Below are 72,089 nucleotides of genomic sequence, written 5' to 3'. Positions count from 1 at the left end.
CGTAAAAGTGTTTCCATGCCCCTCAAGAAAAACACAAATTTTTAGGCATGGTATTTGATGAATAACTGATACTCATTCCACACACAAAACACCTTAAACGTAAATGCTTAAAAACACTGAATATCCTGAAAGTCATTTCACAATGCTCCTACGGAGGAGACAAACAATTACTTCTCCCTGTTTCTACCAGTCATGTTGGCTCACGCTTGGCTATGGGAGTGTCGTTTATGGGTCCGCTTGTAAAAACCACATTATAAAAATGGACCCGCTGCTGCACTTGGGGCTACATCTTGTATCCGGAGCTTCCCGGACGAGCCCCACTGAAAGTATATATGCAGAGGGCTATAGTTGGAGCCTTGATAACAAGCTTTCGTACACTTGGTTTCTGTATGCTCTTGAGGCGACCTCCATAAAAATCACGCACGTAGTTTTATCATAAAAAAACATCTCATACGCTCCCTTACTTGCAACAAGGCCAATGATACCAGCTCCTCTCTCTATCCAAACGAGAGCTCTTGCCGAAGAACTAGGGATTTCATGTGAGGAGAGCATGAAGTCTGCTATTGCTGACTTAGTTTAACCTTGGTACTGGTCAGCAATCTGTTGAGATATGTCTTTCAAGTCTATTAACAAGCGAAACGCATCCAGAAAGATAATATTGCAAAATATTTTGCAACTGAAAGACAAATACCCATTCATAGCCTTTTAAACTGATGCATCCATGTGTTCTTCTGCTGTGTCATGTGCTGCACATGGTCCTGATTTATCCAGCACACGGACATTAAACATAAACAGTAGTATATACACAGCAGATGCGTATGCCTTTTTAATTGAAGTACAGCACATCATACAAATAAAAAAGCAACACTCCATAATCTTTACAGAAACTTAAGTGTAGTTAGAGCCGTCAAATCCTATAAAAAAATCTGTTCTCAATATCTTAATTAGGTCTTTATGCCTGCCTATAACTCAGAAGTTCAAGTAATTATTTGCTGGGTTCCGGGTCATGGTGGCATTCTGGTAGATAAAACCGTTCTCCAGAATTATGGTGTGGCCGCTCTCCACAGCACTGTGGATCTACCCTAGGTCCCCTAGCTCGACCTGATACTATTGCTGCGAACGGCTCTGCGTAAATCTTAACAGGAAACATGGGATACACAGACAACCAACGTGCACTGTAAAACCACGTTTATGGCGCATACACAACAGACAGGCAAAACAGACACCCGGTAGTAGCCTTAGGAAGGCTACGGATTGGCCACATGTGGTGACGCACTCACACCGGCTCACTCTGTCGTCAAGACCCCTTTGTAGCAAAAGTGGAGAGGGCCTATTCATAGTTAACATACTAATTACATGTAAGGCACTCGACACGGCACGACGGAAACGTTTTATTGAACTCTATAGACAACACGTTCCACAACACCCATCACAATATTTCAGCCGACGAACCAATGAGTTCTGCTAATTGGGTTTTTAAGTTTTCATAAGAAGTCAAGTATTCACAGCTCATTTCGTATCACTCAGAATTTTCTCGGCCTTATACACCAGTCATTTCTTTCTCTAAGTCGTTCTATTTTCATTCGTTTTTTTATAGTCATGCCAAAGACATATCCTTAAGATTTTTGTTTGGCGCTGTTTGCCCGTCGCTGGCTTTGCGCCAAGAAACCGGCAATCATCATCATCAGATTTCTTCTGTCCCTTCAGCATTCAATGCTTCCACGAATGTTGCGGTGCTCACGAAAGCAAACCCGTTTTTGAGTCTCTCAATGGCATGTAAATAGGTTTATACTGCTGTGAACATTTTTGTACCCGTCTTTTCCGCGGATATTTTGTTGTTAGGTATCCTGTGATTAATTAACCAGTCGTTTCACGGGTTTGATAAAAGTCTAGGAATTGACTCATTCGGTCAACTATTACTTCGACAAACACCTGGTGAAAAACTTAGAGCAGGCAAATGGGTATGAATTTCTTAAGGCCCCTGTTTTTCCTTGTGAATCAGAATTATATTTGGCGTTCTTTCAGGCTATGGATACGCTTAGAGTTGGTACGCATTCTGAATATTGTACAGCCAGCTGTTACAGTGCAATATCTCCTCAACAATTTTAACGGTCCACGGTTACGCCATCGTAAACTGTCGTTTTGCCTCATTTATTGACACTGAAAGCCTTTTCAACTTCATATTTGGTTATTATTGGTACTTTGTAAGCGAACCCTGCACCCTTAGTTGTTTCCCAGGGCATAACGTAGCAGGCATACAGCCTGATATAGAGTCGTTCTGCTACTTTGATTATCTCGTCCATGTTGCGCGTAATGTTACCCTTCTCCTCTTTCCGTGCGTATATTCTGGCTTTGCCTATCGCTATATTCTTCTACATTGCCCATAGGCTTCCCCTTATTTCCACTGTTTCTTCAATGACTGCCATATTTTAGGCACCAATGTCATACATTTTGTTTGTAGGAATTATTTTGGACAGCTTGGTGTACTCAATCTGATCCACGGTACTCGACAGCTTTGTGTTATTACCTCTGACAATTTAGTCCTTTTTCTTACTTTGGTTTTCAGTTTCTTTCCTACAAACGACTTGCCCCACAACTGCTGCTGATTCCATGATTGTCATTATTAAGTTGTCGTTTTAAATTTCTACATCACCCTGCTTTATTATAAAATAATAACAGCTTTATGATAAAATGGCGGTAGCACCCAATGACGCCCTGCTGAGCTACTGTACTACTGACACTAATGCCATAACACCTGATCAATAATTTTTTGTCATACTTAGGTAGTACACCCTTAAGTTGTACACAGATAGGAACTCCCGCGTGCTGAACATGCATGGGCTCTGGCAGATCTCGCGCAGTAATGCGAAACGGCTCGAACGCGTGTTTTATTCCAACCGCCCAAAACAAAATGTATCAAGATGGCGCGCACCAACGACTACATACGTATGAGAAGTGTTAACCGAGTAAGTTCATGTGAATGATACTCATCAGTGACAGTTTTATGATAACTTACATGGGTTGGTACTGAAAGGCGCGTGGTTACACAATTCGTGAAAGATGGCGGGAGCTACCAGCATGCGGAAAAATTGAACTGAAATCTACGTCCAGTGAGGTGCAAGTTAAAAAATACTGCTCGCGCCTAATACACCTGTTAGGAAAAACTCCTGAAATTTCTTTTTGGACAACAGTATCGGCAGGATTTGCAATAAAATACGAACTGGATATACCAATAGGCTGTTTCGAAATCAGTAATTTGTTCAAACACATAACATTTCAAAAATTCAGACTGTCTCTATTGTGGGTTTTAAAAAGAAATCTTCAACTTTAACACGAATGTGTTTGATGCCGGGCTACTCAATCCTCACCGACGTGATATCTGTCACGTAAATCACCTCACCAGGAAAAGTTTAATTGGCGCGGCGGCGCTTGGTATCCAGTCCACGGTTAGTCAGGCCGCAACAGGAGGTGTGAAATTCTCCACCGACTGAGCCGTGAAGTCAAGCCCGGGTAGCTGTGAGAACGCGCCTGATGTCCTTCTCTTTAACGTTTATTTAAGCGGGTGCCAACGTCTAGGAGAGGTGAAGTGAAGTAGTGCGTCATGACGCCAATGAGAACCGATAGTTGGTGCCTCGATTGGACAGCGTTTAGCAGCGGGAGCTGCGTGTTTATCCGTCCGCCGCTCATGTGGAATGCCACCCAACTTGTAGAACGCCGCTGCCGCGTTCCACAAGCTGAGCTCGCCGGAACGCAAGCGTCTGGCGTACACACCACGTCGCTGGACTAATATGGCCGCACCTTTGGCTAAGCGACTTGCAAGCAGGACGTCGCTCGCCAAGCACACTCACAAGACTGCTGCCCACCCGGGAATCATGCTCTTTTCGCTGTAGTTTACTGTGGCTTCACCAAACGATTCGCTGACATCCCGTTCAGTTTCGTTCGTACGGTTTGCGTGTGCCTGTGGCTTCAATCGCATTTACGCAATGCTACGCCGTGCGTGATAGTGTCTAATGTTGATGCGGCTAATGGTGCCATACCTACGTAATTTAAGTAGCGATGTGGCAGTTCATGTCAATGCACGATAAACATTCAAATTCTCTTGTGACAGCACATTTCACTTTCGTGTTTTAGCGATTGCTATGAAAAGAGAATCAAGCAAATTTTTAACTGACTTCGATCAAAAAATAAATATCTCAAAAGGAACTTAGGCGCTTTTCATTCTCCGCCTGGTGAAATTTTTTTAAATTTCAGTAATTTTGAGCTCCTACGCCGTGATCCCCATGTGCCTCGGAAATTTGAAGCCGTTTGCACCAACAGTTTCTCTAGGAATTGACAACGCTCCTTAGGCCATTCATTCTTCAAAAACGTACTTTAAAAATTCTTCCCGCCCTTTTACCGCCATTGCAGGGCGAAATTTTTAAACTTCGGTTTGTGCATTTGTATCAGCAACATTTACTAGCAAAAGTCAATCAGAGAAACATTTACTAGCAAAAATCATTCAGATAAATCAATCGTTGAAATATTTATTGAAGAATGTTTACGAGCACTCATTTTATGTCGAAATTCAGAGTCACCCAAACAGTGTTAGAGCGAAATCGTAAAACTTCTTTTTAGATAATCCTAAAGGCTACACATACGACCAAAAACACTTCGGTATGTGAACAGGTGCGCGCGAAAATCACGAAATCAAGAAAGCACAATTTCTCGTTCTTCGTCGGTTAGGATCAGAATTTCCAAAGATCCCTCTTTACTGAGCCCCTACCGATGACATAAAAGCACGCCCGAAATTTTAAGTCTTAAGGTCTAGCAGGTTTGGCTAGGCGTTGATCAATCAGTCAATCAGTCGGGCAGTTCTCTTTACAGGTATAGATTCGCATTGTGTGATTGTGATATAAGCAGAAAACATGGTGTTTTCCCTTACTAAGTATTCCACATTATTGAACACACGCTAACAGCGAAGCTGTTTCTGGACAAGTATTTTATGGGACTAAACGTGGTAACGTGGTCCCAGCAATGAGGAGAGGGCAAAGCCTAGTGAGGGGACAGCAAGCGCCAAGCACAAACGCAGCCACCCAAAAAGACGTTCGAGTTAGACGCCCATGAGGTAATGCGTTTCTAAACGCGTACATATAGTGGCAATTTTTAATACTTGTCAAGAGTATTGTGCCAAAAAAAATGTTACGCGTATTTGAGGTCAAATGTCACTACTGAAATATGATTGCATTGTTCGTTTAATTACAGATACATGCGTCTAACACTTTGCGACAGCAAATCTAAAAGAAAACACGCAATGAAAAGCAAAAAGCGCTCGCGGAGCACTCTCGAGGCCGTGCTTTATGTTAAAAGGTACCAAAGGTTTCACTAGGTGACGCGAGCAGTGGAACACGGCGAAAATGAATTGAAGCAATCCTGAGACGATCTGCTGGATTTGCAGATCTATGAAGCTTAGCATTGTTATTACGGGACGCCAGGCAACTTCGATGTTAGCATCAGCGTTTCTGACGTTAGGTAACTGGAGTTGTTCTAAGCCTCACCTTAGAAATATTTCCACCGTGATACCAACACTCGTAAAACGCATACCTAAAAAGTATTCTAATAAATTGTAAGTCACGTGTTGCAATTAACAGTTCAAAGAAACATGTTGGAAGCGGAAACGCCGATACACATCCAAGCTGGATGTGTTCTGTCATTTCTGGATTCCCTATTTACTGTTAAACAGTACTTTTTTCCCTTGGGAGTGGTAAAATGGCCCATACGCCTGCGGTCCTTGCATGCCTTGATGTCTTGATATGCTAAAACGTTGCTATCAGGTTTCAGCTATGTTGCCGACTTTCCAATCCCTTCCTTCAGTGTCCTATTTTCACGCCTTTTTAACGCCAGGTGCAAGACATGCGGAACAGAGTGCATTTGGTCCGCAGTACATTTAGTGGGTTCTATCTTTGTGTTTATGAACAATAAAGGCGCGTTGTTGTTATACGTTTTTCTGCCGTGAAAGACCGCATCAGCTCAGGCAACCTTTAGCTGTGCCGTACGTATATCGGCATGAAGAATTGTTTGAGATTTACTTTGATTGTTTACCACAGCATCGACTCGCTGAGTTATGTAATCCGGTGCTTCGAACGGAGCGCCTGTTTTTTTCTTAATTGGTATTCTGCGCCGGCTAATCCTATTTGATAGTCAAATGATATGTCTTTGGCCGCGCTAACTTGACTGCTCTCTCTTGATCCAGAATGTTGGGAATTTAGTTGGATGATTTGAACAAAGGAGAAACGTCAAGCCATAAATGCGTGCATAGAAAATGCCGCGGCATTTGATTTGACGACTCTACTGTGCACATAACTTGCCTGACTACTTCTTTGATGGCTGTGTTTTCTTCTCGATGATTGCGTATCACAACGTTACCCTCATAAAAATTATTTTCCTAAAAAGAACTGTGTCATTCTTGGCTACGGGATAATATTCTAGATGTCCCAGGCGCACGTCTAGGTTTTTTATGGAAACGTATGAACAAAGAAATTGCTAAGTGCTTTCAATTCTTGATTTTTCTTTCACAGTATACATAAATATTAAAATATAAATTGCTCCCAAGTGTATCCAACCAATTAACATTCAAAAAAAGGTCCCCCCTTTTCTTGATGATGAGACCTAATGCATGAATTGTTGCTAAAATAGGTCATGCTTATACGCAAATTGACATGGAATCGTGATTTTCTTTCAGTGCGAGCCCTGCGCAAATCAAGTGTGTCCCTCTGGCTGCACGTGTGTCTTGGGATACTGGGATTCTAAAGGTACATGTGCCGACACCACTCAGGCTGTGAATGGTGTAAAGGGCAAACCGCCTAGTGTGTTTATGATAATTCCTAAGAAACGCTAAGGAAACTGACTAAACTTAGAACGCGTGTATTGTGCTCTGTAATAAAAAATGAAAGAAGGGGAGGAAGATGCGACGTCGCTTGAGATCAAAAATATTTTGATGTGAAAAATGAAACGAGGTTGGAGGTATGGCGAAGGACGTGTGGGAGCACCGGGTTGATGTATTTGTGTATTTGTACTACTGTAACGCGTCACTCATTGTAACCAGCAGGTATATATATATATATATATATATATATATATATAGTAAGGAAATGAGGGGCTCGTTGAGGAAATACTGAAACATAGGTCGGCATAGGTCGGCAGACTGCCGACCTATGTTTCTGTATATATATATATATATATATATATTGTAGCGACAAGACGTTGCACGAGTGGATTACAATTAGTTTATTGAGGCGAACTTGTGCCCACAACGTAAAAACACCGACCGTTCCGAACGTCTCCCCACGAGCGTCTCCTCCAAAACTAGCCCCGCCGCACGAGCGCGCATTCCACGTGGCTTCGTGGAACAGCGCCACGAGAGCGTGCTCCCAGTGACGTAGAGGTTCATTGTGGGAAAGCTTTCTTCGCGGCATTGCTCCCCTCGTTAGCAGCATCGCCCCGATGCTGTGGTACAAATAAGGTGAGGAAATTAAGCCAGAAATAAATAGAAACACAAAGGAAAAAATACGAGCAAAGCACGAAATGTAAACCCAAAGAAGAAAAAAAATGAAGCTAGTCTAAAAAGATAGCACATCAGTGTCCTGTGCAATGAAGTCTTCTTGAGTGGATCTACCGCGCATAGTATGGCTTCATGCGCACAACATGCACGACTTCTTTGCCGGGTTATCGTCCGCGAGCTGTGGAGCGAGAACCGCGAGGTACAAGTTCATAGGTAACGTCACTGATTCGGCGGGTCACTTCATAAGGGCCAAAATACCGCCGGAGAAGTTTTTCTGAGAGTCCACGGCGGCGGATTGGCGTCCACACCCACACGAGGTCTCCTGGCATGTACCTTGTAGCTCGGTGGCGGAGATTATACTGTCGCGCGTCTCTTTCCTGCGGGCGCAGAATGCGATGCCTGGCCAGCTGTCGTGCCTCCTCAGCCCGTTGGATAAACTCTTCAGCTCCGTTGTCACCTGAGTCGCCATCATAGAGGGGGAGCATGGCATCGAGTGTTGTCGTTGCTTGACGTCCGTAGACCAGTTGGAAGGGTATCCTCCGCGTCGCCTCTTGCACAGCCGTATTGTATGCGAATGTTACATATGGCAGAATTTCGTCCCATGATTTGTGCTCCACGTCGACGTACATGGATAACATGTCAGCCAATGTTCTGTTCAGACGTTCTGTAAGCCCGTTGGTTTGTGGGTGATATGCGGTGGCCTTCCGATGGTGGCTCCCCGTCAGCCTGAGGACGTCTTTCATCAAATCGGCGGTGAAAGCTGTTCCCCTGTCTGTAATAATAAATCCGGGTGCGCCGTGGCGTAAAACAATCTCGTGCACAAAAAACTTTGCCACTTCTGCTGCTGTTCCTCGAGGAAGAGCTTTGGTCTCGGCGTACCGTGTCAAATAGTCCGTTGCTACTACTATCCACTTGTTACCAGAGAAAGACATCGGAAATGGTCCGAGCAGGTCCATTCCAACCTGGTAGAACGGCGTTTGTGGTGGTTCCAGCGGATGAAGTAGTCCGGCGGGCTTCAATGGCGGTGTTTTGCGCCGCTGGCAATCGTGACAGGTCTTCACGTAGTGTTGCACTGTGGGAAGAAGCCTCGGCCAGTAGTATTTTTGGTGAATTCTCGCATACGTCCGGCTAACACCTAAGTGACCCGCTGTTGGCTCATCGTGGCAGGCCTGTAAGATTTCTTCGCGAAGCATTGAGGGTACGACAAGAAGGAAGGCCTCTTTGCTGCTATCATGGTTCTTTTTGTATAGCACGTTTTCGCGGAGGCAGTAGGATGACAATCCTCGAGCGAAGGCGCGCGGTACGTCAGTGCGTTTTCCTTGAAGGTATTTGATGAATGGGCCTAGTTCCGGGTCCTCACATTGTAAGTCGGCCATTTGGGATGAGTCTATTGCCCCAAAAAGTGGTAATTCTTCATCGTAATCATAGGACTCTGCAGGTATCGGTGCTCGTGACAAGCAGTCAGCGTCGCTGTGCTTCCTTCCAGATTTATATACAACTGTTATGTCGTATTCCTGAAGTCGAAGGCTCCACCGAGCCAACCTACCCGAGGGGTCTTTGAGGTTGGCGAGCCAGCACAGGGAGTGATGATCGCTGACTGCTTGAAAAGGCCTGCCGTAAAGGTAGGGCCTAAATTTGGTGATCGCCCAGACGACGGCCAAGCATTCCTTCTCCGTGGTGGAATAGTTTGCTTCGGCTTTTGAAAGGGTGCGACTCGCATACGCTACGACTCGTTCGGCGCCCTGTTGCGACTGAACAAGTACAGCTCCGAGGCCAACATTGCTAGCATCAGTGTGAATCTCCATGTCAGCGGTTTCGTCGAAATGTGCGAGCACTGGAGCTTCCTGCAACCGTCTCCGTAGTTCCTCAAAGGAGCACTCTTGCTCACTTGCCCATACAAATGGCACGTCTTCCCTTGTAAGCCGTGTAAGAGGTTCAGCGATCCTCGAGAAACCTTCGACGAACCGTCTGTAGTACGCGCATAGGCCTAGGAAGCGTCGTACAGCCTTCTTATCGGTAGGTCGGGGGAACGAAGATACCGCGGACGTTTTGTCAGGGTCTGGGCGGATACCTTGTTGGCTGACTATGTGGCCGAGGAATTTAAGCTCTTCGAAACCTAGGTGACATTTTTCGGGCTTTATAGTGAGATCTGCAGATCGGATTGCTTGTAATACGCCTTTTAGTCGTGTGAGATGTTCTTCAAACGTGGCCGAGAACACCACCACGTCATCTAGGTAAACTAAACACGTTTGCCACTTCAATCCGGCGAGGACAGTGTCCATCATCCGTTGGAACGTTGCAGGGGCAGAACACAAGCCGAAGGGGAGAACTTTGAATTCATACAAGCCATCATGTGTCACGAAGGCCGTTTTCTCCCGGTCCCGCTCATCGACTTCTATCTGCCAATATCCTGATTTGAGGTCCAATGATGAGAAGAATTTTGCATTCCGCAAGCGGTCTAGTGTGTCATCAATTCGAGGTAAAGGGTAAACGTCTCGTTTTGTCACACTATTCAGTTTACGTTAGTCCACACAGAAACGCAATGTGTTGTCCTTCTTTCTTACCAGGACTACGGGTGAAGCCCACGGGCTTTTCGATGGCTGGATGACGTCATCCATTAGCATTTCCCGTACTTGTTGGTTGATTGCCTCCCTTTCTTTTGGTGATACTCTGTATGGATGCTGGCGGGTTGGTCTCGCAGCCTCGTCGGTAATGATGCGGTGCTTCGCCATGGATGTGCGGCGCACACGGGATGATGATGCGAAACACTCAGAAAACTCTCTCACAAGTTCCAGTAACAGCTCCTTCTGCGCGGAGTTCAAGTTGGGGTTGACTTCTACTGGTGGCAGCAGCGCACCTCCGACCAGGTGATCTGAGTCTGTTTCTTCCAGCATACCAATATTCGTTACTTCAGCAACATCCTCAATGAAAGCTATGGTCGTGCCTTTTGCGACACGTTGACACTCTGTGCCGAAGTTTGTCAGCAGCACTGTTGTGCATCCATTTTGTAGCTTGACGAGCCCCCTTGCATTGCAAATGCCCCTATCAAGCAAGAGACCGACGTTTCCTTCCGCAATTCCTTCGTAGTCCTGAAAAGCGTCGTTCTTGACAGGAATAAGCATACTGGTTCGAGGAGGCAGCGTTATGTTGTCGTCGATGACGCGCAAGGCAGTGTCCCGTCGGTCGTCGATATCCTTAGCTACCGCTCTCTTCGTCGAGAAGCTTACACTGGGTTTCTGTAAATCGATGACAGCACCATTCTCTTGTAGAAAGTCCATGCCGAGGATTAAGTCCTTCGAGCATACGGGAAGCACGATGAAATGTCCGACGTATGTGAAGCCTCTAATTTTAACGCGTGCTGTGCACCTTCCGGACGGAGTAATCAAGTGGCCGCCAGCGGTGCGAACCGGTGGTCCTGTGCACTGCGTTAGTACCTTTTTCAGGGTAGTAGCCAATGACTTGCTCATAACTGAACGATCCGCTCCGGTGTCCACCAATGCGACTATTTCTTGCTCGTTGTCAACCTGCACAGGTATATCGGAACAAACCACAGCGTCGCCGGTTGGTCGTCGTCGTTTCATTGGAGGGTCTTCAGCGCTTCGATGGTCAGCGGCCCCACCTCCCGAGGTCGCTGCTCTTAGTTTTCCCGGACGGAAGGGCTCGGAGAACGGCGCAGCGAAGATTGTGATGGGATTGGACTCGAATAGCGGCGTCGCATCGGTGACGGTGATCGGTTGTCGCGCCGTCGCTGCGGAAACCCATTTCGACGTTCGGCCAGGTAGCTTTTGATTTCGGCGGGGCGCTCACCGTACCTCGGGCGCGGGGCGTGTGGAGGAAATCCACGAAGACCAAGTCGTCGGTAGGGACAAGCTCTGTATATGTGGCTTGCCTCGCCGCAATGGAAACATAGAGGTCGCTGATCCGGCGTGCGCCACTCGTAGCTCTTGCGAGGCCGCCGTGCCTCATCAACAGTTAGCATGGCGCGGGGTCGGAGGCCCAGTGTCGTTTGCGGTGTTGCGGCGGCAAGTGTTGGGGCAACGTAGCGATCCGACTCCCTCAGGGCTGCCGCATATGAGGCAACCTGGGTCTGTTGTTGCGGGACCCCGTACGGCTCCTGCGGCACACCATACTGCCTTTGTGGGGCTTCATACGTCTCGGGCGCTCCAACAGCTTGCCTGACTTCGCGGCGTATAGCCTCCGCAAGGGGCATGGAGGCTTGAAGCTGCTGGACTCCGTGCAGCTTTTGGAGTTCCTCTCGAATGATCGACCTGACCAACTCCCGGAGGCCGCCGTTTCCTTGCTCCACTGAAGGGGCGTCGCTCGACATAAAAGTAATGTCCCGGCTGTACTGCCTCGCTCTTTGGAGTAGGGCCCTTTCAATTGCTGTGGCCTCAGACAGAAATGCGCTGACAGACTGCGGAGGATTGCGCACCAATCCAGCAAATACATTCTGCTTTACACCTCGCATAAGGTGTCTCAACTTCTTTTCCTCAGACATAGCCGGGTCTGCGCGCCGGAAGAGACGAGCCATGTCTTCTACGTACATGGTGACGCTTTCATTTGGCCGTTGGTTTCTAGCTTGAAGCGCCGACTCAGCTTTTTCCCGACGATCCGTGCAGGCGTACGTCGCCAAAAACCGGCGGCGAAACTCGTTCCACGGCGTCAACGTGGCCTCGTGGTTTTCAAACCACGTGCGAGCTGACTCTTCTAAGGCATAGTACACGTTATGCAGCTTGTGTTGCTCGTTCCATCTATTAAAGTTCGCAACGCGTTCGAATTGGTCGAGCCAATCTTCTCCGTCCTCGAAAGAGTCCCCATAGAAAACTTTTGGTGTGCGGGGCTGGTGTACCACGAAGTAGGAAGGTGCCGTACCGGTACCGGAGGTCACAGCGCTGGCGTCCCGCGTGGCCATCCTTGGTCTGCTGGTCATAGGCTGGAATTCTACCGGTAACCCTCGCAGTCGCCGGCTGGTTCGTTCGTGGACGGGTGTCAACTCCGTGGCTGAGCTTGTCGCCGGGCCTACACAGGGGGGGGGGTGGATGTAGAGCGCAATTGATCGTACCCCGCACTTCCACCGGTTTTGTAGCGACAAGACGTTGCACGAGTGGATTACAATTAGTTTATTGAGGCGAACTTGTGCCCACAACGTAAAAACACCGACCGTTCCGAACGTCTCCCCACGAGCGTCTCCTCCAAAACTAGCCCCGCCGCACGAGCGCGCATTCCACGTGGCTTCGTGGAACAGCGCCACGAGAGCGTGCTCCCAGTGACGTGGAGGCTCATTGTGGGAAAGCTTTCTTCGCGGCATTATATATATATATATATATATATATATATATATATATATATATATATATATATATATATATATATATATATATATATATATATATATAGGAAAGGTTGAAAAATAAAGTAGACGCTGGTACTCAAATGAAGTTGCGAAAGATATGACAGCGTACTGGCAAATACGTTTTATTCGACGCACAAAACACGAGAGCAGAAATTTCTTGTGCTTTATAAACTTGCTTACGAGCTCCTGGTGACATTAGAGCTGTGGCAGGGAACACTGAAACTGTTCTGGCATTCCACGTGCCCTGGCCTTTATATTTAAGAAGTGATTGGCCATTGGAGAACCCGCTGGTAATTTGTACATGTCACCTGATAGTGTTGAGGATTTGCAAACGTCTGTGTTCAAGGCTGAAGAAGCCGTGCGGAAGACTATAGCGCTCCTTTGTTTACGTCAACCGCACAATCTCTTCTCCGACACGCACAGTGCTGGTGCTGCTGCTCTACTCCCCTAGCTCTGGGCAAGCGAAATTACCTTGCGCATGATTGACGCTTCATTTTGGTGCCCCTTCGGAGCCATAACGACTAAAACAATCTCCTTAATGCAGGAACAAAAATGTTTACAACGCCTGGTTTAGGTATGCCCATTGCGGCACTGGTGCACCAAAATATACTCATGTAAGTTTGGCGGAAAATTTGGTTTAGATTGAATTGGATTTCCGGAGGAGTTCGTGTTTATAGCAATTCTGCTGGCCATATTGAAGTCTATTATCGTTTTAATACTGATTGTACACACATATATGTGAAGGCAACCTTCAGCTAAAACAAGAAGTTGTATTTGTATCGTGAAAATATGGTGTGCTTAATTTTAGAAAAATTCCCACAGATTTGGAGTTGAGATTAGAATGCAACCGCATTAGGCGGATATTTAAGAGGACAAATTGTTTTTATATTTGGAATTCCGTGTTGGCCTAACAATCTAGAATATGCCGTTCGCATGTAAGAGCAAAACTGAAAATTTTATTTGTTGACGCGTTGACATGAATCAACTTGAAGTTATAGTATTTTCAAGCTTCCCTATCTGAATGCCGAACTGACTGACTCACTGAATCACTGACCAACCGACCAACCGACCGACGGCCCGACTGACCGACCAAGCGACCTACCGACTGCCCGATGGACTGCCCGCCTGAGTAATCGAGTGGCCGACTTTAAGTTAATGCCACAGTGGCTTCTCGGCCAAAAAATGGCCAGCGTTGTTATTGTAGCGTGAGAGAGAGAGAATACACTTTCTTTATTGAGAAAAAAATTAAAATGGAGTCTTCGGGGTGGCTTCCCTAATCCAGGACGCCTTGAGCTCGGGCCGAGAGCTACTGGCCGAGATTGAGCAGTTTCGCGTGGCTCCTGGAGAGGCATGCTGCGCATGCCCAAGGAGCCATGACCTCTCACGGCGCACAGCTGGCGCGCCGGGGCCGCCGCTGCCACCGCCGCAGCCATTGGATCGGATTGGATAAAATTTGATTTGATTGGAAATCATTTTAGCCGTAGTAAGCATTCTACACAACCAGGAAGCCTAAGAATCTCCACCTGAACATTAGCTCACGCTACGTATATCCTGGCATATCAGAGCTGAGCACTGCTAATTTTTGGCAGACAGATCTGCGTGTAACATTTCGAAAGAAATATGAATAAATAACATTTTGGCAAACCGAAGTGATAAAGTGAAAAGCAACATTTACATATAAAATTTAATGAGAAGAGTTCAACAGGAATACGTGGGTTTTATTCAAGGTGCCTCAGTGTGCGGTTCTTGCCGGGGCAGAATTGACCATACACAATAGTTTAAGACATCCCCCTCCTTGTTCTTTCTGCTGACGGACACAAGGATGAGATGCTGTAAGACATGGTCGTTTAAAAGTCGGACAACGCAAGCTAGTCCGAGAAACTTTTTAAAATCCTCCTTCATGTACGTCACAAGGAGGGGCTAAGTGTTTTGGTTTGTGCTATGCGTGAGGTTCAGTGTAACGTAACATCTCGTGGTTCCGAACTCTGGGGACTCAATCCGGGCATGGAGGACGGAAAGACCTGCTGCATATCTGAGTCAGGTTTCTCGGGACATCTAAAATACTCTGCTATACTGTGAATGTTTGCTGTAAATGCGCAAGCGCTGGGGTTAGGGATTCAATCTTTGCTCATGTCTCCAGGGGAAGCGACATGGGGTTTTTATTTACTGAAAACGATTCATATGTCCTTCACAAACTACGGCACAGCTTTTTCACACAATGTATCAGTTTGGGCAGCAACTGCGTGTCGAGCTTCACAAAGAACGTGCCAACTCGCCGGTTGTACGTTTTTGAGCGCATGTTATAGTCACCTCTGTCAGGAAGACTCTGGATAGAAGTTTAGTTGCAGTTTTTGGCTGTGAACCAGGGTAGCAAAATGTTCTTGTGTGACTTCATTATCAACCACCTCATGCTTTCTGTCATTTCGGGGTCCGAACAGCGAACAACCATTTAGTCTTCTCAACCAACGTTATTACAGATTCATTATTACTGTGCTCGCCAGTTTTCATAAATAACTAATCGCCTTCCTAGCTCAGGGCAGTAGTGAACGCCTTCAGAATTTTTTTTTAAAACAGATCCCGGCATCAGATAATCGTTCATCTCGAACAAAACCTGATATAACCGCTTGACGTAAAAAAACATTTGCCGAAAGATTTCTTTTTGTCTCAGAGGTTGAAGACCTGCTTTCGTTCGGGAGTTCCAACCATTCTTGCATATCCTTGGAAGGCAGCCATTGAAAAGAGGGTGAATGTGTCGGTTTCAATGTGTTTTCATGAGCACAGATTTATAGCCTATGGCTTTCGTTGCTCAGTGGTTTTAGTTGGATTTTCCTTGCAGCAGAAGCCACTCTTCTTTTTGACCTCTTTTTGGGCGGACGTTTAGCTTTCCAGGGGTTAAGGGGGCCTACGGGAGGTTCACGTTTGAACCACTTGTCATTTGATCCTTCCCGCTTGTTCTCTCCCGCTTTAACCCGGCGCAAAACGATCTTCCCGTTTCGCCCTTTCCGATTTCGCCGGTTCCCATTTGAACCCATTCCTAGTTCAACCGTCTCAATTGTTCCCCCATTTAACCCGCTACAAAGCGACACTGCCGTCTCGCATTTTCCTGTTTAGCCGCTTCCCGGAATAACGTACCCAGTTTAACTCAGGAGACTCGGACCTAGGCGTGCGGTGTTTGAAGTTAAAGTTGCGTCCGACTGTATTTTAACACTGTTTTGAGTTACGTCCAACGTAATCCTAAGTCAAGAATTTGTTGCGTAAGCCTTAACCTGGAATAAATTGAAATTGCGTCAAACGTATTCCACTATGAAAAGCGTTAGGGCCGGTTGAGCCTAATTATAGAGATGCCCCAATAACCTGAACCCTTAATGCAATGGTCCGTTTTGCGATACGCGACGCCAAATAAAACGCAACACATAGGTTGCTGTGTTAAAACCGAACCGGCACAGCATTGGTGAATTGCAGCTGAAACCGCACCCTTCCGTCTGGTTCCGCGTTGGTCGAACAGTCTGGAAGATGTTGCTCGCACGCGTACTCCTTGCAGCGGTGTTAGTTCTAGTACTGACGACGTTTGTATATTTCAGTTTCAAAGTATTGAATGGTTGTATATACGAATGCACATGCATTTCTTTCTTACAACACACACAAAACAAAGACGAGAATTAACAGAATGCAGCCTTCCTGTGATCGCAGTGCCAAATTGTAGCGTCCGTAGCTCTTGCCGAGAAGGAATTTAGATCTTTTAAAGCGTACTATTCTAATTTATTAAGGGTAGTGCAGGGATACTGTTTCATGTACACGCAGGAAAACATCTTGCGAAACATAGTTACGAAATATAGCTAACTACAGAAGAAAACATACTTTATGAAAGCGGTAACTATTCCAGGATAAGTCAATGGTCCAATTCATTTTATATGGGACAAACGGTCACTTTATATGCCAATGTGTCTAAAAGAATGGCCATTGAAATCTAAAGCTTAATTATTTTCTTGAAGGAAATGGTTCGCAAACATTTTTCATCCATGCGTAAAGAACACCGGATGCTTTATTCTTTCGCGTCTATTTTTACGGATATTACGTATGGGGGCAGGCAGGACGTAGAAAAGCAAAAGCAAACATTTAGGTAGTCATACTTCTGTAATGCTTCAAACAGTTTTTGCGGAAGCAGCTGCCGGCTCGATAACTTTTCTGTGAAATGCCAACACAGCATGCATCACATGCAATGCATGCAGTTTGCATCGATTGAATCCTTGCAATAGCCACATTTCCACTTGGGAGCAGCCTTGATAATGTAAACCGTGCAATTATAGGAATTCGCACACACATCGATGCAGGATATTTTGTGCACAAGTTTTTGACAGTGAAATCAATCCGGCCCTGACTGATTAGTTTGCCGTGGTTGTCGCTAGGAGCAGCGGTACTGAAAACAAACTTCCAAGGGCGTAAATAATTTTTGTTTAGGTGTGATTGTTTGTTTTCTTACGAGAGTAATGAACAAACTTTTTTTTGATTTCGTAAAGAAGGCAGAAAAAAAATTGAAAATGCGAGAGCATTTTTTTTAAAGATTCAAGAGCACAGCGTTGGCCTAAGACATCCGTGAACTTTTATCGGGCGGACATCTCGGCCGTATGATCAATTCAACACAATTTGCTACGTAAAAGTTTTTACAGTAATGCATGACCTTTTCTTGTATGAACATTTTTCGGGAACTGTAAAAACAGAAACAGAAACGAAAAGAAACTTAAAAACTAAAAAAAAGCAAGATGTTTCAGCTTCGCTACGTAAGCCTTGTTCACAATGAGGTGAAGGAAAGTTCATGCACTCCCTTGTTTTCTTGAGCACGTGACGTAAGCAGCGCGTGTACGACGGGTGGAGGGATCCTTCATTACGATTAAGCATGAGAATTGTCCTCTGTTTCTCCATAGACTCGAGAAAAAGCAGCGATGTGAAGTTCTTTCTTGGCCGATAATTCTAAATTATCCGAATCGATCCCATCGCGCGTTGCATCCACGTGCTCGGCAAGAGTATTCGGCGCTGCTCGCTCCTGTTTCACGACGTTCTGATGCTGCTGCAATCTGTTTAAAGTTGCCCGATTCACTGATGTATGCGTAGTCGAAATCGGCGAAGGAAATTTGGTAGACCACGCCAGGAAACGATTCTCTGGGAACCCTCTCCTTACCGAGACACGCACTGAGAGAACGTAGATATTTCTTGAAACTAGGGATACAAGCTTTATGTGAATTAGCGAAGATAGCAGGATAGCTTGTTTTCACCGCAAGCAGTATCTGAACTTCTTTCATCAAATTACTATGGAAAAGAGATGAGTTCGTTTTCTACAACACTGCGCTAGACCTAAAGAATTATCAACTTACACTTCATTTGAACGGCACCGGCAAAAACAAATTGCCGTGCCATCAGCCTTCATGAACAAGGGAGGTTCGATTATATAACAGGCAATAAATATAACTTTTCTTTATAGCTGCATGCGTCAAATGTTCGTCTGTTGTTTGTTTTACATAAACTCGAACAAAGCTCCCCTAATGACAAAGCAGGCACCTCTGAATGTTGAGGCTATCCTTTAAATCCAAACAAGCCCTTCCAGGAAGTCAGGAGATTTATTTCTGCAGAAATCCATGTTTTGCTGCTTACGCAATGTTGAGTAGCCCATGCTTCGTGCAAGGCAAAATGTTCAAAGGAATCGAGTGCTTACAGAATGAGCTTTCGGTGTGCAGTTTCAAAACTGTGGTGCACAGGCAACAGTGACTCTCTACATGGACGTTGATAAAAACATAATATGTCAGGTTTGCACCTGCGAACACACATGTTACGAAGGAACGGTCTGTATCACTGAGTTTTGCAAGAATCATGAAAAATATAATTCGGGCCCTCAAACGGGCGCATAGATAGGCCAACCTACACGTCACCCATGTTGACAGTGAGCTAGCGAGGGCCGGCGAGGCAACCAGTGAACCCTCGCATGCTATCATGGCAAGACAACGGCAAGGCTCCCAACGAGCCCATCTGGGATGCCTCTCCGCAGGGAATACCATGGGGCAACTTCACACCTATCAGACATCCATTCCGGCAGATCAGCGTCATTGCAAGGTAAGAGTTTACCTTGCGAAAAATTTTGTTTTCGAGCTGTCGCTCTACATAGACCAGAACATAATGCTTACCCTGAGAATGGCTGCTTTTGCGCTTGCGCACTGAGAGTGTATGATAGCTGCGAGTATGCCCTGGTGGGGCGTTTGGTATAATGTCTGGGTATTGAACGATATGTCGATCAATTTCGAGATCTAAAAAAATTCTGTTATATGTCCTCAGAGTAAATAATTTTCAATCTTCATGCTCTTGCTCTGGACCTCAGAAAGGCAGCCGGTTGTAGCGGGCCTACAAGGGCGAACATAGCGCTTCCTGTAAAGAGGCTTTGGTGCCCTGACACTCAATCAATCAAACAACTCATGGCTCTATAGAACGACTCGCACGTCAGACACGTGCTATTTTTGCTAAGGCATAAAAATATGAAACCCTCACCATAAAAAGCTTTGATTTAAAACGTTGGTCGAGACGTTACGAGGTCAAGAACTGGTATTGAGTCAATTAGCTGGTTTTGTAAAGTTAACAATTCGTGCTGCGTAGTGGGCTGTATTCTGTTCTGCAATGTGGGGATTTGCCCCATCCTTCGTGTGTCGACACCCAAGCGCACTAAAGGGAGCACCATCTTCACATCTATTGGTCCAACTGAAATAAGCACGGCTGCACCCCTGACGAATGAAGCTCGAGTTTCTAGTTCGTGGACCAGGATACCCGCACAGGAGAACACCAGATACCTTTTCATCTCGATATATACCACCACATTTAGAAGTACCAGAACATAAGCGCAGCTAAACTGTGAAGTCAGCTTTTTTCGTGGCATGAAATGAGGTCAGCATGTGAAATAAACGTTTTTTTACTGGTTTATTTTTGTGGCCACGGTGCTGCGTGTTATTTTTCTGTGAATAAAATGTTCACTTACTGCTTGTGCTCAGCACGCGCAGTCTCTTTCATAAGTTCACTAAGTTCACTTCGAAGTTCCCCTCGAATAGCATCTTTTTACAGAATATTCTTGGCGCTCTTTTGAAAATCTAGCTAGCATATTACTGCTGTCAGCAACACGATTCGTTTCAACATCACAAGATAAAAGAAACATAATACTACGCAATGAGTAACTAGCTACTTATGCTTTGTCAACTGGCGTCTAGCAGCACAGCAGCAATGGACACGATTTGAAGACTTAGGATCAAACCTGCCAATAAAATACCTCCGACATTGTGATTGCTGAGTCATTATTTCTTGACGTAATTGGGCAGCAAAACTGCCGCGCTGGCCGGCATCTTTTATTTGTCGCTGAACGCTCCATGTACTGCAGTTTGGCAGCCGAAGTTTTTAACACTTTTTCTATGTGGGGGGGTTGAAGTAGCCGCAGTTTGCAGTAGTCGTTTGAAGTGGTTCGGAGTTGTCATGCCACGATGGGATTCGTAAATGTCAGGGTGCCATGAAGGGGAAAAATAAAGACTCCGTAAAACATTGGAGAGGTGCAATGAGACATTCCTGACATAATGTCCTGCTTCCTCGTAATCTCAACGGTTCTTTATGCTGTTTTTTGACGCGTTTTTGTCCTTTGCGTGTGTTCAAAACGTTTCAGCATTTATTGTTAAGTGAACAAACGGTGGTACTTTCCGATACAAAGTAATCTTTCTCGTGGATATGCCTAAGCTTTTCCTTGCGCAGAAAAGATGTAAGCATGCTTAAACATGCCAGAATTTTAGATGCGTAAGACAATGTTGTACAAACATACATGGTTTAAAACCGTGTATGTTTGTACAACATTGTTTTACGCATCTAAAAAGTTGTACAACATTGTTTTACGCATCTAAGCAATATTGAATTGTTTTTTGGCAGGTTTGCTTTCCGACCTAAACTGATGATTGCTTTCCGACTAAACTAATGATTGCTTTCCGACCTAAACTACCCACACAGGACATTCTTCTTCAACTGTCACACCACATTATCACGCCTCAACATAAACCTGACACTGCCGCTATACTAGCATTACATTTAACTAAGGCCTTTGATAATGTATCACACACAGCGGTACTAAAAGTCTTACACTCCATAGGCCCAGGATTACGCACATACAATTATATGCGAAGTTTTCTGACGAATAGGACAGCTATTTTACAAATCGCCGATATCACTTCCGCCACCCTGACTATCCCTTTAAAAGGCACGCCGCAAGGCGCCATCTTTTCCCCTTTACTGTTCAATCTCCCCGTCTTAGCCTTTCCCAACCACTCCAACAAATCCCTAATCTTAAAGGCAGCGACGCTGAAATTGAGAGCCCTCTACAAAGAAGAGTAGAAACAGTTATAGATGAGGCTGGTAGACCGGGACTCACCTTTCGCCAACCAAATCCCAACACAGAATTCATCCCCTCCGAATATACACATACACATGGGAGGTGACCCCATCCCGAAGGTTGAAATATCTGAATTTTGGGCTTAACCATCCAGCATAACCGATTCAATACTCCCTTCATACGCCAGCTTGAACAACACCCCACACAAACGATAGGTTTAATTCGAGGAGCCACCAATAGACACAGAGGCCTCCGGGAAGCTGAACGCCTCCGTCTCCTTCAAGCCTTTGTCCTAAGCAGGCCAACCTATTCCCTTCCATACCATCTAAAACAGAGCTTAGCAGAGTCAACCTCATACTTAGAAAATCCTACAAAGCAGTGCTACAACTGCTCCTCACCACTTACACTGCCAAATTCGAAGCTCTAGGTGTGCATAACACCGCACAAGAACTCATTGAAGCGTATCTCATCTATCAAGTTACCAGGCACTCAAAAACTACCACTGGCGCTCACATTCTCGAGAGGCTATGAAGCTCCCCTCTAGACTCCCAGAAGATAAAAACCACTCCCCCACGACATCCATTCTAACTTAACTATCAAGCCTATACCCAGAAACATGTACCCACAATTTGACACCAAAAGGCGCTCGCAACGAGCACAAGCTTTACATAAACAATACCGCGACAAACCAGACGTCCGCTACGTCGACGCAGCGGAATATCGGTGGCAAGGTGCCCTCTCAATTGTCTCGTATTGCTCTTTTAATCAGGTGCAGCGCAACTTCTTGACCATTCTCACCACCAACACAGCCACGGCGGAAGAGGCGGCAGTAGCATTAGTGCTAACACAAAAGCCGATCCCCTCCACGGTCATCACTGATTCTAAAACGGCAGTTCTAAATTTTGCCTGCGGGTTTATTTCACCTCAGGCACTCAACATTTCCCAACAAGCACCCCCAACGTCCCCCGTAGAAATCGACTGGGCTATACCACACGCTGTCCTGAAGGGGAATGAATTTGCCCGCAGTATGGCTCGAGAACTCAACATCCGAGCCGGCCCCAGCTCGCTCCCCTACCATGGCGCAACATGCGCTAGAGACCGGCTGACAACGTACAATGAAATTACCACCCCTGATCACCTCTCTCGCCGTGTCTACCCCCTTGCGTACACACAACTCACCATCCAGCAAGAAAACACATGACTTGTTTTAGAATAACAGATTTCGCAATCTCGCTAAATTACACCCAGTTGAGCCAGCCGTACACCCTTCACCTAACCCTACAGCCTGCCAGTCCCTCTGCACCTTTCAGAACCTTATGTGGCGATGCCCGACTGATCCCTATCCTAAAATAACCACATGTGAGCAGTGGGGGGAGGCGTTGTGCTGCTCAGACCAGGGGATTCAAGCTTCACTGGTCAGCCGAGAGGCCACGGTCGCCGCCAAAACGGCGGCCATCATCATCAAGTAACTCTGCTCCAAAATAAAAATGTTTCTTCTTCTTCTTCATAGCCTGCGGCGATTGTGGAAGAAGCGATTCTTTACAACTTGTCTTTGTCGTCCGAATCGCACTAATAGTTTCTTGGGAAACTTTCCATTTTTATGGTGTACTTTTAGCTTTTTAATGGCCTTCTGTAAGAAGGATAGCGGCGATGGGTTGTGGCACTGGTTGGTACTCGCACTCACTAGTGTCCATGCTACAGTGCGCCTGCTTCGGCAGAATTAAAGTTGTTTGTTTTGTTTGTGCCAGGGTGACGAGCAGAGCTCAACAGTTGCGCCGTGATAAGCCATGATACATTCATGGGAAAGAAATGGTTGCCCGACACCAACGTTGCGGAACTGCGGTCATTTTATTTGTTCTCGATGTTTTTACACATTGTGTAGTGGTATATATGTATTGTAGGCCTTCTTAAGTGCCTCGTAAATTGACACACGTTAGAGCAGTGCTTACAACCAACCAAATGTTACGTCGACAACGTTCTAGGTGCGAGTAGGGTGAAACAAATCCTTAGTCAATAAAGCCGAGCTGATTGAAATCTGACATAATTTGGCAACTCTGAAAGCATTATTTTGTGCTCAGAATTATGAACATCAGTCTTCCAAATCGAGGCTTTTTTTCTTTTTCTTAAGTTTCAGGGCAGTAATTTTTTCGAAACTTTTAGGGTGAAACTTGCGTTATTGCCCTTGAAAACGCTCTGAATTTTCCCGGGAGTTGTTGGGTGCCTGTCTCGAGGCAGTAAATTACATTTTTGAGCTATCTAAGCTATTTTTGACAAAGTAAAGACACTTGCGAAACGCGTTATTATGTGGATCCAAGTGCGCCTTTCTCTGCTTAAAATGACTCCGATCAGGGTGCATCAATGAGCCATTCGTTGTCTTTCGGTAGAAAAAGGCTGGATATCAAGGCAGTAGGGCGTCACATCACAAGGTCACCACCTTCATGGGTGCAGGTAGACACCATTCCTTTTTATTCCTTTGGATTATCCGCACCGCACTCCCATGTTACCGCATCTTTATGAATGTGTAAGGCTTAAACCAGAGGGATATCCGAAATCAAGTTCGAGACTTTGCCAAATTAACGGCCTTTACCATGCCGCACCCGCGCATCCGCTTATAAAAACGGAAAGTCTCAGGGGAGCAGAAAATCTGCAGAAGCATCAGGCGTCTTCAAAAGTGAACGACAATTTTTTCTCGTGTTATGTGGACCTCTTAATAGTTGAAGCCATAATACCGCAAGACCACACACATCTCTGAAGGTTTAGTCGCACTTCAATCGGGTGGAAAAGCATCTCCAGTGTCCCATATGATTTGTCCACGTGACAGCAACATTTTAGGAGAAGTACTAATGTCGAATACGTTGTAGTCAATGCTCACAGTAGCTTACGAGCGTGCGGTGGCATATCTGGCACATCTCTTTCTGTATTGCCACTGCACATGGTATTTATTGGCCTCAGAACTGTTGTATTAAAAATTTCTTTATTCACTTACTCACTCCGCCTTTGTGTGCGCAGCACAAAGGTGGGGCTTTGAATTGATCCTATGAAGAAAGTGCTGTAGCTCTCGGGGTCATGTCAATTACGCTTAGTAGTGTAAAGTGCGGATCTTCAGATTCCCGCAATTCTAGGGGTTGCGCCGAAACTGTTGGGCACAATTACACCAGCCAAACCCAGGTAAAATTCCCGTGAAACACGGTGAAGAACCGTTAGATACCCAGCAGACACTTCTTTTGTTTACATGATTCTGCTTCAACAGTAATATAGACACAAGTTGTGTGCAGCCAACAAGTGCTTGCAGGTATGCGGTCTCGTAAAAACTGAATAATGCAGCAGCAGCAGCAATCGATTAGGCATGAGACAATCTCACGATAGTCTGTGTGTTCCGCGACACCGAATGTTTTATGAAGGGCTACTTCATTAGACAACCAAACTTTCCAGATTCCAGATATCTGCTAGAACCAATAAGAAAGAATCATTACAACCTATAATGCGTGCCAGCAAGCACCGTTCTCTGTGGCGTTTATTAAAAACTACAGCTCACTCATCTTATTGGGTAGCTCCCTCGCTTCATCAGCGCATATGAATAAATACTCCTTATTTTTAATATTTTAACAATTTCATCCCAACACTTTCTTGCATGGGTGACGGTAAAACGACATGTAAATGTAAATAACTCGACTGTATTCAATTTCATTCTTTGGAGCAAAAGAAATATAAAAAAATGAATGAGAGGCAATTAAGCACCACACTTGTTTAAAGCGTCGCTCATGGAACAACCGCCGAGTGAACCGCCAGGCCCAAGCATGGAGCCGGGTTCCCCCGCCCCTTCGCTGTTCGCAGCCTCTTCAGAACCACCTGCAGTTTCAACAAGCCCCTGCAGCACCAATCTTGGGTCGTCGCTTCCCCCGGGACAAGTGAGTCCTGTAACTAATCCCGCTGATACGCCTCTGCCGGATGACATCGATGACATGTCAGAACTCACCGACTCTGCTTCCGAAACTGTCATCTACGTTAATGACTCCACTCCGGTAGCAGAGGAAACTGAGCCATTTCAGCCAGTGCAACCCCCGAAGCGCTGTCGTGCCTCGAAACGCTCATACAAGCCTCTTGATCTCAGCACGGTCCTGAGCCCCTTGAGACATGGCGTCGTCGTTGTCATAAAGCCAGTCGATGCATCCAAAATCATTAAGCACTACAATCCCCTTGCTGTCAAAGACGGATTAGAGTCACTGGCTCCAAATGAAGTGCTGCGAGTGCGTCCAAACTACCGCCTCAACCTTCTCGCAATAGACACACGCAATGCCGACGCCACCGAGCGTCTGCTGAAAATCTCTTCTATTGCTGGTATTCCCGTGAAGGCATATGAGCCACGGCCCAGCAACTGCGGCGTGGGCGTAATCAGGGGTGTTGCCAAGGACCTCTCCGATCCTCAAATCCTCGCCGCGTTGAGCCCAAAAGTGCCAGTTCAATCGGCCCGAAGGCTAGGAAAGGCTTCAGAAAGCGTCCAAATCGTTTTCTCTACAGAAACTATACCCGACCGCGTCGTCATTGGTTACACGCGCTATCGTGTGTATGACTACGTGGAAACACCTCGGCAATGCGAAAAATGCCAGCGGTTCGGACATGTGGCAGAAGTTTGCAAATTCTCGCTTCGCTGTTCCAAGTGCGGTGGCAGTCATGGTCGTGCGTCCTGCTCTGCGGACAAGCTAAAGTGCCCTAACTGCAGCAAAACCCACGAATCTACCTTTATTCACTGCTCCGTCCACCGTAATCAGAAGGCGATTTTGAAACTCAAGACAGCAAACCATGTTGACTACAAGTCAGCAAAATCAGCCCTACAAGAGCGGCGTCACACTGGGCGCAAAGACTCGGAAAAGCCAGAACAGCCACCTGCGGGTCTCATCTCCACCAACGTCGATGAGGACTTCCCGGCTCTACCGGTCCTGCGGCGCGAGCCGCAGCAGCAGCATTCTGCTACAGAAGCTCTGCCAGAGCGGGATCCAAGAGCAACCCCCGCGTCTTCTTCAAAAGATGCGTCATCGTCTGCATCGACAGCAGCGCCTCATCCGCCACCAGCCAAGACTCCTACTCCAGCTGCACGGTCTTCAAAATCTGCCCATCGGACGTCTATACCAGCGCAGCGTGCAGTTGACGGAAGTACCGAGGGCTGGTGTTCTGTGGTGTCCTCTCTTGTAGAGGCTGTTCGCGTCTTTCTCGCCCCTCTGACGTCTCCCGTAGCCGCGGCGCTCTTGACTCTACTGAACTATGTCTCTCCTTTCCTTGCACAATGGCGGTAGCTGCTACGACTCGTGTGGTGACAGCCCCCAGAGTTAACGAAATTCGTGACAAAGCCACAGTTTTCCAGTGGAATGCCTGCGGACTCAAACAACGCCTCCCTGATCTACGTAAACTCGCCCTAAAGCACAAACTTCCCGTGATTGGTATTTCAGAATCAAAATTGTCGTACGATATACGCCTTTCCGGGTACACAGTTGTGCAGTCGAAAACTGGTGTAGACATATCAAGAGTTTTAGTGGCCCTGAGAAACGACCTCACTTCAGTGGTGCATAGCTTACCACCAGACGTATCGAACGAATACGTGGCAGCAGCTGTGTGGGGCGCAGGTTCATCATTCACAATAATTGCTGCTTACATTCCGCCTGGCGCGGCATTAAATACAAACCGCCTAGAAAGCATCAGCGTCACACCAGCCCCGCACATTTTGACTGGAGATTTCAACGCTCACCATCCCTCCTGGGGCAGTGTAAAAACGGCAGTCAAAGGGCGGCGCGTCCTTGACATTGCTCAACGGCACGGTATGTGCGTCGTCAACACTGGAGAGCCGACTTTCTTCTGGGGCAAGGTATCAAGCGCCCTTGACGTCACGGTCGTCTCATCGCAACTTACTGCTAGGACGAGCTGGACAGCGGACATTGAAGGGCATGGCAGTGATCACGTTCCGACCTACATTTCAGTGGATGGTCTTACGGGTATCCGCCAACAGCGTGTAATTCGCTGTTCAAATTGGGGAGCATTTGCAACTGTGATGGAGGAGTGTGCAGACTCAGTGAGCTCATATGACGCCTTCATGGATACAATGTCAAGAGCTCCTAAGTCCAGCACCAAAGTGATGAGGTTGCCACCCAAATACAGCACTGCTGACCCAGAGTATGAGAGGCTTCGAGCAGTGCGTCGACGAGCGGAAAGACGAGCCCGTCGGACGCTAGCGCCTGAGGATATTCGAGCTTCCAGGCGTGCTCAGAGGGTGGTCCAGAGGCATATGGCCAAGCTTGCCAAGCGCGAATGGGAGTCCTTCTGCTCGAAGTTGTACCCGAGGAAGCCGCTTTCCAGAATATGGTGCCTCTTTCGAAGCCTGCGGGCCCCACCAAGTCAACTACACCCCTTTAGCTCAATTGCCCTCAGCAGGAACACGACTGACCTACACGTAGCTAACGCCTTCTGTAAGAAAATTACCACGGCGCCGACACCTGTACCACCATCATCTTCGCCCCAGAGCGAGGATTCCCCAGCGATGTCGTGTGCCATGGACGTTCCATTCTCAATGGCAGAACTGCTGGCTGCACTGGCCTCCATCAAAAAATCCACGTGCCCAGGTCCGGACGACGTCAGCTATACAACCCTTTCGCATTTAGGCGAAAAGGGGAAAGGCTGCCTTCTAAACGTTTTTGACCGCTCATGGGAGACCGGCCGACTAGAGCCGAAATGGAAACACGCCCGCATTGCGCCAGTTCTAAAGCCAGGGAAAATTCCAACGGCCATAGAGTCTTACCGTCCCATAGCCCTCCTGAGCTGTGTCGGCAAACTGATGGAGAAGATGGTGCTGTATCGCTTGAACTGGGATTTGACAGTCAGAAATGTATACCCGCCACCGATGTCTGACTTCCGCAAGGGCCGCAGCAGCATCGATAATGACATTGCCCTTGCAACCAGCATAAAACAAGCTAAGTATCGGCGGAACATCATCATTGCCGTGTTCCTGGACATCAAATCAGCCTATGACTGCGTAGCGCATGATGCTATTCGCTCGGCGATGAAGTCTTCAGGAATAGGAGGCCGCATGTATGCATGGCTATCAGACTATCTCTCCGATAGGTAAGTATACATGTCAACACACAGCTGCGACTCAGCACTGTAGAGAGTGACTCGAGGTGTTCCCCAGGGCGGGGTGATAAGCCCCACGCTGTTCAACATCTCCATTATAGGCCTGGAAAAATGCTTGCCGCAGTCGGTTGAGATCTCCTTGTACGCGGACGGCATTTGCATATGGAGCTCTGGTCGAAACAGACGTGTGCTGCGGTCGAGACTGCAGCGAGCAATCAACTCCATTGTATCGTTCTTGGCAGCCCGAGGAATGGAAATTTCGGCAAGCAAATGTGCTGCGTTGGCGTTTACGAAGCGGGACCTCACGCACTACCGGCTCACTGTTGGCGGCACTGACATCCCATACCTTCCCAGCTATAGGTTTCTGGGGGTGACATTCGACAGGTCACTCACCTGGTCACCTCATGTCCACCACCTCAAGGAGAAGCTTACCTCAATCGCCCGTATATTCAGCATGCTCTCCAGAAACTCTGGCGGTTGCTCCGTTAACTCTCTCCTTCGGCTCTACGAAGCGCTGTGCGTTGGCCTCATACGCTACAGCATCGCCATTTTGGTCCCGCTTTCTAAAGGAACTATCAAGGCTCTAGAGTCCATGCAAGCACAGATCTTGAGGACTTGCATTGGTGTTCCGAAAACTACCTCTACTGTTGGAACATTGACGGAATGCCGACGTCTGTCACCCTAGGCTCTCGGCACGCAGGAGCTTCTCTGCGTGCGACTGCGTATTGTGGCCAGGCAATGTGACCACCCTTTAGCGCCAAGTTCAGTCCCTGAAGTGTGCGACTTCCTGCCGCAGCATTACCAGCCGCCATCACTTCATCTCCACCCGCCCTGGATGTTCCCGCCCATGAAAATAGTGACCACGGTGCCCGGAATTACACGCAAGGAGCATTTTCCACCTGCCGCTCTACGGTTTTTGGCTCTTGAATATATGTACAACACATACGGAGGTCATACACATCTGTACACTGATGGATCGGTGTCATCCACATCATCCACTGTCGCAGTGTGGATACCTTCGTCCCGCACCACCCTCAGTGCCATGCTCAGCCACAAAACATCATCTACGGCCGCCGAACTTGCAGCTCTGCGGATGGCCTTGGCTCACATCATCGAGCAGCCGGCACGCGCGTGGGCCATCTTCACGGACTCTCGGGCTGCACTGCAATGTCTGGCGTCTTTCCCCAAAGATCAGCTTGTGCTCGATGTACAAGCTTTACATCTTCAAACTCTGCAAGCGCACCATCAAATAGCACTTCAGTGGCTCCCTGCCCATTGCGGGATAACTGGAAATGTGAAGGCGGACGTTGCAGCATCCAAAGCGCATGACCAACGCGGATCAAAAATACCGGTGCCATTTTCTCGCAAAGATGCTTCAGCCCTTGCATCTAGTGTGGCATGGAGCATGCCGCAATCGCTTTGGGCAGACGCATCCCGCCATTACGCGCCTCTACTGTATCGACCCGCATTGTAAATTTACAATGCCACCGGGACTATCCAAGCATGATGAAGCAGTACTGCACCGCATGCGGTTGAACGTCACCTACACGCGATACTACTGCTACAAAATCAATCAGTCCTCCTCGCCTCTGTGCCCACAGTGTGGTGTACGTGAAGACCTCCAACACCTAATATGTGACTGTGTGCGCTTTACTACACAAAGAGTGTCTCTCGCAGTGTCCCTGGGCCGGCCGCTGTCCGCAAAACTAGAACTGAGGGACGTATTAGGTCCTTGGAACTCTTCCAAACGTGTCGCTCGTGCAACAAAAGCCTTATTGGCATACCTAAAAGACTTAAGTCTCGATCAGACTTTGTAATTAATTAAAATCATATGTATTCCTCTTCATCATAATTATCATCGTCATCGCATTCATCTGGCGTAGCAAGCCAGGCATCTTAGCTGAGCTGACATCGCCAGTTTTCATTGAAGACTGTTCTCTCTCTCTCTCTTTTGTTAACAAAAGGTTTAATTTTACCTGCAGTCGACCCAAACGTAGCAACATTAAAAAAAAATTAGCTAAATTACACAGCAATTCCTTGTATTGTTTTTGCTTTGTGTGAATTTTACAGAAAGAATGTCAGCGCAAGCTCATTGTGCTAGTACACAAAACCCTAAAAACGAGTTGTGTCTTCTTCTGTTTGTGACGTCGCAAAATATTTGCTTTCACTTTGCAATGCTATTTGGGTTTAGCATTTTGAAAACTAGACTAGAATCAGTGCTTAGAGAAAAAAACTTGTTTATTTGCTCTCCTGTAAAGGCATCGGCGTTGCTGCGCTGGAGCTGCTTTTAGGAGTCTTCCCCAAGGACTGCCTAAATGCGTTAGAGGAGGGCCCCTAGCTAGTGCTCCTCTTCTGTCAATCCTAATGAAGAGGTGGACAATGGTGAAGAGCTTAATGTGGCCCCCCACGCCATCACAAGCCTCAGCGGCTGCCATGTCCGATGCGGCTGATTCTTTGGCACCATCCCGCGACAAAAACTTTCCATCGATACATTTGTCCTTGCGCCAACCGCCCGTCTGTCCATCCATACATTCACGCTCCTACAACCGTTCGTCCGTCCGTCCATCCATCCATCCATCCATCCATCCATCCATCCATCCATCCATCCATCCATCCATCCATCCATCCATCCATCAATCAATCAATCAATCAATCAATCAATCAATCAATCAATCAATCAATCCATCCGTCCATCCATCCATCCATCCATCCATCCATCCATCCATCCATCCATCCATCCATCCATCCATCCATCCATCCATCCATCCATCCATCCATCCATTCTTCCATCAATCCATCTATTGATCCATTCTTTCGTCCGTCTGTTGGTCCGTTCGGGGATAGAAGGCAGCCGGATTGAATTGACGATGGTGCACAGAGTTCAAGCTCCATATTTGCTGATGACGAATGCCACCACAAATGTTCGTGTCCCAGTGTTCTTGGCGCGACTGCATCTTGGAGTGCGGACAGGCCCAGCCACTCACCGCACATGGGCCCACATACTTCTCATTGTATGTAACTAAAACCTTCCGCAGCACTCTAGGCTCTAAAAATCTGGCAGAGCATCATAATGACACAGGAAACAACAAACCTAGTAAATAAACGCCGCGCTCGCAAGATGGCTTATAGTGCATAGAATTTGAAGCCATCAGCAAATACTCTTCATGATCTTGGGTGTTAGACAGAGATCAGACCTCCTACGTGTGAAGTGCTGCGTTTTTGGGCTACAAAGGTTCAGTTGGAGGATCAAGCGCTGGCTGTTCTTTGTGAGGTCTCTGAGCGGGCCTATCCCTCAAAGCCCGGAAGATTCAGGTCCGAGTCTGCACAAGACGCACCTCCCTAAGGCTGTTCCTGAGCCCAGCCCACAAATCAGCTATGAGGCAGCTGCTGCAGTATCATCAATGGAAGACACCACTGTCTTAAGCAACGAGGGGCTGCCGGCCCAAAAACAAGACAGGCACCCCTTATTATTGAAACTACGAACCGCGATAAGGGGAGCGTAGCTGCTGAGCAGTGACACTTACCAACTTTTGACAGTCACCTGGCAGAAATTGTAGAGCTGTATGCATTTGGGTTGTTTGTACAGTAAGGAGGGAATAGATAAGTACCTTGGTACCCAGAATATTGCAACACGTTGATCCTTCCACAGTCGCACCACCACGTATTTAGCAGCCACTCTGGCAATCTCAAGACTCAAACAAACATCTACGTGTTCCGTGTTACTGTGTGTGCAATCTGGCATATCGAAGTATCTGAAATACTGCCATTTTCGCAATCTACGAAAAACCCATCATTGGAACCTGGAGGGGTCAAGCTTCTACCACTACAGCGGATCAGGTCGTTGACATAGCCTGCCCCTATCGATAATACCTCGACTCTAGTAGTATGTCCCCTTGGTGATCTACAAATTTATTAAGTTCATAGAATTCTTTCCCCTACGATCATAAATTGGCAAGAACGTGGTGGACTGTATAGTGTATGTTGTCAGTAGACACGGAACACATTCGTTTAGTATAAGCAACAATAGAATTCCTTTGATATGTAGAGTTTGGGGGGGCTTCCTTGGTATCCATTGGCGGCGCAAATGCTATATACCGGCCTGACAGTCACACAAAGGGGTGTCATCATGGCACGATAAAAAGTACGGCAGGGCATATAGCTCGGAAAAAAAGTCTGAGATGAACATATCCCATACATTGGGTTGTAAGTGCGCATGCCTGCTACTGTGGTCACGAGCTACACGCTCGCATTCTTTTGATTTGTCCACAAGATGGGAATTGAAAAGCCGCAGGCTGATAACAAAGCTGACGTAGAGCCACCTGCAACTGCGTAACGTACAGTCGCAACTGATGTATTCAAGAGCCTTTAGAAGGGTTGGACTTCTCGAAGTCGCAACAAGACGACTTGTAGCAAAACCTACGTTCCAGCTACGACAGGCGCAAGCAGCCACTGGCAATACAGATGGGTGATCGCTTTCTTCTTGAAAGACAACTTCCCGCAATTTTGCACGAACATTACAGCGAAGCTGTCTATCGGTAGGATCCAGCAAATTATTTATTTATTTATTTTCATAACTCAAGGGTCTTTAAAGAGGAGCCATTACATAAGAGGTAGTACAAGTGAAAGACCAGTACAACAAACGAGGTTGGGGTGGGGTGGAGAATTCAAGTTCCATAACAAAATGCAAGACCCATGCAAACATAAAATAAGTGGAAAAGCATATAAAACAACAATAGACTGTCAAACCTTCTGTGTGTTTTGCATTACGACGTGATCTGTGTTGAAACTGCTTAAAAAACAAGATTTGCAGTACTTCAGTGGTGCAAACATAGTTACACCTCACACGCAAACAACCGGAAACAGCTATGTGACTATTAATTTGGCGAAAGGAGATAAGAATGTCAATAAAATTTGAGTATGCAGCAGGAAAGTACTTTGTCTTCAATGAGAACAATAAATGAAAGAAGAATGCAAAATAAAAAAAGCAAAAAAGATAAACCAGAAAAGCAAAATCACAAAAAACAAAAAGAAAAAGAAAAAAGGCATAAGAGTTGTTTGGTCTGTTTCAAGTGATTCGGAGGATTGTTCCAATCCCTGGCTGAGCGAACAAAAAAAGATTCCGCAACGGTGCCCATACCTGGGTGAGGGTAGGAAACTTGACGTTCGTTTCTGGCGCGACTTGATGAACACCGCTTTTTCGAAGAGTCGGGTGTTAATGACTACCGGACCCTGTTAAATAACGCCATCCTAGCTAGTTTCCTACGGTGGTTCAAGGGAGGAAAAGATGCGCGCGATTTGAGGATCGTGACACGGTTAAATACAGAAAAATCCGAGCGAGTAAATTTAAGTTCACGGTTTTGAATGGCTTCTTTGTTGTCGATCAGGTAACACTCATGTGTTCGGGCAAATCAATGTTTTATAGGCATACAGTTTTCAATGTGCAAGAGCAAGTTTCAGCGTACGCTCCGGATACTCGGGAAATCTGCTGGTGCCTGCGATTACTTTGTTGGCGTTTAGCGTCTGCGATTACCCCAGATAGATTGTTCGTAATATATCCGCCAATAGGGGGTTGTAAGCAAGAACACACCGGAGAGTAGCGCCACTTTGCGGCTCCCTCTCCAACACACGAGATGGTAAATCTGCTGCCACAACTTCAGCGTATAAAAAAACACCCAAACTTTAAAACCTCCTAGGGCCTTCAAATTTTTTAACACAAGGTCTATATTGCCCTTGAGAGTGTTTTGCAAGCAATCTATCGCTTTAGAGGTGAAGCTTCTTTCAGTGTATTAGCTTGAGCTTAGTCTTTGTAAGCTGTCTTTTCCAGATGATGTGTTTCCCAGACAAGTAGGGCCATCAACAGAAGCATAAAGTTGCACAGCAGAGCCCTAACTTTTGCGTTCAAGAAAATCCCGGAAGAATATGTTAAAGTAGCCACTAAAAGACGGCGCCATTACGCCAAGTTTGATTTATTCCTCATAAAAACTTAGTTCACAGTAAGTTGGAAAAAGTACAGAATTCCCGCCTGCTGCCAATGCGTATCCATCAACGACGGGAATGGTGCTTCAGAAAACCGCTGAAACCCTTGATTTACCGGAACTATCCGGACTGGAAGTATATCAAACATTGTTTCTAAGTCGACTCTAACGTTACGCACAACGGCTGTTTTAGTTTCCCACCTTCATAAAGTAGAAGGGCACTAAAATATAGTGCCTGTGTTGCCTTGTTGCCTGTGTTGGTGGAGCTGCTGGGTCTCGATACACATCGTGGTCTCAGCCTTGCCCGCTCTCGTCTCCCGAAGCTACAGTCAAACCCGGCTATAACGAAGCCGGGTAGAGCGAAATATGCTATATATCGAACAAAAATATTTCAGTTACGGAAATACAGGGGAAACATATTCCTTATAACGAAGTTCACATCCGATATATCGAACTCTGCGCGCCTAGAATGGCCGTTCAAACGCATGGTCTCGGAGCGGTGATTGTAATGTGGATTGGCCGCGACCACGGAGCAAGAGCCGCGACTGAGACATTGCGCCTTGCACGGAGCGACGTGACGCCCGACACTTGCCGTAACTGTTTCCGACGCGTGGGACTTTAGGTTTGTGGACAAGGGTCAGGGGCTCCTCGCAAGGGTAAAGGCAGCTTTCCAGGCGTGAATTCCCCTTTCAAGGGTCCGCACTCGACCAGGGGCGCCTGTGCCCATTAAAGAAACCGGTGGGTGACCGGCGGTACCAGGATTCGAACCCAGTACCTCCCGCATACGAGGCGAGTGCTGTACCTCTGAGCCATCGCTGATCGGTCGGCCGGCACACAGGCCGACCGACAACAGGGCAGAAAGGCAAGCAGGCAGCTAGGCAGCCAGTCAGCCAGACAGACAAACAGGCCGGCAGGCAGGCAAGTACGCAGCGTATTTAGCAGGCAGGCACACATTCAGCGTTGAAGCAGGCAGCAAGGCAAACGAGCAAGAAGGCTGGCACATATGCAAGCAAGCAGGCAGGCATTCCAAACCCCTCGCGCTTAGGTAGCCCAAGGAAATTATGGTTAATAAGAAGTTGCTATGACGATAAGGCAGGAAACATCCCCAATGCAGAACAAATGCTATCGTTATCCTGCAGGAACTAACGAATGCATTGACTTTGTAAGTTATGCTTAGAAAAGTAATTCTTGCTTTCTTATTATGGTGTCTTTGGAGCTAAGTCGTAGCTTTGTAATATGAATTTCACGACGTCATCTCTACAGCCTATAAAAATACTCACTAATATTTACTCTCCGCAACTGTGCTGATGACTGCTGTATGCATGCACAAGCTCTAGAATATTCTTTTAGTTTCGCGAAAGCAGGCTACCAACTTTATCTGGATGGCACTCTCGAAAGATTCAAATAAACACCCTCACACACCATGACTTGGGCCTTCTTATACTGCGGGATGATAGAAAGCATCGCTGCGTATGATTCGAAGAACAGCTACTCCTTCAAAACATCAATATCTCAGGGGACATAAATGAACGAATCGGTTCACAAACTGGCAAGCCCTTTGCATGCTGTATAAAATGTCAACTACAGATACAAGCTGTGGTGCTTCATCGACCGGCCTTTCAATATTTTTCTTCCTCGCGAAGGAATATGCCTCAAGGCATTGTTTATTGTGATTTCAGATATATAAGCAGGTGGCCACATTGCTTTTGCGCACCGGAGCACTAAACTCCACGACGAAGACATGACATCGCCCAAGGTTGCGCATTCAGCCATTCTTCTATTATTCGCTCTGCAGATTCTGTAAGTTTTAAGAAACCTAAGGCGGCTTTGGAATTACCTGCACAGGCTTGGCCTGTAGGATAAGCAGACGTATAGACGCGTGCTAACTTCAGAAAAGTTTCTCAATAACAGAATTTTATACGCAATTGCTGGCGCCATTGCACGGACTTGTCATTAGGGGTCTTCGGTGTATCTGATCGCATTGAGTGATGGCCTTCTGGTTGTTTCCGTAAGACATGGTAGATAATAATCTATTGATGGCTGAGTCGGGTGTATTTCCCAGAGTTGATCAGAACCTTAAAAATGGCGTTATGACTTGCCTACTCAACGTACATTTGTTTTACGGTTTGCGCTTCACAAAAAAAAACATTGGGGCTCCTTCTGGCAGCCTAATTTATTTAACATGAGTATAAAGTTATTCCATTCGAGTACACCTGGTTCTCAGTGTTTAATTTCTCTTTAGCATGGGCAATTTCAAAATCGGTAGGAAATGAGGGTCGTGGTGCGGACATAGCCCTTTGGGAGCTCGAGTTGAGGGGGTGGGTGGCAGACTGGGAATAGGTGCGGATATAAAGTAATGAGAACTGGTTTCAGTGTTCTGTCCGAAGCTACAAATTGAGCTCACCCAGTTTAGACATTTATAATCACGCCGACAATCATCAGATTTCGAGTGTTCCTACCGAAAGAAAAATAATAATACAATCAGAAGATTCTCTAGGGGGTTCCCGCGGAATGCGTTTTTGTTTTCACTTAAAAATTTGTAGTTTACTTCGACTTGATTAGTTTTTTTCCTTCTAATTTTCAGTAACTACTTGTCTTCACGGTTCTGCCTTTTTTTGGGGTTTATTCATTTCGGACACAAGCACGGGGTAGTAGTGTAGAAGTTGTTGATCAGTATTACCTGAGGAAACCATAAAGCTGTCGCCTGCAATGCACGTAGGCAGACGTACGTGCGCCGAAGAATTTTCGGTAACTACGATAACTCCCAACATGCAAAGGGTTTGCTTCGTCTGCTTATCTATCTGCCACTTGAATTAGCCAGAAGCATCAGTACTGCGAAAGTGTATATGTATACTCTCCCATGCTCTCGCGCCGTATGCAAAAATATTCCTGCTAGACTGGTGTCTCGAATGACTTCGAACCAAAAGTCATTCGACTGAACTGTGGGGCTTCTAGTACCATTCAGAATCCACCGTGCTCTACCAATACTGAAGGCAGTTGAAAGCTTTAAAAATGTCCCGCCGTGCTACATTGGAGCTACTTCAGTCGAGTTGTGTTTGCATGCAATAATGCAACCATCAAATTTATGAGCTGTCTTCGGAACTAAAAGTTCAGATTGAAACTAGTTTGAAACTAATTTTGTGGTTTTTCTTTAATCTGAATTGAAGCAAGATATTTTTATACTTTACGGGCATGTCTCGGCTGTCTGGCAACTCTGATTATTCACTTGCTCGAACTTATATCTAAAGGATGGAGTTGCTACATCTTAATGTCATTATTTAGGTGAATGAAAAGTAAACAATCTCCCAAAAATAAAAATACTTTTTCTTGTATTACGCAAGCAATTTACCTTTTAGTGCTGTCTTAAGGCAATGTGTGCAAGACTGCATAAAAAGGCATTGGAGAGCCCCAGATGTCTATCGGGATGCCCATTCGGCTAAACGGCCTATTGAGCCGAATGCCATTGAAAAAATGGCTGCGGCTTAGCTCCGCTAACCTTGGATATGCAAAGCAATAGCTCCGCTTAGTCTGGTTGAGTTTTGGTTTCACTCTGTTTTTCTTTGATTTAGCTGTATTGCCGACCACGTTTGAAAGCCGTTCGGTTCAGTGCAACGCACACACAAGTAGGCTCGGCGAACGCGGCGTTCATTCATGGCCAACGAACGGTTTCTCTGTGCCGGACGCGAGACTGGTCACGTTGCCCGAAATGACCCAGCGCCGCATGTATGGGAGGCTGCGGGGGTGGTTGGCTGCCTCGGCCGTAGCGGCGGTGCCGACCGCTGTCGGCACCCGCAGGCGCCAAAAGGTTGCCCGGCGAATCACGCGATGCGCTTCGTGGTGTATGTCGCCAGGGGGCTGTCTCCGGTCAAAAGGTCTTTTCCGCAACTTCCAGGAAATCGCTGGATGAAAGTAGTAAAGCTCTGTTTCAAAACGTTGGGGAGTAGTATGGTATTCTCATTTAGGTAGACTGACATTTGTTCGAATCATTCGAGAGACCAGTGCTGCAGAGGTAAAAACTATTTTTGCAGCGAATACTAGGGGCCTTGCGCTCACCGTTTCGGAATAAAATCACAAAAAGAAAATGCCTCCAAAAGACTTGTGGCTTTATTATTTTGATACATTGTCTTTATCGCCCTAGAAAATCTCTTCCCACCAATGCATTTGCTTTTACAGTTGTAACCAACTTTAGGATCAGGGATGTTATTGGTGGGGGCGGTGGTGCTGGTGGCGGGGGTGCCAGTAATAAAACATTTATTACATGTAGGAGGATGTTCGCGCTTGAAAGCAGCAGAAGCCTTCAGTCCGGGGCGGCTGCGGCGGCTGCTGCCCTGCGCGCCCTGTCCACCAGCTGTCACTGTTCCTTAGCTTCCGAGCTGCACAGCGCCGCACCCACTCCTAAAGGGGTGGCGAGTAATGGGGGCTGCTGATGTGTTGTGGCAAACCCACGTGGTATGGTAAAGTGTTGGAGGTTTGCTGCAGTGTCTGCATGCTGGTGGATATATTGTGGGGTGTATGATATGCAGGAACCAAAGGTCGGGATGTGTGCTAGTCTGTAGTTGCCGCCTGGCGACACCCTCCTCTCGGTGAGCTTCTGGTGTGGTGGTGGGTAGGCGCATTGGCGTAGGCTTGTTTGCTGAAATCTGAATTTTCTACATGGTGTATTTCGCAATGATGCATAGCCTTCTGCAGAGGCCGTGTGCTTACTGCCCCATTTTATACTCCTGTGTAGAGCGGCCGCTTCTGTCTACGTCGTGAATACCCCTGACACTCCCAGCCTCTTTCTTGCTTCTGCCATTTTTTCGCGGATTTAGAGGGGGTGTGCACGTGAAGCAGACATAAGGCGTTCACCGTTGACATACCCTTTCTTCTTGAAGATTTAAATGTGAGCGTCTCACTCCCCGAGTAGACCCCACTGTTGTTCTCCGTGGTAGAAAGGTGTGAGTTTTCTTTTTGCGGGGCCAGCAAGATGCGGACGAGGCACCTGGGAAACAGATTGCCTCATATTGTTCCACTGAGACTAAAACTGTAGTGCTTCCAAACTTTTTTAAGTGAATTAGTTAGTAACCATTCGCAATTCCGAAATATTAAACAAACATACTTTCTTTGGTCCATATTTTCGCACAGTAAAAGGGCACTGGTTTTTGAAGATCCTGCTCGCTAGTAGGTTACTCAGCCAGTGGCGATTGGTAGGGAAGTGACGCAGAGGGGAAGATCAGAGAATAGAAGAAGAACCGCACAAGATGATGCGAAACGTTTGGCTCTAGAGGGGCTGGAGGGAAGGGGGTGAAGCAGGGTGTAGAAGGTAGTGTTGAAGTGAAGACGGAGAACCACTATTGTAATAGCTTGAGTGGAGAGCGCTTAAACTGTGACTAGTAAACAAAGACGAGACAAAGACGAGAAGAAATACAAAACAGGACATAGTGCAACTAAAAACTGATTTATTTAGAGCAGATTGATCGTCCTGTTTTGTAGTCTTTCTCGTCCTTGTTTAGAAGTCAAAGTTTTAGCGCTCTCAAGCTATGGAGCGCGAACTAGCCCCTGAATATGCCCTCTTAACTATTGTAATGATGTATCAGTACAGTTTGAAGAAAATAAGGGAACTGGGAAGGAGAATCAATAGTGGTGGGAGACTGGAACAGGGAGAAGGAAAGCATTAGAGGAGTACAGAGGTTGAAGGAAAACAGATGGAGTAGAACAAAGGAAGGGAAGAAAAGAAACTAAAATAAATACTTATCCTGGGTTAGAATAAGGTAAAATAAAAGAAGAGGAGGAGAGGAAAAAGTGAAGTGGAAGCTGACGAGGGGATAATGACAACCGCAAAATGTAGGGTGACGGATACAGGAGGAAGGAGAGGAAGGGGAATTGGAAGTGGCGATCAGAATGAGAGAAGAGTAGACGCCTTAGGATGGGGGAGAGATGATGGCAGAGGTGAAAGAGTGAGACGGAAACAGTTGACACTGTTCGAACAAGTGGCGCTTTCGAGTTACACCGAATGCTATGGTGGTGTGTGTTTTTTATCTGTTAAGCGGGATTCACACGACGGAGAAACCCCCTCTTTCTGGCTCGCGGGACCCGCTCACGTGACTGGTTTTAGGCTCCGCCCCTCGGTGGGGATCGCCCGCGGATGCTCCAGGAAAGAAAATGCCTCCGCATGTTTTCGCTCGGTGGCGGTGGCCCTCGGCGGGAAATGGAACCTGTTCTCGGCGCTGTCGTCCGCTAGTCACTCCGCGTAGCTCCACACGTGTGGATTTGCCGCCAAGCCGGATAATCCGGTCACGTGCTGCTGACATAACATATCCGTCCGCCTCCACGCGCCTCATCCTCCTTCGTGTGAATCCCGCTTTACAAATAATGCGTAGACAGCAGCTGGCGGGAACGGAACAGCGGACCACAGGCAGTGGAGGCTGGCCGAAGCAGAGTAATGACGAACGTGGTTTTTCCTTGTCGCTTCAGGATTTCGGTGGCCCAAACGGTGGTTCCGCGTAGAAAGCCGGTGTAGTGTGGTAGCTCCCCACAGCGCACTTATTTATCAAGAGATTTCTGAGGATTTTTTAGGATATAGAGAAAGTTATATTGGAATGGGTGCCTACAGCGATGGAGAAGGTTGCAGAGATAGGGATAATAGAGGTATAAATAGCTATAGTAGCCGAGAAGTTCTATACAGATCGGAAAATGATAGGTGTTACATTAGGGACAAGAAGAGAGCTGTGTGGGTCAGGAAACAAACGCGTGCTACGGCATATTAGTAGAAATTCAGAAGAAATGGGTGTGACCAGGGCATGTAATACGAAGGCAACGAAACAGTTAGTCATTAAGGGTAACAGAGTGAATCTCTAGAGAAGGCAAGTGTGGAAGCGGGCACAAGAAAGTTTTATGGGCAGAGAAGATCAAGAAATTTGCGGGAATAAATTGGTCGCAGTTACCACAGGAGCGGGATAATTGAAGATCTATTGAAGAGGCCTTTGCCCTGCAGAGGGCGTAGATGGGCTGCTGCAGCTGATGCTGCTGCTGCTGCTGCTGATGATGTTGATAATGATTAAGGCACCCAATAATGCGATAAAGAGGACCAAATTACTAGCGGGTTAAATGCAGAGGAAACGCAATGAAACATAAACAGGCAAAGGCACGAAAGTCAGCAATGATGCGCAAAAGCCAAATACATAAACACCCGTAAGGTATAGATTCCCATTGTGCGCGATAAAATCCAATATTCAAGCATAGAGGAAGAAAATGAAATTGTAGAAGAAGTTCGGAATGCATTTATAAAAAAGCACGTGCTTCGATGACAGTTTTTATGTAATAACAAGTGCATGGAAATCTCGAAAGATAATAGTGTACTATTATAGGTGACGTATTTGGAAATTGGATGGTCAGATGACAACGTAAAGAGAGTTGCTCTAAAGTGCTCTGAAACTTCAAGTCTTACATATTAGGTAATTGAGTTTCTCGGGGAAATTTGAATTAATATTTGGATGCCCGTTACATGAGAAGGGCAGGCCTCCAAAAAGCAGGTTCACATTCAACGAAAACTAAAACAGGGATGCACTTTGAGCACTTTATACTAAAAGACAGGGTTAGAAAAGAAACTGAGGAAGGGCAGGGTTCAACTTCACCACATCTGACAAACCACGTCTTCCAGGAATTTTATAGCGACGACATTGTTGTTGTAGCAAATAACCACACAGATATGCAACCGCTTACAAATATTCTGGTCCAGGGAACCACCTACTTCGGGTTAGATTTTCGTAGTACAAAACAAGTAATGATTTGAGTGACTACTGCTTATATGCAGCGTGAATGAAAAGTATCGGAATAAAGAGTATCGGTGAATATACATATCTCAGACCGTAGATAAACATAGAAGGAAAAGTACTTGAGAATTTTTGAGGCCCAACTACGAATACAGGAAAGTGAATCACAGGTATATTTAAGCGTAGATTTCAATGGGGGTATAACAAATACGAAGTATTGAGAGCTATCTCAAAAGGAGCAGTTTTTCAGGGTCTATCAAATCCGAATGCACTACTGTAACATCAGACGCACTAGCATGCCTAGACGTCAACCACAGAACGCCAGGCCGTCTGCTTGAGGCACGCACAATAAAAGATATAACGGAACAGTGCTTAAACACATAATCTGTTCGCCGACTTATGTTCAAAAGGTCGTCTAATATATAGTGTGAAGAGAGATTGATAGCCATGCATCGACGTAAATGCAGCCGTGAAGTTTTTTGTGTACCTACTGTGGTAGTACCCGGCGATATACGGGTGGGCTACTACACAAATGAATCTAAAGGGCATAACACCTGTTTAAATATTCTGTATCATAATTAGGTAGTTGAGGTGAAGTTGTGCACATTTAAGAACTCCAGCGTGCTGTCTAGGCATGGGCTCCTACCGGAGGAGCGTGGTAATAGGAGAATGCTGGAAATTATGTTTTATTGAGGCCCTGCCGAAACAAGTTGTACCAAGATGTAGCGCTGAAACAAATACTTAAAGATGGTAAGTGTTATCTCAGTAGGTATGAACAATACTTATCCCTTACAGTTCTATGGCAAGTACAATAGGCTGGTACGAGAAGTCGTGTGCTTGCAATAACTCTCAAAAGGTGACAAGTGCTTTGTGAACGTGGGAAATTTGATCTGAATTCCACATCGAGGGATGTGTAAGATAAAAAAATCCCAATCGCGTCTTTAAAAATAGCTACATCGTCTTTAAAAATAGAATACACTGATGCACTGCATGTATCGCCCCTCCCCAAATTTCACATTAAGGCATATGGCCCTTTTTTGATCAACTGTATGGGCAGAATTCGCAAGCACAAACGAATTGGATATACCTAGGTACTGTTTAGTTGCTAAGTAGTTTGTTAAAATAGGTCATTTTCCAAATCTTGATTGTTCTGGTTACTTGGGTCTCATGGAAATATCTTCTAAAACCGTGGTTAGATACCTGCATGATATACCCATTTCAACAAAAACCAGTTCAATAACTCAAGTGGCCTGCGACAAAAAAAATAAATTATTGTTATGCTATTTCAGCGTTTTTCGTTCTGTGAAGAAAGTAATTTTTTCAAACTTTCAGCAATGTTCAGCTCCTAGACTATATTCAGCATGTGTTCACGAAATGTGAAGCCGTTTGCATGAGCAGGCTGGCTAGGCGTTGATATCACATTTGAGGCCTTTCAGGCGTATGAAGCATATCATTTAAAAAATTTTTCACCCTTTTATCGGCGTCTAAAAGCGCAATCCTTCAAATCGATTTTGTGATGTTGTATTACTGACACTTAAAAAAACACATTGAATAACATATCAGTGACAAATTTATTGGCAGATTTTTCAGAGAACCCATTTTGTTCCAAAATTTGGAATCGGCCAAATAGTGATGGTTAGGGAAAAGCCGTAAAACTACTTTTTATATATTCGTAAATGCTACACATATCAGAAAAAGCAGTAGGATATGTGAAGAGGTGAGCTATATAATGACATAATTACGAAAACACAATTTTCCTTGTTCTTTAATGATGAGTACAACTTCGGAAAAACTCCGCGATGTGAGCCCTACGTCATAACACAAATGTGAAACCCATGGCCACACCTTTTCCAGTACAAAAAGATTAACCACAATTAGCAGAATTTTTACGGCAGAAGTACATGGTATCTTATTAGCAGTACAGCACATTACACAAACCAGGACAGAACGCTCCATTATCTTTACAGACTCACTAAGTGTGGTACCAGCCTCACATTGCTTCAAACCAACAAAAACATCGTCCTCAAGCATTTATTCAACGTCTGCTGATCACTCAAAAATAAAAAATAATTGTTTGCTGGGTTTCTGGTCACATTGGCATTCAGGGGAACGAAAATGCTGACCTGAATGCCACTGTGGCTGCTCTCCCCAGCAGCATAGATATACCGTGTGTTTCCTTCCTCGACGTGGAGCCACTGGTACGAACAGCTTCGCGTAAATCTTTGCTGAAAACATGAGATACAAACAAAGAACATACTCTACACTATAAAGCTGCGCGCATGTAGACACATAACAGACAAACAGAGACAGACACAAGGAAGTAGCCTTAGCCAGGCTACGTATGGGCCACACATACCTAACACATTCACACTTGCTCACTGGGTCTTCGAGACCCCTGTAAGGCAGCTGTGGAGCGGGTCTATCCGTAGTTCACATACAAATCACATGCAAGGCACTCCAGACCAAACGACACAAACACTTTCCAGAGACCTGCAGGCGACTAATTCCACTCCACCCACCGCACTTCTTAGGCGATGAACCAATGTTTTCTGTCAAACGGGTTTTCAAGTAATTATCAGGAGTTAAATTTCTGAATCTCTAATGGTATCATGCATAACCAAAACCTGGCCCTCTACACAAGCCATCTCCATTGTGTTTATCTGTTTTTACGTCTATTAAAATGCAACCATCATCATCAATGTACAGCAGAAATTTTGCCTCTAGCCGTAGCGATTTCAGATTGGCGTTGATGAATCAGTGAGTGAGTGAGTGATTAGTGAGTGAGTTAATGGGGGAGTGAGTGAGTGAGTGAGTGAGTGAGTGAGTGAGTGAGTGAGTGAGTGAGTGAGTGAGTGAGTGAGTGAGTGAGTGAGTAAGTGAGTGAGTGAGTGAGTGAGTGAGTGAGTGAGTGAGTGAGTGAGTGAGTGAGTGAGTGAGTGAGTGAGTGAGTCAGTCAGTCAGTCAGTAAGTCAGTAAGTCAGTAAGTCAGTCAGTCAGTCAGTCAGTCACTCAGTCAGTCAGTCAGTCAGTCAGTCAGTCAGTCAGTCAGTCAGTCAGTCAGTCAGTCAGTCAGTCAGTCGGGCGCTTCTCTTTATAGGTTTAGAATAGAAAGAGTGGAGATGCAGTGGGTAAAAAAAAACTACCAGGCTGCTAACGATGCACATTATAATCAGATTAGAATCAAAGGCAGCTATGGTAACCAAAAGAGCTTGGTAGGCGCCAACGAATAAATTACGTTGCAAACTGGAATAAAAAATATCTGCAGAGATACAGAAGGGAGTGAAAATGCGATAAAGCTGTTTTAGCCTGAACAGCTCCGAGAAAAGCCTTATTCAATTCCGGTACTTTTCGGCAAAAAGGGCATAAATGTGACAAAATACGGCCCTTAGTCTTCGCGGGCAACCGCTCATCTTCATGTGGAGTAACTTTTGCACAGTGTGCGCCGTGGCCACAACTTCGGTGTAAGTGTTCGTTCTTGCCGAGCTATACAAGGTAACGGGAAGCTGAGACGCATCATTTATTCTCATTGCTGCGTCCTTAATTCCCTTTAATGGCGCCGTCGATGCCATTTCGCGGACGTGTGTGTGAAAAGTTTTAGATTTCCAAAACACAAGTCATTGCAATCAGCAGGTCCTTTTCATAGTGCCACAATAGAAAATATGCATATTGATTATAAGAAAACCGCTAATTGAGCAGTCGGTAATGGCAGAAATTGTCGAAGCGCAATGGACACACTTTTCTCGGTGAGGTGAATCAACACACTGCGCTGCATAGAATTCGGAAGAGGTAATAACGGCCAATGAATGATTTCAATCACCTCACGAATTAGGAAAATAGTAGGAAAAATAACAAACCTTGATTCCTATGCGTGATTTATTGTATATATATATATATACATATATGTTTACCAGATGCGAAAAACTCAATAGTTGCTGATAACAATAACTAAAATTTAAAATTCCTCGCTGCAGCTACACGTTTTGAAGTTAAATTTTACACTGGGTGCATTATTTCCTTTTGAACCAAATTTATTAAAGTCCTGCAATTGGTGTGCGTTGGTGAGATCGATTCCGGTGGTAAAGTAACTCTCTGTGCCACCAAAGTTTGACTTCTGGTAACAGGTCGGCGATATGCTAATCCACTGCCGCCGTGTCGACATAATCAGGTTCTGGCATAGGTGTATGCGGCGCGGCATTTCTTTAGCGTGGCGACTTTCTCGGCGCGCAGCATCACTGTACAATACTGGTTGTTCAGGTGCAGAACACGCATAAGGAAGGTCTGGCCCGTCTTCGACATCCAACTGTAGGGCAGAGAAATGCTTGTCGGAACGGCGAATGTGTATGTGTTGACTGCTTGGAGCCAGTGTTTTTGACGGCGACGTAACGTCGCGATAGGCTTTTGCATGTCCGTGGATGTAGGTGATGTGGTGTGCTGATCATTACTTTTGCAGAGGCCACACTCGTAAGACAATTGGCTCTCAGCCATTTCCTCATCCTGACTTGAGGAAGTGTAAGACTTCTGCATATGGCCGGTCCAAAAGCACTTGTAGGAGTACACAACCCTGGGCTTGTATTGTTCACTTCTCAAGATGCAACCGTAGTGGTACAAGCATGCAGGGGTGTAGGAGGTCCTCGCAGCTTTACGAGGCAGGAGCCCTTTTTCCCATGTAGGGCGCTGCTATGATACGATGTGTAAGGCTGTAAAGCTCGAGCTGGAGCACCGCCTGATCTTCGTTGCAGTCGACACCTTACAGAACGTCGCGTTGCAAATCAGACCTTTCAACTAGGCACACTTGCATGGGAACCACGTCTTCACGTGCGATCGTTATGAACTTGAGCGTTTGCATGCGATCACCTGCAGTCAATGTCAGGAGCCACACATCAGTGCTGCTTCACACCGGGTGAGCAGCGAAACCGCGAAAGTTTAGATGACTCATTTGAAGGAAGCTTGTAATATTTCCTTCAATATTGTGCGTTACATATGTCGTGTGTTTTTCTGTTGCTTTTGCATGACAAAAAAAAACAGCCAATATGTTTGTAGGGCAGTTTTCAGGGGGTAATTCCTGTCTCCGCTCCACCCTTCAGGCATATGAGATCGGTAAGAAACAGTTCGAAGTTCAATTTGGGCATACAATTTTTTTTGCAGGCTGGCCAAGCTATCCAGTTCCCAACAGCAAGGGTTTAGGTGCCCTAATAAGGTAAATATTTTTCCAACGCAGCAGAACGATATTCTTGTACCTATCGCAGGCTTTACAAATTACCATTTGTGCGGCATGTGACATATAGATCCATATCCAATGCCATAAGAAGCCCGAAGGATGTGGCTACTTGGTTTCTGAACCTCGCCCTGTAGGAGAAACCTTGCACAAAGGCCGTAATGACAAATGCATTGCTTATTCCGGGTCCCTGAAAATCTGGCCGGCCGCATGGCTATTCCAGGCCCCTGCTGCTTTAGCAGTGTTTTTATTCCGAATGGTAAATGTTGGCTCATTTTGATGTTTAGGAACGTCAAGCAGCCGCAAGGCTAACCCTACAATCAAGGTTTGGGTTGCTGACAGTTTTTGTGGTCTTCGCGAGGTGATAAATTGCCATTAGGCGGTTCAAATCACCGATACGTAGCGTCCCGTAGGTCGTTATACTCTGCCGGTTCACTAACTACCACTTGGAAACCCCGGGATAAATATAAGCTACTGATTTGGAGTAGCATCGGCGTATTCAATATTTGCGCGAACGATGCTTTGGGTTTGTTTATATTTTGTTTTTGCCGACCGGTTGCGCCGGGCTGTGTTGTTTGTGTTATATGTGGGCCAAGGGAAGTGCGTGTTCCACTCTTTATTTTTCATGCCACACGTGTTATCTCCTTTGATAGGGAGAGTGTTTTGAACTAACGGCACCAGCCTAGAACAATCTGATTCGGAGGCTTAGCCAAAAAAGACAACGACAGTGGCAAACGTGTTTCAAGGAACTCGAAAAAGGGGGGGGGGCGGGGAGGGGGGGGAAAGTGCACGTAAGGGGTCGAACTTTGTCTCTGTCTAATTTTGCTGCTTTTATACGCCTCGAGCGCGGCCTGTAGGGGCGCCACTGAAATCCCCCTAGCGGCCCGTTTCGAAAGCAGGCGCGGGAGTCCGCGCCCCGCTCCCCAGTGCCGCCGCTGCTTTTGCGGCCCGTTCACGACTGAGATTTACCGTTTGTGGGCGTTTGAAATTCATGTTTGTGTGGAGCAGTCACTCTGTTCGCAAATGGGGTGTGTTTACGAGAGTGTAAATGTTTCCGACGCGATCTTAGTGTGGTATTTTCGGTCTGTATAAGCGCCAGGTGTGTGTCACAGGCCAGCGTCGCGGAACCGGCGTATGATGGAGCCGATTGTAGTTACACTGACCTGAATTTACTAGCCGTGTCTCCGTAACCACCGGTTCCTCAGATGTTCATGCTACGGCTATACACTACGATTTAAATCAGTTTTGTGCGCTTACATAATCAGCGGAGCATATACCTGACAGCACACCAGTTACGTTTGCCAATATTATACCTTAGATATTGATCACCACCATTTACGTGCCAGTCTGTGTTAAATTCGGGAATATTCAACAAAAATACGATGGACAATGCATAATTATACTCAAAAATAGCTTTATACTCAAAAGAAGCTTTATTAATTGCAATAAATGGATTATTTTGGGTATGGTTAATGGCTACTTTACTGTGTTCGTTTCTCTATGCGGGGATGGTGGAGTTGAGGAGGGGGGGGCTATCGCGCAATGCGAACTCGTAACAATAAGCTCATTATAGGCGGGTTCGGCTATATCGAACTATTGGATATATCGAACAAATCGCGGGGCATATTGCAGTTCGCTATAAACGGGTTCGACTGTACCACACTCTTCCAACTACACATTTCATCGCTTGTTGAACAGCCTACCCGTTTACATCCAAAAATGCGTCCGCCGTACGATCAGCTCTTCGTTGAAGTAGAAAAACAAAAGGAAAGTGAACGCGAGATTTATGTATGGGATTACTAAAACGTTCATTGCTTGATTCCGCTCCGCATTTGTACACGGCGTCCCCCTCCCTGCCCCCCCCCCCCCCCCCGACTTCTCGCGAAATAGCAGTGCATTTCGCGTATAGTTGGTCTAGTGAAACCTACCTGGCTTAAGTTTAGACGAACGTCTTTAGCATGCCAGAAGCTGCACTGTTTTTTTTTTTTTTTCATTTCCGTTAGAGCTATTATGTTTCTAAATTCCGCATTGGCACAGCATTTATTTTTCTGTGGTTTCATTTCCTTGGTTCTTGCTATATGGGGTGTGTGGGCACATATTTAGCGACGCATAAGCTTGGAATATACTTTAGATTTTCGCATGGTTTATATTCTTATAAAAGGCATAAGTTATTGTCCGGGATTGGGTAATCACATCCCCGAAACATATTTTTCTGTGGCGTATATATGCGAAACGAAGCCGCATTCGTTGTCCACGCTGCAAAATGAAGCCAACCTCTCATTGTGCCAGTATCAGGTCTAAACGAGGCGTCAGTAGAATTCATTTGTGCCTGATGTTTTGGAGGTGACATCGGTGATATGCTGCTGCCGTCGCCGACGCCCGGAAGAGCGGCGACGAAGCGCGCAGAACCGCGTCCCCGGGTAGCTCTTGCAGGCGATCGCGTACTCTACGAAGACGCAGCTGCTTTTTAAGTGACCTAAACGTACTCTTTGCCTATAGTCGTCACCATAACAAGTTTTTTCTAGGCGCGGAAAGGCGAAAAGAAGCGAAATAGAACCAAAACACTGCACGAGCCCCTATGTCACGCAGTGCAAATCCCGTCAACGCCGCGGAGAAGCGGCGGCAGGCGGCGCAGCGATCGCGAAGCTCGAGGCGTATATCTATCGACATCATATTTTGGAGGAGATGTATATTAGATGTCCACTAACCGTGCGGAAAACTTTATATAGAAAACATAAAGAGTTCTGAAAACACACATTATGAGCTTTTTACAGTTTTTTCCTGGCTTAAGCAACATTTTCATAAATGTTTTTACAGGCACAGGGCTGAAATATTCTATATATGTTAAATGCCCGAGGCTTTATTCTGAGCTTCAATAATAATAGTGTCATAACAGTTGAGTTTCCAAAAACTTATACATAGCACAAACAAACTTTAGGGATTTTGAGAGATAAAAAGGGAATAATAAAGAACTTTTGGTGAGAACATGCCTATTCTGGTTCAGAATTTGTATATAGCATTGATAAATAACTCATAGAAAAATGGTTTTCGAAACTAAAATAGTTGAAGAAAAACTCTCCCTTTTATAAGCGGAAATGGTGTTTTGAGAAATCGCTTTTTTTTATTCAAATTGTCCCTTGCGCAGATGCTCAGAGAAGCTAGGCAATGCTACTAGCAAAGTGGACTTCAGGCTAAAGAGATTGCTGTAAAATGTGGAAAGAGAAACCAATTACATGCGCGCAAACAGAATGATAGGCGACGGATCTGACGTAAGCAAACGTATCGCAATTGCTTGCGAATTGATATTCCAACTAACGCAGGGCCATTGCGGCACACAGGGAACTCCAGAAAAATGGAACTAGCTATGCGCACTATTTGTAAGTAATTCTAAAAGTAAACGTTATCACATGTATTTAACGAAACAAATTACAACGTAAATACCACTCTGCATCACAGGAAACTTGAAGTGACTAAAGAGGGCCACATAGGGGCGCGTTTGGCGCCATTTTTATATGGCTTCTGGTGCCCATCTGAGGATGCTACTTCTTGGGGTCGTTCTCGAAGAGTGTTAGAATATTTCAGCAATACAATAATAAAAAAACATTTTTCAGTCGATTTTGCTATTCACCTCCCTAAAAAACAGAGTCCTGTCGGCTAGGAAGCTTTCATGGTTCTCGAAACACGTTCGGGCTGTATCTGCTAAATAGGAGAAAACATGGCGGAAAGTTTCTCCTTTCCCCAACTGTTAAATATGCGGACACACTCCACTTTCTCCAACCAGTCTTCAGGGTCTTCTCCGGGGGATCCGCGGAACTATGGTGATTCCCGGGACTGCTGAAGGAAGATAGGAGGAGTGGCTTGTTGCACCATGTTGTCGGTTTCAGCACCATGTTGTCGGTTTCAGATGTCTTTCTCTTGGTTTGTTTTAATAGGAGACGAACCTCGGCCGATAAACCTTGTAGGTTGCGGCTGGCTCGGCTAGGGCTGGCTTGTTGCCTTTCAAAAGGCGACGGGAGCATAAAGGGTGCGTACCCCGCACCTCACCAGATGTCACGGAGCCAAAGATGACGCAGTTATATCCAACGAAAAACTCGTTTTTTCGAGCGAACTTGTGGTTCCCTGTTGTGACGACGTATCGGAGCGCCGCAAAGACGAGGACAGGAACACAGAAAGCGACACACAGAGAGCAAAGTTCCAGCTTTAATGACACAAACCCCCCTACCACATATATAGTGCTCTTATCAGATAACAGGCCTCATTTGAACCAACCAGGATGTAGTAATATTACAACCCAAATAAAAGTGCGTAAATGTTAACATTGTCAAAAAACCATGAAAGTATCACAATACAACTACACCGATTAAAAAACCGATTAAGAACCAATAAAAATGTACAAATAGGAAGTTGCCAAATTCATTCAAGGACAAGAAGAAAACGTATGCTCGAAAGACACACGCTCTAGACACGAATTGACGGCTTTCACCTTGAAAAATGTAGCTCTTTGGCCACGAGAGCTACCGACGGTTTCGAACCGCTACGAATCTCCAAATCAGTGATGGTTTTCGCTTCCAAAGTTTCGCGTGTAAGGGGGTGTCGGTGCTTGGCCACAACGACACACTTCTCAAAGAGGGCATGATAACAGCACACGTATTGCAGTACAAATCAAGAAAGCTCCCGTTCTGATTACGAACATTGTAGATATGCTGCTTTAAGCGTTCGTTCAGGCATCTGCCCGATTGCCCCACGTAAACCTTGCCGCAACCTAGCGGAATATGGTACACGACGCGCTCGGTGCACTCAACAAATTTATTCCTGTGCTTTGCCTGGCATGAGGGCTTCACTGAGCTATTAGGCTTTGACAACCAGCTGAGCTTTCCTAGCTTCTCGGTAGCAGAAAAAAACTACTTTTATGCTGGAACGAGAACCTATCTTCTTGAGAATATGGGAGAAGCGATGCAGGTACGGGATCACCGCCACCGTGCTTTTCTCCGTTGGCGGTTGCGCATCATGGCGTTCTTTCATGCGTGATTTCTTGAGTATGCACCCAGCCACCGATACCATACCATGAGTTGGATATCCTGCTTCTGGCAGGCGGACCGTCTACTTTACAAAACGTAGGCCCATATCATGCTCGCAAGATTTTTTCAAGGCGTTGGTAAAGCACAGGTTGACGACACCTCTTTTAACAAGTTTCGAGTGGGCAGAGTGATAGGGAAGCAACGGGTTAATGGCTCTAGGTACGTACCTCTAGCAAATGTGATTGACGTGAAAAGAAAATATCTGTCAAGGAAGCGGATTCTATTCACGACACGTAGCTCAAACGTAATTTCGAGGGGTGCTAGTTTTGTGTATAGAATAGCTAAAATTTTGTTAGAATCAGGTTGGATCTCACAAGCGGAGGACTCTAGGAGGCATGTTAGCTGATAACAGCACTATATATGTGGTGGTAGGGGGGGTATTGTGTCATTAAAGTTGTAAGTTTGCGGTCTGTGCGTCGTATTCTGCGTTCCTGTCCTCGTCTTTGCTGAGCTTCAATACGTCGCTATGTACCAACCCGCCCAACCAGTACTCTGCTGAACTTTAGTTCTGTTCAACGGGCCCGTTCTTCAGTATTCTTCGTTACCCTTCCGCCACTGTCGCTCTTGTCGCCACTGTGGTCTGCAGAGCCCGTTCACTCTCGTACTGAATGCGAAAGAACCTTCTTCCTTTCTTGTAAGAAACAACCACTTTCTTACAAGAAAGAAAGAAAGAAAGAAAGTGGTAAGAAAGATCCACAAGAAAGTTGTAAGGAAGAACCACAAGAAGGAATCACTTTCTTGTAAGAAGTTCGGAGGAAGGTCTGGACTTCTTTAGCTCCCAGTCTGACCAAAGGCCTTCTCTATAGACATTAATGACCAGCTTTATTCGCTACCTTAAGCAAGACTTCTGACGTGTGTCGCGGACGCTATTAAGTTTTGGTGCTGTGTCCTTCCAAAATGATGCCGGTATCTTATGTGGCGACTTGTTGGAACTTTTGAGTTTTTACCTTAGGTCTACCTTTATTGTTTGGGAAGGAAGAAACGGTATCTGCATCGGCGTGTGCATAGCATTCATTCTCAGTTATTTATACTCAGCCAAACTGGATACCAGCATAGCTAATTCCCTCGCAGGCACAAAACTCAGAAGGGTATTCAGAGACTTCGATGATTATCTCTTCCTCCTAGAGTCCTCCGCTTGTGAGATACAACCTGATGCTAACGAAATTCTCGCTAGGCTGAAGACAAAACTAGCAGCCCTAAAAATTGCGTTTCAGCTACCTGTCCAGAGTAGAATCCGCTTCTTTGACATATTTTTCTTTTCACGACAATCACATTTGCTAGAGGTACGAACCTAGAGCCAATAAGGCCTTGCTTCCCTCTCGCTCTGCTCATTCAAATTTTTTTAAAAGAGGTATCGTCAACCTATGCTTTACCAAAACCTTGAAGAAGTCTTGCGAGCACGAAATGGGCCTAAGCTTTGCAAAGCAGATGCTCCGCCTGGCACAAGCTGGCTATCCAACTCAAGTTGTAATATCGCTGGCTGAGTGCATACTCAAGAACTCGATGATGCGCAACCGCCAACGGAGAAAAGCACGGTGGCGGTGATCCCGTACCTGCGTCGCTTCTCCCATAATCTCAAGAAGATAGGTTCTCGTTCCAGCATAAACGTAGTTTTTTTCTGCTACCGAGAAGCTAGGAAAGCTCAGCTGGTTGTCAAAGCCTAATAGCTCAGTGAAGCCCTCACGCAAGGCAAAGCACAGGATTGAATTTGTTGACTGCACTGAGTGTGTCGTGTACCAGATTCCGCAACGTTGCGGCAAGGTTTACTGGGGCAATCGGGCAGATGCCTGAACGAACGCTTAAAGCAGCATAGCTACAATACCTGTAATGAGAACGGGGGCTTTATTGATTTGCACTGCAATACGTGTGGCTGTTCTCCCCTCTTTGAGGAGTACGTGTGTCGTTGTGGCCAAGCACCGACACCACCTTACACGCGAAAGTTTGGAAGCGAGAACCATCACTGATTTGGAGAGGAGAGAGAGCGAGAGAAACACGTTGTATTCATGACAAGGCTCATTGCGCACCATTGAGCCGCGGCAGCGCAGCTTGTTCAGCCAGAGTCCTGTCGACCAGGGTGCACTGGTACTGGGCGTCGGAGCGTGCGAGGGCAAACAGCAAGGAGTCGGGAAAGGGGGGGCGAGAAGGTTAGGTAGGGAAAGAGTAAGCAGGGCGGGACAGTGGTAGATGGCATGGGGGGTGTTTTCGTAGTCCCCGCAGTGTGGACAAGCGGGGGTGGGAAAGAGGGATGAAGATATGTGGGTTAGGATGGATCGATTGGGGAGGGAATGGGTTTGGATCTGTTTCCAGAGGGATGATTCAACTGGGTAGATAACGTGGGGAGATTTGGAGAATCGTAACGTTCCGAAGCCGTCGGTACCTCTCAGGGCCGAAGAGTTAGATTTGGAGAATCGTAGCGTTTCGAAGCCGTTGGTAGCTCTCGGGGCCAAAGTGTTAGATTTTTTAAGGTCAAAACAGCGAATGCCTGTCCCGAGCGTGTGTTTTCCGAGCATGCGTTTTCTCCTTGCCCTTGCATAAATTTGGCAACTTCCTATTTGTAAAGTTTTTCTTGTTTTTTTGTTTTTTTATCGGTATACTTGTATTGTGATACTTTTATGGTTTTTTGACAATGTTAAACTTCTACGCAGTTTTATTTCTGTTGTTGTCATGTTGACCACATCCTGGTTGGTTCAAATGAGGCATGTTATCTGATTAGAAAACTATGTATGTGTAGGTTGGGGGGTTTTTGTGTCATTAAAGTCGAAAGTTAGCACTCTGTGTGTCGTCTTCTGTGTTCTTGTTCTCGTCATTGATGCGCTTCGATACGTCGCTATGTACCAATTCGCCCAAACAAATACTATCCTGTTCTGACTATGTAGTAGGGCTATGGTGCTTAGCCAATCGTTAAATAGTTGAAGTTCTCAGCCTAAGCGGAGTGTGTCTTTCTAGAGAAGCATGTTCTTGGTAGCCAGGAGACTTGCGGGCGCCGTTGCTTCCGGTACAATTCCCTGCCTTAACACAGTGAACTAGGCGTGCTGTCCTGAGCCCAAGGACGCGCATTCGATCTCTGCCACGTTGGCATCATTTCTGATGGAGATAAAATGCGAATTTGTGGTTAGATAGAGCTTCAGGCGCTGTTGAGAAAGATGATAGAAAGTCGTCAAAAATAGCAAGTCTATATTTTTGCCCTAAGCAAGCAGCGACCAATCCTGCAGATAGAAATCTTTCTGGCAACGAAGGAAGCGTCTTTCCCAAACGGGGGACAGAGGAAGGCCAAAACGCATAGTACCTCAAAACAACGAAAAAAAAACGCGTGCATCCCGCGAGCATTCTACTAGGGGAGGGTCGAGGACCTATCAGCGCCCTTGGCTGCGATTGGAGCGGGGCTCCACTCCATGAGACCTCGAGGGCCTTGGGAACGGAAGTTCTTCAGACACGAACAATACATGCACCGTGGCTGGTGCGCATGGTTAGAGTGAGGGACCCCATATGGGGGCCCTAAAAATCTGAATATTGCCGGGTAGGTCCCATGTTTGGACAGCCTAAACTTCACGCAGGTCAATGCAACACCGTCTCCATATGAACCTTCTGCTCCTGGCTTGGGCACCTGGGTCTGTGTCTGATGTGGTGAACAACCACTCACCGTACAGCCGCCTTCGGCAGCGCTAAGGCGAATAGTTTTGTAGCGAAGATTCCCACGCCCTACCGGTAACTTTGGATGTCGAGCCGAAACGAATTGCAGCACAGCCAAGTGTGTACAGTGGGTTCCACAAAACAATAATGATGAGAAAAAACGAAAGCGCATCAAGTGGTCGAAGAAACAAATAACATGACGTTTACTGTGCACCCTGCGCAGCGCGATCTACAGTCGTATTCTGTCACGGCGCACATGTTCTCCGTGTCAAAAGTGATCGCGTGATCACCGAACGCCCGGAGGAAGGCGCTTCTCCTCAGTTATATCGCAGTGCTCCGCTTCCGCTATGGAGGTTGTGTCAAAGCGTGTTTAAACTTCACGCACAGAGTTCACGTGGTTATGAGGAGCACCAAAGGAGGTGAAGGGCCGTCGAAAGTATAAGAGGGAGGCAGTAAGTCATCCTAAGTCGTGGCGACGCGCTGGCAGATGACGCCTTAGCAGCGTGTGCCGCTTTCTCCTAAACAGACGCATCTGCTCAGTTGTCTTTCTGCCTAGGGTGCTGGTTCGCTCACTCGCTGGCCAGGAACACCACCGCCTTCGCCGCCGCAACACCCCTATATCAGGCGCACAAGAGCTACGCGCCAAAAACCGGTTCCCGTGGTTGGAATCTAACCACAAATCCTCACGTCATGAAGATGACGTGTAGTCGATGGCATTATTCCGACACCTCTTGTTTGTAAAGGGACCCTGAAACACTTTCGATAAAAGCTTTCACTCATTCCTTCGCGTCAGGAAGCACTGCGAAATCTATAGTTATCGCCAACACGCAGCGGCACTGAGTGATTTGTTCGTCGCAGCATATACGCCTTCCGTTTCTGCTTTGTTTTTGTGGCTTTACTTTTTACTGTTGTTGTGGCTTTACATTACTAACGTGGAAATTCGATATACATGGTGATTAACTCCTACGTCCTTATTATAATTTTGGGCGAAACTTTCGAGTTTTCCAAAATTAACAAAAAAGGTTCCCATTCAGCGGCTACATGTGACGTTATGCATGAAACACCAATAGTTGTTACTGAGGAGAGAACTTGTACATTCAAGTGACCGAACATTCTTCAAGTATGATTGCCCACTGGGCTACCAAAACTGTGTTTGAAAACTTATGTTCTGGCGGCCAAACACTGTTGACGATGCTTGTGGCTCTTGTCCGGTTGCATGGAGGGACGTGATGTCCTCAGACCGTCCAGAGGTCTAAAACTGGATGACACAAGATTACCACACATGCAAGAATGGAAATGATTGGGCACACGAATGTTACAACTCGGGCAACACAACATTAAGCCAAAAGAAATGCCCGCGAACAGCGGCACCGTACACATGGTGAGGTGTCTCGCCGCAAACGCAACGAAGATTGCGAGGCACGCACATTCGCTCGCAAACGATTCTCCCTCGCCATTCCCAACACGGCACGAACGACAGCGGTGATTAACGAAGCCCTAAACGCTCCGCAGCACAGTTTAGAGGAGTAGCCACCCGTGTTCTCATAAACAACGCGTTAGACGTGGTTCGCAGTGGTGAACTCTGAATCTGTTCAATATAGTGCTGCGGAATGAAAAACGTTACTGAGTTACTGAGCGCCACTACGTTACTGAGCGCCAGTGTGTTTAGCGCTCAATGCAAGCACCACAATTTTCTTTCGCACATCGCCTTTCTAGAGACGAGCCTTCTAGGTTCAACCTAGCCAGTTAAGTTAAGCAATTCACACACGCGGGCTCCTGTTAACGAATCATTAAAGCGGCGATGACATCTACAAACTACATCCAGCGACAAGAAAAGCGGCAAATGTGACGAGACAGCTTACCTCACAGGAAATGACGCAGAAGAGAAAGCGTCGTTCAGGGGCAAGCGCCAAACGAAATTAGCCGTCCTCAGGTGGAAAAGTTGTTCTCAAATACTTCATCGCGAAGTCGATCACGAAACACATAACCGAAGACGACGAGGGGCCCAAATAATCATAACTGCGCTTGTTTAACGGCAACCCTCAGTCCACAATCGACGAAAGATGGGTCACGGGGCGAATGTCAAAATAACTGTTCCGGATTCCGGCCACGCCGCCGCACGCCGTACTCAGGGTATCGGCCGTTGGCAGGGAGTTGCGTAAACAAATTAAAGGGACCACAATAAATAGGTGCCCCTTTTACGGAATATAACAGTAACTTTAGTTTATAATTTATTGTGTGTATTATAATAGAGAAGCTTCGATTTTTAAAGTTTTCACACACAAAACGCGAACTGAAGTTTTTTGGGACTTGATTTGAATATTAAAAAGCAGCAGGTGGTTAGATAACACTGCGCAATGAAATTTGGCAGTGTTGTAGTGTAAGTAATTGTATTATTATTTGGCGTCTGTTTATTTAGCGCCCGATTTCATGCCCCACCCTCCCCAACTTTTGTTTTCTTTTCATATCTGCCTTGTTCTCCAGCGTTGTTTGTGCAGGAGAAACTGGGTCGTCTGTTTATTGCATTTGTACACGTTATTGACGGTCGCTAACAATAATAATGGAATTAGATTGTGATTGCTAGTACGTTATAACTCCACTGAGCGACGAGAATGACTGTTGTCAGGGAGGGCTATGACTGGGCTGGTGGGGCTGGAGAGGAACAGGGAACAACGGAATGATGATACAGATGTCACAGTTCAAGGTTGTGGTGTGCTCCGTGCAAGGCAGTAGAAAAAAAAGTTTTAGGGGGAGTGTTATTGTGTCGATGTTCGTAATAAGCAAGGGCTGATATGTTTTCTGTTTCAACGTCGGTGCTTCCGGTTGTTATTGAATTTGGCAAAGAGACATCTTGTCGTAAACGCCTTCATTTTCGGTTTTGTTCTGTTCCATTTGTTTTTTTATTTTTCATTGGTGAAACAAGATTTTAATGAACAGTTAAAGAATAATTCGATGCTTGTGTGTTTATCATAAAATGCGAAACCCTCATTCAAAAACTGCGCAGATTCACGTCAGCAGTGTTACTGCATAATATTACGAGAACTAATTCTTAGGTAAATTCACTTTCGTTGAAGGCATCGATGCCTGGCATAAACATTTTATTTATAGGACTACAAGAGGCATTTAGTAGCGTTCTCTTCCCGTATACCCAGATATCGAAATACATTTTGTGATGCAAATAAACCTTGTTATGTAGTGCAGAGTGGAATATAAACATTCAGCATGTTTTGTGCAATCTCGCACCTCCTACTAGCATATTCGTACCCTTTGTTTTAATAGCCAAAACATAAGGTGGTGTGGTGAACAACCTAATTGGCCATAAATACCAGTCAGCACCATTTTCGGTTGCTGTTGCACCCTTTTAGCGGCTGTTTACACCCTTTATTTCGAAGTACCCTCATATTAGGGTGCCAGAGCTAAATTATGCTCCTTAAAAGGTGCAAAAAGGGTGTAAAATGTTGAATGCACCCTTTCCGCACCATTGAGGGTGCAAAAATGATTAGTGTGTACGTTAAATGCAGGAATTTGTTAGAAGTTCGTTACATCCACGTTTAAATGTACAAGAATAAGCAATGTGGTATTAAGTCTGAGACCGTTTTTATTTGTGCAAGAAGACTGCCATGAAGCCGAATTGTGTTCCTGTGAAAGGCAAATATTTGGATCCGTAGGGAACCCATATGGTGCCATATTTCGAGCTTTGATTATAAAAAAAACGCGACGTCTGCGTAAAAAGAGTCTAGTGTGCGAAATTTTTTTTATGCTTTGCCGCGATAAATTCTCTCCCTTATTTCGACCTAGGGCAGTAATGCTCACTATAAATTCTACATTGTTTATATTCCGTTGGTTGGTTGGTTGTGGGGTTTAACGCGCCGACGCAACGCAGGCGATGAGGCGCGCCGTAGTGGAGGGCTCCGGATTAATTTTGACCACCTGGGGATCTTTATCGTGCGCCGAAATCTCGTACACACGGGCGTTTTTGCTTTTCGCCTCCATCAGAAAAGCGGCCGCCGCGGCCGGGAATCGAACCCGCGACCTCGTGCTCAGCAGCGCAACGCCTTAGCCACTGAGCCACCGCGGCGGGTGTTTATATTCCGTATTCACGAAACGTTTCTCTAGGGACCAGTGCAAATTAAAATATTTATATATCTATCAATAAAAAAAAACCGAGAAGTGCGTACTGTCGTGGTTTAAACTCTAAGCTCCGAAGATGTCGGTGGCTAGGATTAACCGGATTTAAGGCCATGTCAACTATACTGCCCTAACGAAAATGTGTTTTTTTTTATTGGTTCCTCAAGGGCCCCTGCTTGGGGCATTACATGAGGGGTGGGCGTACACACGGCATAGGGTGACATCACAAAACATCATGGGCATGTTTCAATGGTTCGCCTAAAACACTGGGAATCGATGATATGGGCGGTTTCGGCAGGCAGGTCATTCCAGTCTCGCGCAGTGCGCAGAAAAAAAGATTGCTGAAATGTAGTGGTGCGGGCATACTCGGGATACACTGCGTTAGGATGGGTGGTGCGTGAAATGCGGTGCGCTCTTCTGATGTGCTGATCATCGATGGGCAAAGAATGGAAAAATGTGTGATAAAGACAAAGTCGTGCAATTTTGCGGCGGGATACAAGTGTGGAAAGATTAAGTTGGGATTTCAGGGCGGAGATACTTGAACCACGAGAGTACTCAGAAAATATAAATCTTGTTGCGCGATTTTGGACGGATTCCAGAACATTAATGAGGTTAATTTGGTAAGGGTCGAAAATGGCATTAGCATATTCAAGCTTGGGTCGGACAAAAGTTTTGTAGGCAAGAAGTTTAACAGCAGGAGATGTGAGGGCAAGATTACGGCGAAGATACCCAAGCAGCCGGTTAGCAGAATTGGCAACGCTGTTGATGTGAGTGGACCAAGTTAAATCAGATGAAATATGCACACCAAGGTATTTTAACGAATCAGAAGTTTGGATACATTGATTGTTAGGGGTATAATTTGATAAGACGTGATTGCGGCGACGCTGAAAGGATATTAGCTTCGTTTTAGAGACGTTCAGAGACATAAGCCAAGTGTTACACCAATCTTGGATGCGATTAAGGTCGTCTTGAAGAGCAGAGTTGTCAGAGCTGTTAGTTATCGGACGATAAATTACACAATCGTCTGCGAAGAGACGAATGCCAGAGGAAATATTAGAAGCCAAATCATTGATATATATTAAAAACAGAAGAGGTCCCAGGACTGTACCTTGTGGTACGCCTGAGAGTACTGGTGTTGATGATGATGAATGATAATTAACGTAGACGAACTGCTGTCGGCATGTCAGAAAACCGTGGATCCAGTTAACAATACACGGGTGAAGGTTTAGGGATGACAATTTTAGTAGCAGGCGAGCATGGGGAACTTTATCAAAGGCTTTCTCAAAATCGATAAAAATTGCGTCAGTAGGTATATTGCGATCTAGACTTTTAGTGGATATCATGCAGAAAAAGAGCGAGTTGCGTATCACACGAATGACCTTTACGAAAGCCGTGCTGGTTTGCGTGAAAAAAATCCACAGATGTTAGAAATGTAGCGATGTGTGAGCATAAAACGTGTTCCATTACCTTGCAGCAAACGCTAGTGATAAACATTGGACGGTAATTACGTGGACATGACCGACTTCCTTTTTTATGGACGGGGATAACCTTACCTGCGCGCCAGTCGCATGGTACGCAGCCGGTGTTTAAAGATTCTTGAAAAATGAGCGACAGAAAAAGGCTGCAAGTGTATTTAGTGTTTTTTAATACCTTGGCGTTAATGCCGTCTATTCCTGTAGATGAGGAATTTTTTAGTGAATCAATTACTTTTACTATTCCGTGGTTCGAAAATGATGTTGTTCATTGGCGGGTGCGCAAAAGCCGGTACATCAGGAAGGTTATTCAAGGGTTCAATCGTAAAATTTTCACTAAAAGTTGCATTCAGGATATCAGGAACTTCATTGTCTGGAATTGGAAAGCCAGAGTCATCGCAAAGGGCTATTGACTTAGATTGATCTGGATTTATAGTTTTCCAGAAGCGCTTAGGGTCGGTTTGGAGCATAGAAGGTAGAGTAGTTGAATAAAAATTACGTTTCGTCTGTTGCATTAGGGCGTCAAACTCTTGGGCTGCACCATAGTACTTTTCCCATGTGCAACTACGGTTAGATTTTTTGGCTGCTCGAAACAAACGCTTCTTCTTATTATTTAAACGTTTTAGTGGTGCAGTATACCATGGGGAGCCCGCTCGCTCGGTTATTGTGACGGTAGGAATGTAAAGTTGTACTAAGCGTTGCAACTCTGTCTTAAAAAGCTACCAATTTGATTCAAGAGAGCGTTGTGAGAAGCCAGTGGAGAAGCTATCAAATAATGTTGTTAGCCCCTCGTTTATACTGTTGTAATCACCTTTATCCTATAGTGTGAGAATGTTTTTTATTTTTTTGCTTTTAATTATGTCGCAAGAAAATGTTGTGTGTACAGCCATGTGATCGCTAAGGCCACGCAGGCAAGTGACAGGGGAAAAGTTATCAGCATGGGTGGATAGAACGAGGTCGAGAATGTTGGAAGAATGATCTGTAATGCGGGTTGCTTGAGTCACCAGTTGAGACAAGCCAAATGTAAGGCAGACATTTACAAAATCACTATCGGCGCTATTTTTCGATAGCGTAGAATGAGGATCGGACCAGTCAACAGAGGGGAAGTTAAAGTCGCCAAAAAGAAGAATCGGGCTGTGTGGGTATTTCGCTTTTAGTGTGCTTAAGGCGTCATGTAGTAATGGCGAAAAGGAGCTGTCGCTGTTAGGGGCACGATAACAAACACCAATTAGGACGCGTGGATGAGTAGCGTTACAACTGAGCCAAATCATTTCCAATGGTGACGAAATTTGCACGGGCGAACAACGCAGATTACGGTCTGTGGCGATAAGTACACCGCCACCGCGGGAGCTATCAGGTCTATCTTTGCGAAATATGTCGAAATTGGCTACGGACGGCAAGATTTCACGGTCGTTGACTGATGAATTTAGCCACGTTTCGGTTAGTGGAAGAACGTTTGACGAGGTTGAACTTAATAGACTGCACAAAGCATCTCGCTTGGGGACAACACTGCAGACATTAGCAAGCAAGAACGATAAGGTGCATCGATGGGGTGAAACTGTTGCACGCTTCTGTATAACGGATATGTTAGGAGTTCTGCTCAACTACCTGATTGGTAGAGTGGTCAAATACATAGGTTTTGTTATTTGCGACCATTTTTTCATGCCGTAACTTGAATGTCAGGTTTCGGGCCTTTCCAAACTTAATGAGGCGTTTGTGGGCGAGGCGCGTGCGCACTGAAAGATCTTGAGCGACGCTGTAGTCCGAGCCTTTAAACTTGCTAGCCACGCTCAAGATCTTATCCCTATCTTTGAAGTGCAAGAACCTCACAACGATGGGCCTACACTTGTTGGGTTGGAAGGACCCAATGCGATGAGCACGCTCAATTTCACGGGGCTGGATGTTTACTTTAAGGAGGCGATTACTAATATCAATTATCGCATTTTCACTCTCCAGCTAGGTTTCATTTTGTTGGTCTTTCACTCCGTAAAAAACGAGGTTGTTTCGCCGCGATTGGTTTTCAGCATCGTTTAACCAATTTTCAGCATCCTAACCAATTTCTGAACCAATTTCTTAAGCCGTTTTCTTAACTCAAAATGGATCAATAGTACATCAAATCAAGTGCTTATCGTTAACCACCTTTCGATCTGCATGCAACATTTTTGCTCTACATTTCTCATGTGCACTAAATATTCTGATAAAATAGGGGATCTTTATATGCGGCGTTACATAAAATTGTGCTTTTGCTCCAGTGCGAACCGTGCAAAAAGGACATGTGCCCAAAACACTGCACCTGTGTCTACGGTTACTGGAGTGATAGGGGGGTATGTGTCGACTCCGCTGATGCTGTTAACAATGTATCCATGCGGCCCCCTGACGTAATATTTCTGGCACTGGAATAGTATCACTGACTGAACGGCGAACATGATTTTCTTCTGTTTTCTAAATAAAAATCATAAAGGTGGTCAAGAATATCTCTTTGAAAGTCAAAATATTTGGAATTTGAAAATAAAGCAGGGTCAGGTGATGGGGTCTCTATTTCTCTATTTTTTATATAAAGAGCGACGGAATGCCCGGATGGTTAAACCAGCGTGGTTCCGTACAACGTACGCCTAGCAGGAAGAGCTATGACCTAAGCCGTCATATGTAGGGTAGCTTGGGTGATTTGGTCGGAACGGAAAGCGGCATCACGCGCTTTCTAAATTAACACGAACTTTAGTCCTCAGAAAAGAGTGCAGCGGACTGTCGTGTTTTATTTGGCATTTACGAGTGTAGCTGTATAGGGATATTGAGTGACGGTACTATAGCCAATGGGTGTATACAAGCCAGTGTGGTGGAGGTAACATGCAGGAATTGGAGTGACTCTGGATTCATTCAACTTTCTGGAGATGCCAGAATGGAATGGGAATGGAATGAGGAAAACGCTTGAAGGAATGGAATGGGAATTGAATTAGGCGCATTTTGCCCGGGATGAAATCGGGACTGTTAGACGACGACGTCACCATTGCTGGGCGTCTCCGGTACTAAATTAGTCTGTCGCAATAACTGCGTCGGTGTATCTCGAAGGGAGCACCGGCTACGAAAACGAGAACGTATACCCGCCATCTGGAGTAAGTGAATCCGCGCAGCCTGTTACAGTGCAAGTGGAAGTGAACTTCGAGCGGCGCAAGTGCACCGGGCCGTTGCAGCCATTAGGACGGCTCTTCATGCTTCGACAGGCCTTTTGAGGAATAGCTTTTTCTGTACAACTGTCTGTGGCACCAATGGCAGACCGGCGTCTCTCTCAGTGGCAGGCGCCGTGTGGCTATGCCAGCAGGCGGTGAATGGCATAAAAAAAGCATGGGGGAAGGGGGAGGGATACGAACAGCACGCATCCGAAGCAGCGGTGTTTCTCACCGCAAGCTGATGCTTCGAAATGTTGGAGCTAACAATGTAAAGCGTTTGCTCATGAAACATGAAACAACGAGTCGCTTGGCATTCTCCTCCCACCTTTTGTACACGACACGCAACATATTTCCTTGTAAGCCGACCTGGTAGTCATCTCGCAGGAATACGGCGCCAACCTGTCGACCGCGTGTCTGTGTGTAGCAGCGGGTCTCCTGGGCTCCAGAAAATCAAAATCAAGGAAACAAAAACAAGATTGTCGGTGAGGGACTTGCATGCCCGGCACCCGCCATAAGCGTAAGAAGCGAGCTTCGGATATGTTACTGAGCTTTCTACCTCCACGCTCTGCTATGGCGGCTACGGTAGAGAGCAGCTGGGATATACCATTACACTAGATAATATATAAGACAATGCAGAACACACAGCTGGCGAAAGGCTTTTCTTTCTAACAGTTCCGGCTCCAATAGCGCCCTTTTTTCGAGTGCTTTGACAGCTCTCAGCAGCGCAACAGCGTAGTTTGCTTCTATCTGAATGTGTGGCCTTTTCCCCCAGTTCTGCCGAACCTATTCGTGGTTTGGTTGCTGTGTTTCTGTGAACGTGGCTTTTGCGTCAGAGTACAAACGTACCTGATTACTGAAACCTAAGTCGTCGGTTTGAAAGTAGTAGCACCGCCACTATACAGGTAGAAAGGGCTCATTTCAAAATTTTGATCAGGTCCTCATGCATATTGGTTGGCGTTCATGAAAACAAACTGCCGCACCATACTTTTTTATTTGGACAGGGGTCCTGTTACTATATGGTTCCGTCACTTTAAATGAGGGGATCATAAATAATGTCCTGTATTGAGTGGGTTGGGCTGAGGTAATGCCAGGGCAATAAACAAGCGCAATGGAGGTCAACGAAAAGTGGTGGCGACTTTCCCTACGGTGAATGCAAAAACAGGAAATGGTGTTTTGCGCAGCTGCCCGCCCGTCTCTCACATTGGTACAGTAGCATTAGTGGTACATGGTGTAAACTCAGTTGAAGTTGTTCAAGTAAGCATGTCGAATGCGTTTACACGTGAGCGAGCTCCGCGCGGCATGCCTGTGAGTTATCCACAGCATAATAATTACGCTGGTATGATGGTACGCAAAGCAGCTACCAAGATAGCACGCCACTGAGTGTGCAACAGAACGGAAAAAGCAGACATCAACGTAATGGCTGCTTCTTCTCGCGTTGCGCAAAAACAACCTGTTAAAACATGCTAACATGCATATACTATAATAAGTAATGGGATCCCGCTACTTGTCACATAAAAGGGGCATTGTGACACTGTGCCTTATTAAAGTCAAAGATTTTTTAGTGGGACCGATCGCATTCTGTAAAAAAACTGATACATTCTCTCTCAGACCGCTTGCTCGACCGAAAAGCTTGGTTAAGGTCTGCACACACACGGTGCCTGCGGGCAACCGGGGACCGCAAATTAACTCTCTCTCTGTTTCTCTCTCTGTCTCTCTCTGAAACTGAGCTTCCATTGTGTCAAAATGCTTACTTAAAAATCGGAACTGACGAAGGGTTCTATAGACAACACGCGCGCTGATCATGAAAAAGGAGTGTGAGGGTTCCGGCTGGTTGGTAATCCATTAGCAACTCAGCGCGAAAAAAGGGACCGTCTCGTCCTTGGTCCCTTTTTCCGCGCTGTGTTGCTAATGAAAAAGGAGTACAATGCTATACCTTTGTCTCGTAAATCAAGTAACGGTGTTCAGATCATTAGTAGTTTCGTTTACTTAGTGCGCGAAAAATCGTCGCATCGGTTCGTTTTCAGTGTTGCTTTTAGTGTTTTTTAAGGTTGGACCATCTGTTCGACGCACTTTCAGCGAAAGTTGGACGCAGTTTTGGCTTCCTCGCTTCCCTCTACTTTCGTGTGGAAGGGACGGTAATTTTTTTTTGCATTGGTTTGTGCACGAGATATGTAAGCAACATTCTACCACCTCACAACTTCGGTGACCAGTGACACATTTTGCATACTTTTGCAGTTTTCAACCCGTATGATTACGTCAGATTGAATTTGCGTTCCTCAGTAACTCGATAGAGCGTCTGAGGCAGCTTTTACGTTTCAGGACAGAGAATGAGGTAACTTCTGTCATTCCGAGGAGTTTGAAGGAATGGAATCATTCCTAGTTGCAATTCCTCAGAATGGAATGGGGATGCCCATTGCGCAACTCTGATACAAAGTACACTTCGTGATTCTTACAATAAAGGTGGGAGATTGTCTTTTAAGCGGCGCGTTTGGAGATCGCAGGGCGATAAGTTTCTGCTAGAACTGCCCCCACACGTTTATAGGGGGGCCCCCTTGTTTTTCGTTCCTTGCCTGTGTTACATGATTGCTGCGCAAGTGAGTCCAGCATGTAGAAGGCAGCGATGAAGGTTGGTTGTTGAGATGCTTGCGTCCGTTTAGGCTTAGCCGTAAGGTAACGTGCGGCAGCATTCACGTTCCGCGTGATGTTGAGGGCCGTGGACTGATACCGTCCAGTTTTCTTAATACTGTTCATGATGGTCGGCGCGCGATCTCCACTAATTTAGCGGGTGCGCGTGGTAGTTGCCCGACAGTGACACAATCACAGGAGGCTCATCTTGTTTTGAAGCGTGAGCTTCACTGGCCGAGGTTGAGAAGTTTAGCGTGGCTCCTCGAGAGCCGTGCTGCGCATGCGTGAGGAGCAGTGGCGTCACACGACGCACAGAACGTTGTTCGCTGCCCGGCGTCGCACATACCCCACGCGCCAAGTGTGTTCGCCGACCTCAGTTCCAAACGTGGCGGCCCGGTTCACTTGATGACCATGCGAGGAGTGGCGGGGTGTGCAACCGATTGCTAGTGCGTCGCAGCAACAGCGGCGTGCACCTGTGGAACCAGCTTAGATCTGGGGCGATTGGTGATGCTGCGCCGTAGTTGCTTGATTAATATACATGTGTCACTCAAAGCCTATACCGTGTATGTGTCATAGAAGCAGCAGTAAGCATGATAATGAAGCTAATCCTACACAACCAAGAACCAGCTGAGCCCTAGCTCAAGCTACATATACCTTGGCATAGCCGAGGTAAGCCACTGCTACATTTTTTTTCAGCCCTGTAGCCTCTTTGCAGGTGGCATAGGGTGACCTGTGTGGGGAAGGCCCGCGGCTGTGATTTATCCTTGGCTCGTTCACTGTGTTCGTTAGGGTTTATTGAGGTCTGGGGGACAAGAAGGAGGCTGTGAGTGGATGGTCGGGGTATGCATTTCCCCGCCAACTTATGCGTGCTGTCACTAGTGGGCACTGCCTCCTCATTTGAACGATGCCTGCAGGCAGCCCTTGTTGAGTTCCCTGGTATTGGACCAGGTGGGATTCACCTACCGAGTGTCAGGAGGTTGCGTTTGCTACCGCCTAGGAGGCAGCTGTTTATTTCGCTGTCATCCGCTTTTTCACTGGCTATGTAAACATCCTCACCAGTTCGCAGCATGGTTTCTGCCACTTTCTGTTCCCCGTCAGCACGCTACTTCATTCGACCGAGACCCTACCACACTTTTCAGTCGGGCGGTTTCCCAGTCATGCCTCACTGCAGGGAAATGAGGCGGCTCACATCACTGCCTTCGATTTGCAACTGCAAACTTTGCGGCCCAGGATTGGTGCGGGTGCACTACCCATTCCAATACAGAAATTCCCAAATCGTTCAACTGATAGCTTACAACTGTGCCTTCAAATCCACCTTGATTACTCACCCCCAAACCTTCACAGAACATCTGCGACTCCCTGCTGTGGCACAGACTCTAGGCACATTTCAACGCCCCAGTATTCTGCACTTATCTAGAACTACATACCCTTGTATTTCCCGAACTTTCCCACTCCCCATGGATCTAACGTATGATATGGGCATAATGCGGCCGGCGGAATATTCTCTCTTACCCCATCCTGGAGCAGTTGGACTGCGGTCTCACCAGCTCTCAACTAGCTCGAGGCAGACGAAAGCCTGATCTCCCGTAATACAGTAGGAGCGGTCACTCGTGGCTTCCTGAATTTATTTATTTATTTATTTATTTATTTATTTATTATTTATTTATTTATTTATTTATTTATTTATTTATTTATTTATTTATTTATTTATTTATTTATTTATTTATTTATTTATTTATTTATTTATTTATTTATTTATTTATTCAAAATGCTTTTAAGGCCCATATGGCATATTAGGAGTGGTGAAACGCATCCTTGAGGTACAGTTTTGCAAAAATAGAATACACACAGAAACCAAGAACAAATTACAAAAGAGCGATTGAACAAGGAACGTTAGGCATGGCTGTTCTAGAGAGAGTGGCATCAGCGGGGGTAGTTATGGTGGGACGGAGGTTGTTTCTTTCTACGCTGGTTTTTGGGAAAAACGATTCATTATACATATCACGACGACAACAGGGTACACCAAATTCGCTGAAATGGTCAATTCGAGATGACACGTAACGGGGGGGAGTGAGAAGTTGATCCTTTAAAGTAGGGTTGTGATGATACATTTTGTGGAAAAAACAAAGATTTCTTTGATTTTATTAACATGAACGTGTTTTATGCCGGGTACACAAACCTCATCGGCGTCGTATCCGTCACGGAGATGACATCACCAGAAAAAGTTCAACTGGCGCGGTGGTGCGAGGAATCGAGCAAACGATCAGTCTGGCCGCAACGGGAGGTGCGTAACTTTTTGCCAACTGACCCATGAAGTCATACACGGATGGCTGGGCGAACGCACCTTATGTTCTTTCTTATTTCTCCATCCAGCTGGTGCTGCCGTCTAGGAGAGGTGAAGCGAAGTAGTGCATCATGACACTATAATGAGCGCCGATAGTTGGCTCCTTGATTGGGCAGCGCTGAGGCTGCTGTGTTTATACGTCCGCTGCCTATGTGGAACGCCACTCAGCTTGTGCAACGCCACAGCCGCGTTCCGCTTGCTATACGTCCGCTTCCTATGTGGAACGCCACACAGCTTGTGCAACTCCACAGCCGCGTTCTAGCCTAGCACAAAGCCTAGCTCGTCAAAACGCAAGCGTCTGGAGTACACGCCCCGAAGCAGGACCGATGTGGTCGTACTTTTGTGGAACCGACCCGAAAGCAGGACGTCGCTCGCCAAGCACACCCACAGGACTGCTGCCGACCCGCAAATCGAGCTCCTTTGCCTTAAGCGAACCGTCACTTCACCAAACGATGTGCTAGCAGCCCGTTTTATTTCGTTCTTTTGATTTGCGAGCGCTTGGGGTTTCAATGGGATTTACGCAGTGCTCCGGCACGTGTAATCCAATGTTTAATGTTGATGCGTGTAACGGTGCTATACCGACGACATATAAACAGCGATGTGCAAGTTCACATCAATGCAAAATATACATTCAAATGCTCCTGTAAAGGCACATTTCACTTTCGTACTTTACCGATTCTCATGAAAGAAGGATCAACCACATTTTTTTATCGGATGAAATTAAAGTTTGCACAGCAGCAATATCACATTTTAAAACCAAAGATGAAAGTTAGAATAACCGAAAATAGAAAGAAAAGTACGTTTTGAATGTTTCTAAAAACAAAACTAACCTTGTAAACCCCATTGCATATGGTGAGAATTTGGCCGATCAACTTCGACCAGCAGAAACAGCCGCCAGGATGTGCTTGCGCGACAACAAACCGGCAGTTCGTCAGCGATTTAGTTGTGCTAGATATATTTATAAAAGTATAGGTTGAGGGAAAGGTTTCTTACATAGAAAGCTTTTATTTGGTTCTGCTTCTAACGTTAAAAAATAGTGAGCCATCACTCTTTACTTTAGGTAAGCTTGGGATAAAATTTTTGCAGGCTTCAATGCAACTCGCACTTCTCTTGGGCTTCCCCTTATCTTTGCCGTCTCTTTTGACTTTTCAAACAGCGACAACCAATAAATGGTAGAAAAGAAGGCTGCACGGTAACGTATCCTTCGTTGTCTTTGTTTTTCCTTACAACTTGTTTTTGTTAATGGACGCTGACTCCCCTTTCAAATCAACGGCTTCCGCGGTAAAAGGGTTTGCACCTACATTAGTAGTTTCGGAAACTATCTCTTCAGGGCAAATCCAAGGCAGCCGCGAAACTGCAAGACACAGAGAACATCCTCCCTTGAGCACGAATGACGCAACCACGGAAAACCATCCAGAACAATAGGGTTGCTCTCGAAACAGAAGAAAAGACGCGGTGAGAACAAGAAAACATTCCCGGCACGGGAAGATGTGATTACGGAACGAATCCACCTGCGAAATGCCGCAATGTGGAAGTGCATCCTTTGTGTGTGGGTCTCATCGGCCAAGTAGATTGGATGTTCCGGCTGGGCAGGCCGTTTACATGTGTATTTGGGAGTGCGAACAAGCGCCTCCAGAAATAGCAAACGGGGCGCCCAATTATCGGGTATGTGTAAATCCCAGTTAGAGAGTGTACGGGGTGCCACCGAATATCGCCCCGGAGGTTGGCATTTCTAACACGGTGTACAATTGGTGAGAGGACGCGAGAGATTGCATATCTGACCAAGCCCAAAAACTCTTGTGTGCAAGATACGAATACTGACAAGAGAGCTTTCGGAACCGTATTGTGTCTGAGGAGGTGAATTGGGCCCGATGGTGTTGCTCCTGTCATTGAATATGCAGCGGGCAATACGTCCGAGAGAATAAGATGAATGCGGGCAAGATTGTTCTAATGTTATTAAAAAACAAGCAACACACGTATCGAAAGGCTAATCTTGGTTATCGTTATACGGCTACGAGAGAGAATACAAAGGTACAACAAGTAGAAACGAATATTTATTGGGAGGGATGGTTCGAGGTCGCATGGGGGAAAGGAGTGAGAGGAAAGAGGAAGTCATCAATAATGTACTAACATCGAGAGGATAATTCCTCTTTTATCCGGCCCTTTGGACGGATCCAGTCTTCGTCAGGAAGGAACCCGGCAGACCGATGTGTCGTGCGTGGCCCCATGAGACCTATGCAGTAGCATACAAGGTGACATATGGCGGCCATCAACGCCTGCCCACATTTATAGCAGACATATCAAGG

At 46.0% G+C, this 72,089-nt stretch overlaps 1 protein-coding gene and 1 long non-coding RNA gene across 2 annotated transcripts; one reads left to right on the top strand and one right to left on the bottom strand.

Moving 5' to 3' along the window:
• Positions 1-11,056: 11,056 nt before the first annotated feature.
• LOC144139612 (uncharacterized) lies at positions 11,057-13,370 on the bottom strand. Its single transcript, XM_077671908.1, has 4 exons — positions 13,362-13,370; positions 11,345-12,605; positions 11,157-11,285; positions 11,057-11,061 (listed from the first exon to the last, which is right to left on the bottom strand). Exons 1-4 carry the CDS (start codon positions 13,368-13,370, stop codon positions 11,057-11,059), a joined length of 1,404 nt encoding a protein of 467 aa, XP_077528034.1.
• A 22,721-nt stretch (positions 13,371-36,091) lies between these two features.
• LOC144139106 (uncharacterized) lies at positions 36,092-64,133 on the top strand. Its single transcript, XR_013316048.1, has 3 exons — positions 36,092-36,176; positions 47,273-47,324; positions 63,903-64,133. It is a non-coding gene; the product is annotated as an uncharacterized LOC144139106 (long non-coding RNA).
• The last annotated feature ends 7,956 nt before the right edge of the window (positions 64,134-72,089 follow it).

Source organism: Haemaphysalis longicornis, unplaced genomic scaffold (genome assembly GCF_048455015.1).
Source record: "Haemaphysalis longicornis isolate Haplotype H1 unplaced genomic scaffold, Haemaphysalis longicornis Haplotype H1 scaffold_5, whole genome shotgun sequence".
In the NCBI taxonomy this organism is placed as follows: Eukaryota; Metazoa; Arthropoda; class Arachnida; order Ixodida; family Ixodidae; genus Haemaphysalis; species Haemaphysalis longicornis.
Note: the sequence above shows the minus strand (reverse complement) of the source record. Positions and strands in the feature narration are given on the sequence as shown.

What these genes read in the sequence shown, in the direction of transcription:
- LOC144139612 (XM_077671908.1), bottom strand. An exon ending in CGCCCCGCGCCCGAGGTACG is followed by an intron (nt 11,286 to 11,344) that starts GTGAGCGCCCCG and finishes GGGTTTCCGCAG; the next exon opens with CGACGGCGCGACAACCGATC.